The 72,089-nt window shown below is 32.1% G+C and overlaps 1 protein-coding gene across 1 annotated transcript; it reads right to left on the reverse strand.

Annotated features, from left to right (window-relative positions):
- Nucleotides 1-22,308: 22,308 nt before the first annotated feature.
- On the reverse strand, nt 22,309-23,085 carry LOC107435030 (protein S40-4). The gene has a single exon (XM_016046571.4). It carries the CDS (start codon nt 22,970-22,972, stop codon nt 22,442-22,444), a length of 531 nt encoding a protein of 176 aa, XP_015902057.3. The 5' UTR covers nt 22,973-23,085; the 3' UTR covers nt 22,309-22,441.
- Between the last annotated feature and the right edge of the window lie 49,004 nt (nt 23,086-72,089).

Below are 72,089 nucleotides of genomic sequence, written 5' to 3' on the forward strand. Positions count from 1 at the left end.
ATATGGATGAAGACTGAGCCGATCACTAGGGCTCAAGCTAATAGGTTTAGGGATAACCTTGCTGCCTTTATCCAGGGAGTAATTCATTCTCAAGAGGGCTTATCTATACTCAGCATACAAGTGGTGGAAGCCGATACGGACCCGGGTAGCAGTTTTGGTACATTTATGGAGTCCGGGCAGCATGAAATGGTTCCAATGCTTTATAGATTCAATACATATGTCTAAAAGGTCATGGAATAAAATCAAGGCAGCTTCAAAGGCATCCAAAAAGGGGCTGTTGGCACAACATGACAATTTGGCCAGTTTTGCTATCTTACCCGCTGGCTTTACTGTATTTTGCTGAGTTGGCTTTTTCTCTTTCCTCCAAGCAATGGAAATGTGTGGGATTTCATGATCAGCCTATTTAGCATCCTAAAAAGCATATAGAAGTGATTTGGAGCTTAAATTGGTCAAAGATTGGTCAAAGTCAACTTAGTCAAAAAGATAGTATTTTAGTTTCCTAATTTGGTTTCTACTTTTTGTTTTAGTAAACTTGGTTTCTACTTTTTGTTTTAGTAAATCACCTTTACTTTTTGGTTTTTATTTATTTATTTGCTAGACAAATAATTTTACGAAAGTTTTATTATTTTATTATTTTCATTGTAAATTAATTAATTCCCAATTCAAAATAAAGGAATTAATTAATCCAAATTAGTTTAGGAAATGAGAGAGAAAATTCAGCCATGCTTAGTTTCCTAATCCTATTGGCCCGTTTTCCTTTAGCTTTTAGGTTTTATTTTGTTTTCTTTTAGCTATAAAAGGGGTTGTTTTTTAGGAAGAACACATCATTAATAATATTCAGAATTTATTTTGTGACATTGAATTTCTCTTTATTCTGTTGAACACCTAAAACACCATCACTGAGTGAGTGTTTTAGTTTAACTTATCAATAGGAAATCCATCACCTATTGTCGTGCCTTCATTATACCAAGGTTTCTAATCACAGATTGGTTAGGGATCAAGGTGACCATTAGAACTTGAACATAATTAGATCCAGGCTAATATAATACGGGTTTAGGCGCAGGTCGTACTAGGTTCGTATCATTTGGTATCAGAGTCAAATTTTGTTCAGGTTTGATCTATCTTTATTTGCTTTATTTGTTTTTATGTTATTCTACAATTTTAGCATTAGGTTAAGGCTTCTTCTATCATCATACATGTTTTGCATCTTTTATAAAAAAAAAAAAAAAAAAAAATCATTCCTAGTTAAATTAGGTTTCCTTGTTTTACATATTTTTGCTTCATAGCGTGTTAGTTGTTTTTTATCATTGTTCTTGTTAATTTTGGTTTTTTTTTTTAATTTTCTGTTTTAGTCTTAAATATTTGCATTCATATATTCAAAAAAAAAAGAAAAGAAAAGCCAAATAGATATTAAAAAAAAAACTGCACAATTTGTATTTTGTTTGGGAGGTTAGGGGTTTGGCGATTGTGTGGTGTTGGAATTGCAATTTTGGTGTTGATTCTTGCTACTGTAGTTGTCTTATGTTCTGTGAGTAAAAAAAACAGAAAGAAGAAGAAAAAGCCGAATAAAAAAAAATTTCGGTTTGCTGAATTTGGTGTTGAAACTTGTTGCTAGAAATTTCTTGGAGCTGCTGTTTTATTGATTATTTATTCAATATTTGGAGTTGCTGGAGAATTATTTTTGTTACTGGATATTTGAATGCTTAAATTATTTGGATTAAAATTAGTTAAAGGAATTGATACAAAACTAGAATTACAATAACAACAACCGACACTATTCTTTAATTTTGTTCGAATTGATTCTTGTTCATGTTTGAAATTCTTTTCTTAAATATTTATACTTGAACCTTTAATTTCTTACCATCTATTCCAGTTCTTATTGATTCCAAAATTTTCTTGTTAATTTGCCTTATTTTGCCTAGAAAAGCCGAAAAAACTAGGTTTCACCAATTCATTCGGTATTGCTTGCTTTTGCTACTGTTTTGTTGATAAATTAAATTAAAACATACTTGTCATTTAATTGCTGTTTTTTGGGTGTTTTAATTAGAACTTTGAGATAATTCTTTGAGTAGAAAAAGACAAGAGTGTGTGAGCTTAAAAGAGGGTAAAAGCCGAAACTAGTATGAAAACATGAGTGTCGAGACCTTGATTGAGTGAAACACGTGAGGGAGTGATTTTTGGTGAGAATTTATTTTATTTTGCATTATTTATACTAGCATGGCAGATCCAAGGTTGAGGAGAGGAGATCCACCACTAAGAATAAGTGAAGTAGAATCCGTAGGATTCCATGGTAATTTCCGAGCTACAAGGAGTGGTAAGCAAACGGACATGAGGGCTGTTTTGAAACAATTACAATGGATGAATGCTTAATTTGACCACATAAATCAAAGGATGGACAGAATAGAAATACCTCATGGTGGATCGAAATTGAGGCAAGATTTCCATGGAGATCAAGGTCGAGGTCGAGGAGGCCATGGACGACCTAGAGAGGAGTTTGAAGAGGAAAATTTTGAAGATGATTTCAAGGAAAGAATGGATGAAACACTTTCTGTCCAAGAGAGGCTAGGCCATCGGAGGCATAGGAGAGAGGAGGTAGATGATGATCTTGGAACATCAAGGTAAACATACCACCTTTTATGGGGAAAAATGATCCGGAGGCTTACATGGAATGGGAGGAGCATATGGAGATGATTTTTTATTGTCACAATTATTCGGAGGCCAAGAAAGTTAAATTGGCATCAATAGAGTTTGGACATTATGCATTCCAATGGTGGACTAATGAGCAAAATACCCGAAGGAGAGTAGGTGATGAATTGATTACTACATAGTGATAAATGAAAGGAGCCATGAGGAAGTGACTTATACGGACTCTCTACCATAAGTTGCTATACCAAAGGTTACAATCATTATCACAAGGTAATAGGTCCATGGAGGATTATTACAAAGAGATGGAGATGCTCATGATGAGATTGAGCATGAATGAAGAAAGAGAATCAACCATGGCAAAGTTTCTTGGTGAACTAAATCGGGAGATAGCCAATCAACTAGAATTGCAATAATATGTGTAATTGGAGGAGATGTTGCATGTGGCTATCAAACTTGAGCATCAATTCAAGAGGAGGGGTGTAAGCTCACGGTTTGGGGATGTTTCCAAAAGCTAAAGATCAAATCCAAGTGCTTGGAAAAGCAATCCCATCTATGATTCAAAGCCAAAACCGAAACTAGGTGAAGAAAGCTCCAATCGGCCGAAAAGGGAGTCCAAAGCCGAATATGTCCAAGCACCAAAGAATGAGGTAAAATCTAATCCTAAACCTTCAAGATAAAGAGAAATTATTTTTTTTAAGTGCCAAGGACGAAAATACATCACTAGCAAATGCCCGAATAGAAGAATCATGGTGTTAAAGGACAATGGAGCGCTGTAATCGGAAGTGAGGAAAGTGGAGATGAAGCCGAGCAAGAGGAGGAAGACTCTGAGGATGAAGCCGAAACCTTGCATGCATCCAATGCCAAATTAAATTTAGTTTCTAGGAGAGTGCTGGCTATATACAAGGATGAGGATCAAGTTCAAGGGGAAAACATCTTCCACACCCAATGTGAAATCCAAGGTAAGACTTGTAGTATGATAATTTATAGTGGAAGTTGTACAAATGTAATTAGTAACATTGTGGTTGATAAATTAGGCTTAACAACTATTAAACATCCAGAACCATATAGATCATAATGGCTTAATGATAGTGGTGAGATGAAAGTGAATAAATAAGCCAAGGTAAAATTTAGCATAGATAAATATGTGGATGTTGTTTTGTGTGATGTTGTGCCTATGCATGCCGGACATATTATATTAGATAGGCCATGGCAATTTGACAAAAATGCTATTCATTATGGTCGAGATAATTGTATTATTTTTAGATTTAAATGTAAAAAGGTCAAGCTGAAACCATTAACTCCTAAGGAGGTGTATAGAGATCAAATACAAATACAATAAAGGAGGGAGGCCGAAAAACTCAAGGAGAAAGCTAGTATGGCACCAACGGCTTCACCATCCATCCAAGAAGGTAAGTCCGAGCTTGCTGTCCAAGATAAGCATTCTAAAACACAAATTGAGTGGAAAAACCATGAGAAGGCCGAAAGTGGGGTGAGACAAATAGAGAAATCTAAGAGCCATAGTGAGAAAAACAAGAGAGAGGAAAGGTGTGTGGTGGTAGAGAGAGAGAAAGGAAAAGAAAAAAACGAAAGGAAAAATAAAAATTTTTATTTGAGTTTTGGGGATGTTAATAAAGCTATCTTGAATAAGAAATCATTGCTGGTCATGATTTATAAAGATAATTATTTTAATGATCAAGCTAACTTTGAAGAACTTGAATTACCAAGTTCAATTCTTTTTTTTTTTTTTGGCAAGATTTTGGAGATGTCATTCCTAATGCGAATCCGCCCGAACCCATACAACCGACAACCCGCTGGGGTGCCGATCCATTACGGATGAAGGTGGGACCGATCACTAGAGCCCTAGCCAAGAAGTTCAAGGAAAATCTTGCTGTCTTTATACAAGGAATAAGTCATAGTCAATAGGGGTTGGCCATATCTAAAGAACCAAGGCCTGTTTTACTCATACAAGCAATAGAAGCCAAAACGGGCCCAGGTGGCGGTTTTGGTACATTTTGGAGTCCGGGAAGCATGAAATGGTTCCAATGCTTTATGGGTTCAATACATATGCCTAAGAGGTCATGGAATCAAGTTAAATCAACCTCAAATGCAATCAAAAAGGGCTTGTACGGACAGCATCAACAATTTGGCCGAATTTACTGTATTGTTTACTGGCTTTACTGTATTTTACTGTATTAGCCTTTTCTTATTATTCCAAGCATGGGCAATGTGTGGGACTTCATATTCAGCTTATTTGTCATTCTAAAAAGCATCTATAAGCTGATTTAAAGCTCAAAGAGGTCAAAGATTGATCAAAGTCAACTTGATCAAAAGGCTAGCATTTTTAGTTTCCTAATTTGTTTTTACTTTTTGTTTTAGGAAACTACCATTAATTTTTGGCTTTTATTTATTTATTTTCTTGAAAAATAACTTTAGGAAGGTTTTTATTTTATTCTTTCCATTTTAAATTAATTAATTCCTAATTTAATATAAATGAATTAATTAATCAAACTTAGATTAGGAAAGGAAGTATAGTTTCGGCCAACTAGGTTTCTTTATGTGTGGTGGCCGGTTTTATTTATGTTCTAGGGTTTTATTTCGTGGCTTTGTAGCCTATTTAAAGGCTTAGTTATCAATAAGAATACAACTTTGATTTGATTAAGAAAATACTTGTGAGATTAATTATCTCTTTATTCTTTGAGAACACCTAAAACACCATTAGAGAATTGGTTGTTTTAGCTTGACTTATCAATAGGTTTTCCATCCCCTATTGTGGCATCTACATTATACCAAGGTTTCTAACCAAAGGTTGGTTAGGGGTTGAGGTCCATTCCATTAGAACTTGAACTTAATTAAGATCCGGGCTAGTATAATACGGGGTTTAGGAGCAGGTCGTCCTAGGTCCGTATCATTTCCAGATGAAATTCCAAATGGATTACCACCTATTAGAGGGATTGAACATCAAATTGACTTTGTTCCAGGGGCTGCCATACCAAATAGACCTGCATATAGAAGTAATCCCAAAGAAACATAGGAGCTACAAAGGCAGGTAAGTGAGTTACTTGATAAAGGTTACATTCGTGAGAGTATGAGTCCATGTGCTGTTCCTGTTTTATTAGTGCCTAAAAGAGATGGTTCTTAGAGAATGCGTGTTGATTGTAGGGCTATAAATAATATCACCATTAAATATAGACATCCAATTCCTATATTAGATTATATGCTTTAAGAATTGCATGATGCTTGCATATTTATTAAAATTGATCTTAGGAGTGGATATCATCAAATTAGAATGAAAGAAGGTGATGAATGGAAGACTGCATTTAAGACTTAATATAGGTTGTATGAATGGTTAGTCATGCCTTTTGGATTAATTAATGCACCTAGTAATTTCATGAGGCTTATGAATCATGTTATGTGTCCATTTATTGGTAAATTTGTGGTTATGTATTTTGATGATATTTTAGTGCATAGCCGAAACTTAGATGAGCATGTAGAACATCTTAGGCAAGTTTTAAATATTCTTAGGAATGAAATATTGTTTGCTAACATGAAAAAGTGTGACTTTTACAAAGATGAGCTTGTTTTTCTAGGATTTGTAGTAAGTGTTGCAGGAATCAAAGTTGATCAATCTAAAGTTCAAACAATCAAGGAGTGGCCGACTCCAACCTCTACCACTCAAGTGAGGAGCTTTCATGGTTTGTCAAGTTTCTATTGAAGATTTTTCAAGGGCTTTAGCACCATCGCAGTACCTTTGAATGAAGTTGTAAAGAAGAATGTTGGCTTTAAATGAAAGGAAGTACAAGAAAAATCTTTTAATTTGTTGAAAGAAAAATTATGTAATGCACCTTTACTAGTTTTGCTAAATTTTTCTAAGGCTTTTAAAATTGAGTGTGATGCTTCAAGTGTAGGTATTGGAGCTATTCTAATGCAAGAAGAAAGACCCACAGTCTCTTTTAGTGAGAAATTGAATGGAGCCGCACTAAACTATCCGACATATGACAAAGAGATGTATGCTTTGGTGAGGGCTTTGAAAACATGGCAGCACTATTTCATGCCAAAAGAATTTGCAATTCATGTCAATCATGAATCTTTGAAGCATATTAAAGGTCAAAGAAAGCTCAACCAAAGTCATGCCAAGTGGATTGAATTTATTGAGACCTTTCCATATGTGAATCACTACAAGAAAAGTAAGAAAAATGTGGTTGCCGATGCATTATCCCGAAGGTATATTCTCTTTTCTACCTTAAATGCTAGATTGCTTGGATTTGAACAATTGAAAGAACTTTGTGAGCATGATAGTGACTTTGGAGAAGCATTTAAAACCTGTTTGAAACATGGATTTAATAAATTTTACATATTTGAGGGGTATTTGTTTAGAGAAAACAAACTTTGTGTGCCTAATTGTAGCATTAGAGAGAAACTAGTTCGAGAAGGTCATGCAGGTGGTTTAATGGGTCATTTTGGTGTTTTTAAAACTTTATCCTTGCTGCAAGAGCATTTTTATTGGCCTAACATGAAGAGGGATGCTGAGAGAATATGTGAAAGATGCTTGAAATGCTGAAAGACCAAGTCCACATTGAAATTGCATGGGTTGTACCATCCATTGCCGATTCCTTCATATCCTTGGGTAGATTTGTATATGGATTTTATTCTTGGTTTGCCTAGGTCAAGGACAGGTAAGGATTCAGTATTTGTTGTTGTGGATAGATTTTCAAAGATGGCACATTTGATTGCATGTAATAAAACTAATAATGCATTTAATGTTGCTAATTTATTTTTCAAAGAAATTGTGAGATTGCATGGACTGCCTAGGACTATTGTTTCAGATAGGGATGCTAAGTTCTTAAGTTATTTTTGGAAAACTTTGTGGGCTAAGTTAGGTACTAAGCTTTTATTTTCAACTACTTGTCATCCATAAACTGATGGACAAACTAAAGTAGTGAATAGAACTTTGTCGGCATTGTTAAGAGCATTAATTAGTAAAAATTTGAGAACTTGGGAGTAATGTTTGCCACATGTTGAATTTGCCTATAATAGATCTTTGCATTCAGCGACTACATTTACTCCTTTTGAAATTTTTTATGGGTTTAATCCTTTGACTCCATTAGATTTAACACATTTACCTTTAAGTGAGCATGCTAATCTAGATAGAAAACAAAAAGTCTGATTTTGTGAAGCAGATTCATGAAAAAACTAAGGAAAATATTGAGAGGAGGACCAAGCAATATGCAAGGAATGCTAATCAAAGCCGAAAACAAGTTTTCTTTGAACCTAGAGATTGGGTTTGGTTGCATTTAAGAAATGAGAAGTTTCCCAAGCAAAGGAAGTCCAAGCTTATGTCGCGTGGCAATGGAACATTTCAAGTTTTGGAGTGGATAAATGACAATGCTTACAAACTTGATTTTCCTTGTGAGTATAATATTAGTGCTACATCTAATGTTGCTGATTTATCTCTTTTTGCTGCAAGTGATGATTTTGATTAGAGAGAAAATCCACTAGGGCTCAAGCTAAAAGGTTTAGGGACAAACTTGCTACCTTTATCCAGGGAGTAATTCATTCTCAAGAGGCTTGTCCATATCCGAAGATCCAAGACCTGTTTTGAGCATACAAGTGGTGGAAGCCGATACGGACCCAGGTAGCAGTTTTTGGTGCATTTATGGAGTCTGAGCAACATGAAATGGTTCAATTCTTCATAGATTCAATAAAAATATCTAAGAGGTCATGGAATCAAGTCAAGGCAGCTTCAAAGGCATCCAAAAAGGGGATGTGGGCACAACATGACAATTTGGCTGGTTTTGCTGTATTACCCGTTAGCTTTACTGTATTTTTCTGAATTCGCTTTTTCTGTTTCCTCCAAGCAAAGGCAACATGTGGGACTTCATGATCAGCCTATTTGGCATGCTACAGAGCATTTGGAAGCTGATTTGGAGCTTAAATTGGTCAAAGATTGGTCAAAGTCAACTTAGTCAAAAAGATAGTATGTTAGTTTCCTAATTTGGTTTCTACTTTTTGTTTTAGGAAATTACCTTTACTTTTTAGTTTTTATTTATTTATTTGATGGAAAAATAATTTTAGGAAAGTTATTATTTTATTATTTTCATTGTAAATTAATTAATTCTTAATTCAAAATAAAGGAATTAATTCATCCAAATTAGTTTAGGAAAGGAGAGAAAATTCGACCATGCTTAGTTTCCCAATCCTATTGGCCAGTTTTTCCTTTAGCTTTTAGGATTTTAATTTGATTTCTTTTAGCCTATAAAAAGGCTTGTTTTTTAGGAAGAACACACCATTAATAATATTCAAAATTTATTTTGTGAGATTGAATTTCTCTTTGTTCTGTTGAACACCTAAAACACTATTAGTGAGTGAGTGTTTTAGTTTGACTTATCAATAGGAAATCCATCATCTATTGTGGCATCTTCTTTATACCATAGTTTCTAATCACAGGTTGGTTAGGGATCAAGGTGACCATTAAAACTCGAACATAATTAGATCCGGGCTAATATAATACGGATTTAGGCGTAGGTATTCCTAGGTTCGTATCAGACTTCGTAGAAAAGTAACTCAAACTCTGAAATTTGGAGTCTATCGGGTTATGTGTGAAGGTTTTTAATATGTAAGAGTTTATTATGGAAAGTGGGAGTTTGAAGAGCAACATACTCATGTAAAGTCTTCGATCTTGATCAATATCTTTGTGATCATTATATTGCTACTAGTAGAGAACGTAAAATTACTCCTTATGGCATGTGTTCTCATTTCCACATTGCAGATGCTATCTTGCAACTTATGCTAAGTCCATTTACCATCTTTTAGATGAAAAACAGTGGCATGCTCCAGACGATATGTCAAGTCGTACTGTTCTTCCACCGAGATGGATTTGTAGGCGAGCCAATAGGCCAAGGATGCAATGCATGCCATCTCAAGATGAAGATATTATTTGATGTAGATGTAGCCGATGAGGTAATATTGGACATAATAGGCAAAGATGTATGAATCCATTATCTTATGATATACATAAGAATAATAGGCCTAATGGAGATGCTTCGCATTAGGGATTTTTATTTTAGTGTGTTATAGTTTTGTACCTTAAATTTATGTATTTTTAAAATTATTTTGTATCTTGGCTATATATTCTACTCCATCGTAATAAAATTATGTTGTGATAATAAAATTTTAAAATTTCACATATGATTTTGGACAATGAAAGTGTTGTGTAGCTTCATTAGGGGAATTACAATATTGGTCAAAAATGGTATTTAAATGTTTTATAAACACATCCTTGCTACGTCCTTTACAAAACAATTGCCCCAGGGTGCTCATAAGACCAAAAATAGTAAAAACCAACTCACATATTAGGTTCATGATCAAACTCTAAACATGTAATTAATGCGAACTCTTTGCAAGTAAATAGAGCACTAGAACCTCAAAGATTAAAGACCATTGCATCCTTATCATCACAAATACACTGCATGTATAGCCTTTAAGAAGTAGCCAAAACAACTATCCTTAAACTGCTTTTTTTGAACTGGAATTAGCTTAAACTTAATATATGACACAGTTTTCCAGAACTTCGACCTGTAATTCACCTTCATCCTAAATATCTTCAGGTCCCAAAATCTACGAATAAATATTGGTTGCTCTTTAGAATCTATTTATCTGAAAAACAAATACAATTAATTAATTATAAGATATATTTAATTATTAAACAAATTGAAGGGAAAGAAAGCATATTAAATAGGAAAGAAAAAAAAATTTGGAAAAATTTCTCCCAAAGGAAATGGTTATTACGATTGGCCAAAAAAAAAAAATTTCACAGTCGGAAATTATTTCCGATAGGAGGAAAATATTATGGATTCCATAGGAATTTTAATTTTGACTTTACCAACTTTGGAAGTTCCAATGCCCTACATATTATACATTATGTCTCCTAATGTTATACAAAGACTTCTACAAAGAACTATATATCCGTTCATATTATATATTGTGTTTCAAAGTCAAAGATACAAGGAGATGAAAGAAAAATTACTTAAATATTTTACCTAAAAATAAGAATATAGACTAAATGTTCTTTTATTTTCCTGGTTGTTATAGAATATCCTTTTGCCAGAGCAGGAAAAGGAATAATAATAATAATAATAAGATCCCTAGTAATCACAAAGAATATAAATATAAATATATTATACAATTTATGTTAACTTTGTTAACAAAAACAATATCAAACTTGGTACACAGTATTAAATGTTCCATACATGCATATCATGGATTTATGCTTCAAAACTTCTTCAAACAATCTTCAACACACACTTTTTACTCTCTCTCTCGCGCTCACTCATGCTCGTGAAGTGTGGAATCTATATAAACATATATTATGATTTTTCTTCATATATTGTCTTCTCCAAGAACTAAATGCATCTTGCAAAGATCCTTGAGAAGAAAAAAAAAAAAATTAAGATATAGCTTATATGGATAATATAAATAATTTTAGCATCGAAAATTTTTAGAAACAAATAAGAAAAATGTCACTCATAAAAAAGGACAAAAACTAAACTAAAAGAAATATATAAAATAAAATAAAATAATACCTTAAACTTTTTTATTTATATTTATAAGAAATCAGCCCCAAGAAAACCCTTAAGAACGTTGAAAATTCCACACTTCTTTATATCCTGAATCCTATTTGGATTGCATTTGAGCCATGTTTCTTTAAAAAATAAAAATAAATAAAAAATAAAAATAAATAAATAAATAAATAAAAAAGGTAAAAGAAAAATGATATCATGCTTGTGGTATACACATAATAATTTGTCATTTTATCATTTCTTGCTTGAATCAATTATCTAACTCCCCAACTAACACTTAAAAAATCTTAAAAATCCAAGAATGGAAGAAGCTATTTTAAAAAAAAAAACAAAAAAGGCAAAATGCACTTTGGAACCCTGTATGTTCGTTGGTTTTCATTTAAAGGGCTATAAAAGAAAATTTTAACAAATTATACCCTTTATTCTCAAAATCTATTAATTATCCATGATAAATGGGTCACGTGATCCCCCCTACCGTTTAATCCGATTAAACCTTACCCCTTTTTCTGATAATTCTTTTTTTGTTTTTTTAATAATTAAGAATGATTAAGCCAAAAAGGAACCATAAGCTAGGCCACGCCAGATGAGTCCTTAAACCATTTATCAAAATTCCGCAATTCACTAAAAAGATTAAAAAAAAAAAAAAAATGGCCCCAGAAAGCAACTCACTCACATTTCTCATTCCCACTGATTGATCAAACTCATGTCCAAAAATCAAAAAACAAAAACAAAAAAAATCACTAGGTTCAACAGAGGAAGATCTACCACTTCAATACTTTCGAGCTTTATGGTGAGAACAATCAAGTTTCGAATTAACAAAAGCTAGCAATCTAGATTTGCCCACAATCTTATTTGGCAACCTTGATAGGAGGATTCTGTTAAAAACAGGAAGAAGGCATATGATTTATTAGTGCCACAATAAAATACTCTCACATCTATCAAATCAAACCAATAGGAATTTTATTTTTTAGAAATAATTAATGAAATTATATAGGAAAGAAAAAATACGATGTATGGACAATTGCTGAGTAATTGTATATGTTTTTGAATTCCCCCACTACCTTCTTCTTGGGCGATTATTGCTTCAGTACTTTGGAATCATCCAGCAACACCTTCTTCTTGGTCATGGTCGACATCAACTCCTTTTTGGTCTTGGTAATGGACTGTGTTTTTAGTTAGGTTTTAGTTTCCTTGGTCGATTTCTTCTTCGTCTTTTTCTTCTTGATTGAAGACGACTGCTTTAGATGAGTTTTTAATTTCTTCTTTTTCTCCGTTTCTATTTGCAATTTTTTTTAGTTTCCTCGCGGTATCAAAAAGGAATTTAAGAGGTTGAAAAAGCAGAGTGATGAACGTGAAGGGGCCAAAGGATGGCATCAGATTTTAGTTCACTAGGGTTTCTACCCAAAAATTCGATGATTTTGCATTCGAATTTAGCGGTGAGTTTTCAGAGCTTTAAGATTTTTTTAATTAATAATCTTAAATTAGTAGAAAAAAAAATATTTTGTTGGTCACGTGAATTGCATGTGATCCATTTATCACATATTCTGTTAAAATTAACGGATTTTGAGAATAGATGGTATTATTTATTAAAAAACTTTTTACAGCCCTTTGAATAAAAATTGATAAACATAAAGGGTATATTTTGCCCAAAAAATAAAGAAAAGAAAAATACTAATCTGTTGCAGGAGGAGTGCATACTGCAGACAAATCGGCCCAGTTAGCCATTTTTCAATACAGATACTAAGTTGTAAAATAATAAAATTAAACATTTTAGTACTTAGACAATATTGTTTTAAAAATCAAAATAAATTAACAAAAATGCAAAACAATGAATTTGTAATAAAAAAAAATAATATCAATGAATTATTATTGATCTTGCTTGATGGTTGAAAAGGAAAAGTGATTTCAAAAAGTCAAAAACCATTAAAGCCACCAAGGAGTTTGTCGAGCATAAACACAGGACGATGATTAGAAGGTGGTCGGTCACCATTCACCATGTTTCTTTCATTCATCTTCTTTCATCATAGTTGCTAATTTGCTGGGTCTTGATTCGATGCCGAAAATGCCATTGTGAGAGAGAGAGAGAGAGAGAGCCTCAAGAAGGAAAAAAAAAAAAAAAAAAAAAAAAGAGACTAAAAAGGTAAATTATGATTTAGGTGTCTTTCTTTTTGCCTTTTGAATTTTGTGATTTCAAACTCTTTTATTTCTTTTCTTTTTGTTGATTTTAATTTATTTTTTTATTGAAAATTCATTGTTTTGCATTTTTGATAGTTTATTTTGATTTTGAGAATAATATTGTCATCCTCATATACTGCTTCAGTCCAAGTTCGACCTTGACTATGGGTGTTGGGGTGAAAAGGTTATGACCAAAAGCAAACTAGCTTGAAGTGTTAGTAACAAACAAGTTTTTGGTAATGCTTTTGGGCATGGTTGTGTGTGAGTTGTGTTTCTAGGTTTTGGTTATGGTGTTTTCTAATTTTTAAGGTTCCTAGAGTATTCTAAAATATTGAAGAAGAGAGAAAGAGAAGGAGAACATGTTAGTTTTTGAAAATAAGGCTTAAATATTCAGCCATCTCATTCATTCAACAATATAAGCATGAAATTACAACTAGTTCACACATGCCAAGCATGTGAGCTTAAAAAATGACTAAAGCATTTAAAATTTAAAAAAAAAAAAGGCCAACATCTAACTTTTCATACACAAAAGAGGTAGAAACCAGCTGCAATATATCTATTACAAATATAGCAAAAAGGTAACATATGGTTTGAACTAAGTTCCTATTATCTAACTAGCTTGGATAAATAACCAAACTAGCTTCACCTACTTAGTTTCCCTTTGTATCTGCTTACAAAACTTGGTTTGAAACATCTTTGGTTATCAAGAAATATGGTTCCATGAGATAGGAATGTTTTGGAATAGATCATAAGTCAAATAGCTTCAAAACTTATCCAAACTCTCCATACTGGACCCATCAGATACAGCAATCTGTTTGGAATAGAAAATAGATTTCCTCATGTCATTTTAACCTAAAATTTGGACCATGGTCTTCTCTATATGTCTGTAGACATTTCTCAAAATTTCAGTCCAAAAATCCTTTTGCAGCCTAAAATATAACACAAAGAGTAGATCTATGTTGTTGGAAATTATGAATTTAGCACCATAGACATTTCAAGCATAATGTTCCAACTCTTTTGTGTATAGTTTTGCCTATGCTTTTGCATATATAACTTAGACACAAAACACCATCAAAATCTATCTTGCATCAATTAAAAACATATAAGAAAATATAAACTCATAAAAAAAAAAATGATAATACCAAAGTATACATATTAGCCGGATAATACATGCACTATCAAATGGCAAAATTGCCACGGTTCAACAGCAGGCATGCTTATCAATCAAATTAAAAAACTATAATTTAATATATTGTTAAATTGGATTAAATTATAACTTTTTAGAAAGCATTTTTATTTATTTATACTATTTTAATCAATTGTAGATAAAATGAAGTACACTTGTACTTATAAAATGAATATATTATTTATTTATTTATTTTAAATTTATTTAATTTTAAAGGAAAATGTTCATTTACATCCTTTTAATTTTTTCATTGTTTCATTTAGATCTCATGCTTTTGAAAATTCATTATTTACCATTTTTAATTTTCTAAAATTATTAAAAAAAAAACTAATATGTAAGTTTTTTTGTCATTTTTACCAGTCAGCTTTAGAAGCATTTTATTTTTATTTTTATTGTTTTAATCAATTGTAGATTAAATAAAACAAATTTTGTATTTATAAAATAAATTTATTTATTTATTTATTTTAAATTTATTTAATTTTAGAGAAAAATTTTCATTTACATCCTTTTAATTTTTTTTCATTATTTTATTTAGACCTTATGTTTTAAAAAAATCATTATTTATCACTTTTTAGTTTTCTAAATTTATCAAAAAAAATTAATATGCAAGTTTTTTTGGTTAGTTTTAACAGTTAAATATAATGTTTTCAACCACAAAATATAGATTTTTAATTTTTTCATCTTTAAAAATTAAAATTAATTGATAAAATCTGATAAAACTAATAAATAAATTTATTTTGATATATATATATATACACACATACATATATATATATATAATTAAAATAAAGTTAATGACAACTTTTTTAACAATATATGATTTAAATAAAATAATAAAAAAATTAAAATAATGTAAATGGGATTCGGTCGGTTTTAAAATAACATTTTAACATATATTTATTGTAATACATTTTTGCTTTTCTAAAGGAAATGCTTGGTGGTAAAAAATAAAAATAAAAACTCCAAATGAAGCAGCAGGCATGGCAGAATCGTCAATACCTTGCCATATGCCATATGGCAGCAGTTGAGTGGTGAACGTCCAAGTGAAGCGACATTGAGATTTTGATGAGTTGAAGCGACATTGAGATGAAAGGGCCTTGTCCAACCTGCTCCCATTTTAACCCGCGTAAAAACAATGGGACTGCTTATCCTACTTTATTCAGTACCATTTGGAGCCTTCGGATTTGCTTATCCGTCTCTTGTCATGTAAGAAACACGATTTGGGACAAACTTTTGTCTTGTCCCTTGTTTAATCTGGTATTCCAAACACACCTGTAATATTTATCGCTAATGCTTTACGTGCCAAATTTTTTTTTTTTTGGGTAAAAGGATTTACATGCCAAATTGTTTACCAGAGCAGTTGAAAAGTTGAATACAATTTAAATATTAGTAAATAATTTTTTAAATAGATAAGCAAATGCTAAATATAAACTTTATAACACACCTATAATGTTTATCACTTGTACTATATACATCAAATTATTTATCAATCTAACGAGATGAAACAATATTTCAATATATTATGGGTTGAAAATTTTATATAATCTAAATATTAACAAATAAAATTTCAAATGGGCAAATAAATACCAAATACAAATTAATAAAACATTATCTCATGCTATTTATTATGTTATTTAATAAATAAATTTGATATACAATTTAAAATCTCTAGCATTTATATGAAATCTGCAACTTACAATTATATGATGCAATTTTTTCTTTAAAGAAATAAAATAAAATAAGAATGGAGAGCTATCAATTTTTCAATTTTCAAATAGATTATGATTATTTTCATCCAAAAAAAAAAAAAAAGGTTATGATTAGGATGTAGGGGCAAACCGAACACGAGGCATTGCATTTTTCTTTTTAGAATGGAAGACCATCCATTTTCCAAAGAGCTTTTTCTTTTTCTGAGATTAGATTCTAAACCTTGAAAATCAAACACGGAGCATTGCATTTGGGCTGGTCCATTGTTTGTAAAGCAAATCAGGGTAAAGAAATCAAGTAGCGCCGGCCCCTTGTTTCATCTTCACCTTTGACTGAATTACCAACCGTTTTTTTATATAACTACATTGTAATTTGTACCTTGTGCAATGCATTTGATTTAAATAATATAAATAATTTAATTTTAACCAATTATTAGTTTTGTTCTATATGAAAAGAGCCAATCATAACCTTTTTTTTATATTAGAATTCCTGTAAGTATTTATCAAACCTTTCTTGAGGTGTACGTAAGTAAAGCTACTTTAGTCATTTATTTATTTAATCATACTTTAGTGCCTTCTTGTTCGCAATAGTTATGCTTTACGTTTTTAAGCTTAAATATATAGTAATTTAGATTTTTAAATTTTAATTTGTTGTATTTTTGTCATAAAATTTATTTAATTATTTATTTTTTGGAAGATAGTGTTGTGGATCCACTTGAATTGCATTTAACTAATATTGTGTGTTTGGCAGTTTTTTTATAATCAACATTTATTATTTGTAAAATTTTTATTAAAAAGCGGTTCATAAAATAGAATGTTTGATTATACACAATAAAAAAAAGAAACGTTTTAAAGTTGTTTATGATATTTAATATTTTAATTAATACGCTAAATACTTTTTTTCTTACCCCATCTTGTAGCATTTATTTGGAAAAAAACATCAAGTTTGATGCTTCTAAAAAGGATGTGACGATCCATCCTAAGAAATAAATTAAAATTTAAGTTTTTGAATGGTTTGAATGGATTTGACTGGTTATATCATATGTGAGTCCAAAGTTTAATTGTTTTCTGTAGTCAAGTTTGGTTTGATTGATATATTGTTCTATAGATTTTGTCAATACGACTTCTTAAATTGTTGACATGCTTCATTTTAAGTTATGGTTAAAAATTATATTTTCGAAAGTTTTAAGCAACAATATTTTTCTTTATGTCCAAATTAATTTTAGATTTTTATCTTGAGTGACCTAAATGCCTATATATACATGGAGAAATATAGCAATCATTAAATTAATTATAAAATACCAAAAAAGTGCCAAAGAACCAAGCAGACCCGCAAACCCAGTTGGGTCAACCTACGACCCATTTTCCTTCCCAATTGGGTTATTGTCAATTGATCCATTTCCGAACATCGACAAGAACATGCATTGGAGCTGTTGCAAGCCACACATCAACTACCACAACCTTGAAATCCTAGCTTGATTCGCTACCAACCTTGCCTAGATTAGGCCGATGGTGATACTCTAATTGGGTCACTAGAGTTTCTTCATTTTCTAGCCATTTCAGGCCACCTCGTACTTCTTATTCCCCTATTTAGGAGCTTTGAATCCATTTTGAACCTCCATTTGTGAAAGTTCATTATGATTTAAGATATCCATCAACATCAAGTTTGGTTTAATTTCTTGACAAATTTTTCAATCACCGACGATGTTTTTGGACCAAGGCAAGTATACCAATTTGATCCTTATCTTATAGGCTTTTTATTGATATATAGTTTGTAAATTTTGGAAATCATTTGATTAAATTTTTGTCTGTGGATCAATTAGTTAAATACCAAATAAAATTGGATTTTATTTAGACAACTAAGATCAAATTGAAGTTGTATTGTGTTTCTAGATGGTATTAGAATCTTCATATAACATTCAATTTTATAAAATTGGCCTTAGAGTGAAAAACTTCAATTTTAAATTCTAGATTTTAAGGGCTCGCGATATAATTAGATCCCTTGATGTCCAATTTTGGTAACCTATGCGTAGTAGAAATTATTTTGGGTATTTGGCATGCACAAATGTCCTTGGTTCAATTTTAAAGTTCCAGAAATATTTTATTTATATTGTAGACATTGGAAGTAAAATTGGAGGGTATCCATCAACAGACTAGGCTTGAACTAATATCTACAAGTGTATTTTATTTTCAAAAATGATTCAGAGTTATAAATATGATTTATATTATTAATTGTAGTTTTGGAAGTATAATTTATTTGATTTAATATTATGTGATGTTTTAGATGATTTATTATTTTTTAAAATATTTGCAAAAGCGTTTTGATGGATATTGATACGCATTATATTACCATCATTAATCATATGTTTCATTAAAGTTGGATGTGAGGTTATGACTCTGTGGTGTCTTAGGGCACTAAAAACTGTAAGATAGTTTTCCCTTTCCCATGGCTTCCCATGGCTATAGAACACACTAGAATGTTAAGTGTGGTTGTATGAAAAGATCTGGTAATGAATATGATACATGGCTAATTGGTAATTATTTGGATTATGGTTATTTAAATTCGTATTTTTGCTTATGAGTTAATTATTAGAAAGATAAATTGTTTATTTAAGTTATATGAATTAGGGTAATTGATTTATTTATTATATTTATATATTTTTTTTGCATGAAATAAGAGATTTTATGTATTGGGGAAATTCGTGGGCTTTTTGCTAAAATTTATTTTCCAAAACAAAAGACTTTATAACAAGTGGGCGAAAGGATTTTAGGAAAATGTTTTAAGTAAATGTAACTATTTTGCAAACTTTATTTTCATTCATTTATTGAGGATATTTTGTGTTTTATGTTTTTATATTGCTCCTTTAAGTCTCAATTAACAAGTCACACATACTCTCTCGGGGCATTCTTCATTGTCATCTTCATGTTTCCACTCTTTTTTTGTTTTCATCACTATCGTACTTTTGTTATTGATGTATTTTTCTTTTCTACATACGTTTATTAGATTTGTTATTTATATTGTTTTTATTTAGCTTTAGACTTTGTACATCTTTTAGATTGCTTTGATAGATTAATTAATATGAATGACTTTTATTTTATTTTATGTTTTCCTTTTGAGACTTGGATTTAAAACCTTTGATGTTTTATATTGACAACTTCTGGAAATTTATTAGAAGTGATTTATGATATTTTTGCTTATATTGTTTGGTTATATCCAATCTACAGAGATATTCTACTGAATTTTCGATAGATTATTTAATAAGAATTCCTTCAATTGGACTATGTTGAGTGTGTAGAAAGGATTCTAAAGGCGATCCTATTCGAATAACAACTAGATGTGTTATGTATTTATTTTTTTTAAAAAAAAAAAGAAAAAAGAAAAAACACTTCCTTTTTTTCCAAACAAATAATTAAATGCTACTTTTATCATGGAAACACTTATTAGAGCTTCAAAAGCATTACCAAAGACTTTTTAAATTGTGATTAAACAAATTAAATGGAACTAAAATGCATGTATTTAAAAATTAGAAGGTTTAAATTGCAAAAAATTAAAATTGTAGGATTTAAAATGCAACAACTTAAACCAAATTGCATGTTCATATTGGACATATGCAATGAAGCAACTAGTCACTTGGGTCATAATACAACAAATTGAAACTTGTAAATCTAAATAAGGGAAAACATTGTTTAAACCTCCTCAATTTACAATTATAACTCTTTTTTTTTTTTTTTTTGAAAAATCATCATTTAGACCCCATCTATCAAGTTTTAGCAATTAATTGTATTTTCACAGAATTATTTAATCATAAAATATTAATTTTTAATTTTTCTATGGCCTTTGATAGTAAAAAAAATTAACTGAAAAATCTAAAAAAATGAATCTATTTTGATAAAAAGATAAAACTAAAGAGAGATTCATGGTGATTTTTAAAAAATATAGGGTTTACATATAATTATAACGAAAATGAAGAAGTTTAAATTAAATTTGCTCATTTAAAATGTAACATTTTAAAAATTGAAGAGCATAAATATACCTAATTTCAATCTAAAAGGTATTTAACTTCAATTAATATTTTTATTTCTCTTTTATAATTTGTTAATGAAAAACAATATTGTATGAAGAGAGATTCCTGGCGCATTGATCCATAAAGAATAAAAGTGGAGAGAAAAGACAAAAGGAAAGAGGGATGAAAAATATACTATTTTTTTAGAGAGAAGTTTCAGTACATCAAATATATATACATCCTCATTCATTGATGTATTGAAGTTTTTCCCATTCTTCATCAGGTTGGAAATCAATGGAAAAAAAAAAAAAAAAAAAAAGGAACAATAGCATTTGAATCATTAAATAGGTTCTTTAAAAGTTTATATCCAATGCATCCAAAATTTATTGGGATATAAAAAATTTTAAAAATCAATTAAAATCTTAATAGATTATACATTCCTATGTTTATTTTCATATTTAAAATATAAACCAATAACCTTTTGACCTGTCTAGTTCTTTTTGTAATAAAAAAAGAACTATACACAGTCTTATATATATTTAAATTACTAAAATATCTTTAATCTAATTTTTTTTCTTACTTAGTTTTCTTTCCTTCACACATAGATCAAAGCCTCTGCTTTGCTTCCATGGCCGATTTCAAAAGATTCGCGACCTTCAATCCTAATGAAACTCCATCATCATCATATCAATCCCTGTTATGGGAATCATAGCAAAAAGCTATGACACCTTAAGCCAATTCTTTTGCCTATTATCTGGAAAATATAGCAAGTACATTATGGTATTTGAAAATTTATGAAACTATACATTATGGTATTTAAAAATTTATGAAACTATGTAAGGTGTTTTATGCAGTAGAATTAGCATTTATCTTTTAACTTCCTTTTTTTTTTTTTTTAATAGATTTTAACTTATTTGTCTGTGCTTGATCTCATTTGTTTCTATATGTGCACCTCATCTATTTTTGACAATTAAATTTATGGTATCCATATCTGGTAAGTTCTAAAAACATAAATTGGATAATATTCCGATAAAGTACATGGATCTTTAGATAAGAACAAAAGTTTCAGAATAAAACAAATCTCTATACTTATCACAACTATATAATTTTAATAATGTATTAAAAAATTCACTCTTCGATATAATATTATATTTACGTAAATTCTTGCCCAAAAAAATTAGCATAGGGCAAAAGGTTTGGTTTTTTGATATTTTTTCTGAATTAAAAATATTTCCAAATAGTATCATTAGAGGTCAGCACAAACATTTTGTGTCACTTGCCGTAGCAACAAAGATCATCCAAGCAATAACTAGAGGCGTAATCAAGAATGTTAGAATGGGGGTAGTAGTTATTTTTATTTATTTATTTATTTTTTCAACTGGAGGGCAAAATTGTTGCCCGTGGAATATAATATATTGAACAATACAATACAAGACCAATATTGAACCAGTACTTGGGCGTCGTACATCGTTTCGATCCTACGTACTTCTACCAACAATCTACGTCAACCCCACAAAAACAAAAAAATATATATTTGTGAACCGCGATACGAAATTAGATATACCAATTACAAAACGCCACGTATTGGGTATTTGGCATCCCGAGGAAACATAAATTTCTCTTCAAGGTTTGTTTTACTTCTAGCTGCCCTGTAGCTTTCCTACCGACCATTTTACCCTACCGCTTCACATCACATCACTTACCTCCAATTTTTGTTTTTTTATTTTTTTATTTTTTTTATTTTTTTTTTTACTACTTTCTTCAGCTTCTAATTAATAAAAACAAAAAATACGAAACAAAGAAATTAATTCTGAGTTAGAAACCAAAAAATGACCAATGAGATCTTCGGCCAATGCTCTGATTTCATAATGTTAAAAGAAAAGAAAACACTTTACATATGCATGAAAGTTTTATATGTGAGTGTTCTTCACATTAAAAACTCATACGCCCAAAACTCCCCCCCACCCAAAAAAAAAAAAAAAAAAAAAAAAAAAAAAAAAAAAACAAAGGCTCCCTAAAGCAGAAAAATATGATAAATTATGATAAGGAAGAGAAAGAGAGACATAGAATCACTGGGCTACCAAAATTTTCCGATAACTAATACTTCTAGATAAATAATAATAATAATTATAATTTTTTGGGTAAAATTTAATCTTCGAACCCAGTTTTTTTCCAAATTGCATTTCTCACCCTTCTCAAATCTCTGCCTTTCAATGTCCTCCCAATTCCTTCATGAACAGACAAAGAAGCTCCTCTTTTCCTTGCTAAATATTCATGAGGTGGCATTCTTTCACTTTCATCATCATTGTCATCATCATCTCCATCTTCAAAATCATCATCGCTCTCTCTTCTTCTATGTTCTTTGTAATCATCTTTCAGAATCTTTGACCAGTCTGGTATGTTCATCGGCAATGATGCAGAGGTCACCTTAGATGACGTCGTTCTCTCGGCCTGTACGCTGATCTTCCTACTACCCAGTTTCTTCGGATCCCTCATGGGTATCGATTTCCTTGGTTGATCGAGAGCTGAAACTGTGTTGGAGTCGGAGTTGGGTTTGGAATTCCATATATCAGACTCTTCGAATTCATACAGAGTATTGGAGCCGACTGGATTTTCCCGGATCGATGACGTCGGAAAAATGTAACTGGGTTTTGCATGGAAGATCTTCCTAGAACCCATTGAAGAGAAAAATGTTTCAGGTGTTTGTGTTTTGGTCTGTGAGAGAGTTTCTTTTTGGGTTTTGACCTTTTGAGCCTCGTTGATTTCTTTCCCCTTTTATAGTGGTTTTTCTATTGTTAATGGATAAGTTTTTCCTTCCTTCGTACAAAACAATTAACTTACTAAAAACAAAGCGGATAATACTATAGAACGGGCGTCTTCATGATCCTAACCATGAGCTCTCTCTCTCTCTCTCTCTCCCCATATATATATATATATATATATATATATATATCTAATATTTGTTTCTTATTTTAATAGTACAAATGTTGACACATTCAATGTATTTATAATTAACCAACTTTAATTTTGATCATGTTTAATGTGAGGAAATCAAAATGGAGTGGACACTTTTAGTCTAAAAGATTTGCCCACATTAATAATAGATCGGTGATCACCATTAATAATGAAATAATAATATTAAGGTATTAATTGAATTCACAATATAACGTAATTTTAAAGATTAAATTGATTATAAATCAGATGTTGTATTTGAAATAGCTTCTGATGAAAGAGAAATTAACTATTAATACTCTAATCCGTGAACATGAATTAAACCCATATCCAATTAAATATGGGACACTTTGTAATCAAAGACAAGATATATATATATATATATATATATATCTTTTATCCTTTTTTTTTCTTTCTTAATTATTGTCTCAACATTAATTTTTTGTCTCAACAATAAAACGGTCATCTTAAAAAAATATATCTAAAAGACAAATAAATTAAGCAATAAAGAGTAATAATATTAGGTTTTTTGATGAATAATATTATATTATTACTTCTTTTTTTTTTGGGGGTAAACAATAAAGAAGAATAAATGACCTGGAGACGAAAAGTCTTCATCTCCATATTAAATCGTTTAATTAGAGTAAAATGCCACGTCGGATAACGTTTTATTTTTGCTTTTCAAAATTTTAAGCAACAACATAATTTACCGAATATTCACCCAAAAAAAAATATTATATATATATATATACACACACAATAATAGAATGGGCAAGAACGGATTAATGACACGTAGGAAATTGGAGCTTTTATATCACACATTGGGGAGTCAGCTGATTTATTCTTTTCCGTGCATGATTGGTGCTGGTGGATAAGGCGAATTTATCCGTTCAAATAAAAAGGAAGGGACACGTGGACCAATCAGCAGTTGGTATTTAACAAGACGAAATTGAATTGGACGTTTGGGAGCTGTAATGCGATGAGCCTTATGGCACGGATTGCTGCTTAGCTGCTGGTGGTGGCAGCGAGTCCCAAAAGCAAAGTGGGTCCCACCGCCCATAACCGTGTAATACAAGGTCAGAATGTCCATATCATGACACGTCATGTACGATATATTTTCCCCTTCGGTTTAAATACTTGTTTGTCGCGACGTGGAAGGGGTGCTGTACATGGAGCTGCAATCTGTTGCATTTTACTGTATAATCAGAATGGTTTTCCAGCTGTTTTAGATCATTGATCGATCGTTCGAGTACTATCACAGACAATGGATGGTTAATAAATAATGGGATGGGTCATTGCAATTATTATTATTATTAAATTTTTTTTTTTGGGGAGATTTTATATTGTAGCTCTAACCAAAAAAAAAAAAAAAAGATTCATGAAGTTGAATCATATTTGATCAAAATAAAAATAAGTTATAAATGTATTTAAGAAAGATTTCTAGCAGCGAAAAAAAAATGTATTTAAGGAAGAAATACAATTAAATATTAATATCCAAAAGTAGCCCATATTTTTTGGTTAATTATTAAAAGGTCGAATGATTCAAACTTGAAATGTAAGTAGAAAACAAAGACTTGCATTGGGAAAAATAAAATAAAATAAATTTCATGCATGAATGTTGTTTGAAAATTTATGTCGATAATGTTTAGAGAAAATCTGATTTATTAAGATAATATATGAGTCTTACCTGTCTGGGAATTTATGAGCCAAAGTTTGAATTGGTTTTCTTTCATATTTAATACCACAAATTATCTAAGTTAACCCCAAAAACAAACAAGAATCAATGAAAACTTTAATATCCATAATGCTATTTTTGTTATCTAAAACCTTGAAATTCATTCCCCAATCAAAGTTTGTACACTAAATACACACACACACACATATATATATATATATATATATATACAATTGATGTGAAATCTCACATCGGTTAAAAAGGAAAATGAAGTATGATTTATAAGCGTGTGAATACCTTTTTTTTATGGACGCATTTTGACAAAACAGTACGGGCTAGACCCAAAGAAAACAATATCCACATGCATTTGGTCCAAGCTGTTACAGATGGTATCAGAGCCAGTATCAGAATCGATGTGCCAGGGAGGATGCTGAACCCCAAAAGAGGAGGAATGTAGAGTCCCACATCGTTACAATTGATGTATGAATTGGAATTCATATACGGATGGTCTGAACTTTTACAATTGATGTATGGATTGGATAACGTGTTGATCCAAGTATATTAGTTTTTTTTTTTTATTCACCCAAAAAAAAAGTACATTAGTTTTTTTTTTCTTTTTCTTTTTCAATTAACCAAAAAAAAGGTCATTTGTCTTTTTTTTTTTTTCAATTAACCAAAAAAAAGGTCATTAGTCTGTTTTTTTTTTTTTTTTCCCATTTGATAAGTCCAAGTACATTAGTCAACATTTCTATAAAAAAAAGTACATTTAACAAATAACAAATTAAATTTAGACACTTTCTTCGTGTACTTTTAATGCAATTGCATTTACCAAAAAGAAAAAATTTAGATACGTATCTAGAATATTTATAGTTGTTGAAGCTATCATCGGCAATGTTTTCTTAATATAAAAGAGGTTTTAAAAATACAGTATATTTGTCTTAATAATTTTTTATAAATGAAAACTATATATATATATATATATATATGTATATTTTAATAAGATTATGCAAAATATTGTCATGATATTCAATATATACTTAATTAACAGTTACACCATTTTTTTTTTATGAGATTACAATATTTTCCACTTGAAACAAAAGAAAAATACGTTTCGAATCCACAACCTCATAGTATAAGTGTAAAAGGGCTTATAAATACCACCGAATTAACCTTATATGGCTGATAATAATACCCTTTGTAACCTTTTTTATTATTATTTTTAATGCCATGATTATAAGATGTGTTCGTGTAACTTTTTTTGTTTATTATTCTTTTTCTACTGTTAGCATGAAGTACATGATTGAGCTAATTATTTATTAGAGATGTTTATAATTGATTGAGTGTTAAAATAATAGTAGTATTTCGTTAACTTTTCTCTTTGTATTGATACTCTTTAAGCTTCAAAAAATTATATATTGGTGACAAAATCGATATGCTAATGTAATATTTACAATCCATAGACATTTCAAATAATATATATGATCACTAACGCATTCTAAATAATTTAACAACTCAACATATATTGGAAAAAAAATGGTAAAAAAAAAAAAACAAATAAATAAACCTTAGGGTTAAAAATGGATGAACAATTATGGTTAATATTGTCTTGACCGCTATTATGTAACCATTTAAAATTCAGAGAGTACCAATGTAAATAATAACAATAATAAGAAGAGGAGCAAGAAGAAGAAGAAAGACGCAAATATGAACTTTGCCTAAACTAAATAGTAGCAAAGTGCAATTGACTTTAAAAGAAGGACTTTTCGGGTATAAATTTAAATTATCAATGAAACTAATTAAAAGAAAAAACAATTGATTGTCACAACTCAACACCACAATAATTTTGTTTAAATTAGTGCAATAATATTTAAATATTATTATTAAGTGTGTACTCTTGACCTACTAATTAACAGGGAAACGTGTCGCAGCTCCTATACCATCTAAGAATATTAAAAGCTATTAAAGTTCCATACGTCTCTATTTTCTCCTCTTAATAAATTATATTACATATATATGGAAAAAAAAAATAATTTTAAGCTCAAGAAATTAGGAAAATTTGTTACTAGACTGATTACAATACGAATAGAACAAGAATGTACATAAAGCGAAGAACAGTGAAAGTCATGTGGAAGTAGTAAGACAAACTAATAAAATTGGTGTCTATTTTTATTTTTAATTTTGCTGGAATAATAATAACTTGATTAGATTGGTGTTTGGTTGAAAGTTGTAGCATGAGCAGCTGAGCACAAGTTAGCTGGCTGTCTGAGAAAAAAAGAAGTTGAAGGTTCTAGCAGCTAGGTAGAGAGGACTAAATGTCTGGTTTTAACCAGTTAGGCCATGAATTAATTAAGATTATTTCTTCTTGTCCTTCTCATTTTTTATATGGTTAAAATGGAAAAAAAAAAAAAAACTTATATACAATAACTGTACAAATAATATGATATGATAAAATTCAATGAACAATTTATGATTTAATGTTCAAAAAGTATTTTATAAAATTTACATATTTTATTTCAATGTTCCGCTCTACTATAAGGTGTTGGACTTAGGTTGTGCTTGATTATGGATCGTTTGTATGGTATCATGGTTACATGCAAGTTTGTTTGGTTAAATGAGGGCAATTTCCAATGATTTGCTAACTCGAATCTCTAAGATGGGAAATTGAGCAAACATTAATTGATAAATCAATTCTCAACCAACTTCAATCCAATTTCATATCAAACTAAATTCAAATTATCAAAATGATGGGGTGTTATGGCAACTGATGATGCATGACACATGCAGGTGTTAGAAATTCTTCTTTTATGTAGTTATTTAATTTGCATATCTTAGTTACGTGAAATTGGTTCAATTCAAATGTCATTTACACTCATATTTGGAAAGTTGACTCAATTCAAATATCATTCACACTGGAAGGTTATAAATTTAAAATACCGGATAGGAGAAAATTATTATAAAAAAAATTGCATCAACTCAAAAAAGGTATTTAATTTGTATGAAAATTAAATTGAGTAATTAAAAGGACCAGCATTTTCCTTTTTAATCTATGATCACTTTTCAATCCTACATGCCCCAACATATATATATGTCTATAGTCATGCAGGCATGATTTACACTGCCCCATATAGAAAGTATTGTTAAGACCTTTTATAAGTTTATTAATTGTTTTTACTTAGGCATATAATTGGAGCTAATAGACTTCAAACCCTTAGAATATGCTTCAATTTTTGTCCCTAGTAGAAACAAATGAATGGTGGTCCACACCAATAATCACATTCTTGATAATCCATTTTTTAAGTGTAGGATCTCGTTGATGAGAGATTTGCTCATATATATTTATTGTCCCAAGAAGACTTTTGTTAAGGTACATATTATACACTACCCAGGATAAAATTAATCAAAGAAAAAGAGATGAAAGATAATCTCCTATAAGAGTTAAAAGGTGACAAGCTATTCCACCGTGAATCATATGAATTTAAAGGTGATAAACTAATTACATGGTGAATCATAAGGTTAAGGGTTTCTTAATTTGTACCAATGAACCTTAGACTATGTTGCGAGTTGTTTTTAATATGAGATTAACAATATTAATCTCAAACTTTGTATATAGTGTTTCGTGAAGACAATGTAATTGTTTACTTTGATATTTTATACGGTCAAAATTCACACATGAATCACATGTAGAGTGATGCAAATTTACGAGAAAAAGAAACATTGACATTTTAATAAATCAATGCATGCATGTTTTCAACTTTTTCTAATATAAAAAACAAAAGAAAAAAAGAAAAAGGACAAGATACGTTTAGAAAAGTTTAGTGGCTAATATTATTAATTCCATAGATCAAGGAACAATTTGTCATTCAAAAAAAAAAAAAAAACAAAAAAAAAGACGTAGTTCAAAAGTAACTGGTTCAAAAATACTTTCTGATTAATTTAAAAAATAACTTATGGAAAGAGTTTCAAGATTTGAAATATGATTGGAACCCTATATTCAGTGGCAATTGAATAAAAGCTCGGGACCAACAATGATGCTTCTGACATTATTATTTTTTTTTAACATCATAGCCTATCTTTATCCTATAAGAAAAGTGTTTTATTATTATTATTTTAATAATAGAAGTTAGGCATCTTTATTGTAAGCTGCCGGGAGGGTCCTCCATTATAGTTTAAAGATTTAGATGGTCATGTTTGAAAGTTCCTTATCGAGTAGGTAAGGTTTCTAATAAACCAGTATATCCAAAAGAACAAGATTAATTTTCATTTCCAACAAAATTAAAAAGGGCTTGTCTTTCTTTTCAATTATTGCGTGCTTTACTTTCGCAATAGTAGGTGAGCAAGAAGAGGTTCGCATAAATGGGTAATATGCATAGTTTGAGCTACCAAACAGACGTGTCAAAACTTGTAATGAAAGTTTGGCACAGTAAAAAAACGTTTGGTCTTTTGCTTCTGGTGGTTAGGTGTGTGAGAAAGTGATCTTAATTTGTCTTCCCAGCCACAGAGGAAGAGACACATGTTTTGGAATTTGCAAGCTTGAGCATGTTGGGCTTAACTTGGCCATAATTGTTGAAGCAAAAATCTTGGCCACACTTACCAATTATCATGGTTTGGGACCACCACCTAGAACATTTTAAATATTATTAATAAATGGATAAAATTGCATTTTAATTCTCTCTAATTTTAAACTGTTGTAATTTAATCCCTCAGTTTTAGAACCCACTATATTAAACCCTTTATTTTTTATTTGTTGCACATTGCTTAATATTTATGGTTTTTAGTCCGTAATGAAAATGCGTTTATGGTTGCTACCTTTATAAATTATTTTAGATGTTTACACTTTGCTAAATTATGTGGAGTATTCTGAACATAAGTTTTTTTTGGTTGATATTTAAGAACCTAGAGGATTAATGTGGACCAAATAAAATATAGAGAGCACAATGAGGTGGAAATAAAAGTACCGAAAATGTAAATTGCAATATTTCAAAATTAAAGGATATTAACGTGTAATTAACTCCCACAATTTGGTACCACTCTGTTATCACTTATTTATCAAAGAGAAATGACTTCTTGAAACTATCTCACTTTAATTTGGAACAAGTATTAATGTGACAAATGCTAAACTGGTGACATCTCATTAAATATCTTAAAATTAAAAATTTAGTTGAATAATTAGCAACACATTATCATATTTTCCAATATTAATTAGAAGATAGTATCTCCTAGATCAAATCTTTACCCCACTTCATAGACGAACATTTTATGAAGCAACCAATAAAATTTATTTGATTTAATCAGGATCCCTTTCAAGTTCCTTTTCCTATTAGGACTGTTGCTGCAAAAATCAATAATAAAAAATCATGCATCTTTCTTCATCACTGATAAACCGTATGGGTATAGGAAAAACTATGTTAGAAGATCTTTAGGAGACCCTCGAACAATCAAGTTAGAAGAGGCAATTGAATCTTTTGTGAAAAGCATGAAAATATACATGTAGAATATTATTGTATATCGTGTACCTTGTTGATGGCTTTATGCCTTTACATAGACTCATAGTTAGAATTTCAATAGAAAAAATAAATAACTAAAAATGTATTATTTAAGTAAAGAAAATATTTTAATTAGAATTCCCAATTTATTCAGATTGAAACAATCTAAATAGATTGGATTATAGAATTCTAATTGTTTTAGGTAGTTTAAATATACCTTTATTTTTTTTATGCACATATTTAAAGAGTAATAAATTATACCTCTCTGAGTGAAGAATACGCTCAGTGGAGTAATGAGTGTTGACTTCCAAATTAAATATTCTTTGATTTGTTTAAGTTGATGAATATCTTCATGCCGATTCCGTATTTATCATTCTTATGCTGATTTCATATTTTATTGCCTGTACCATTACTAGCTTGGCCAATATCAAACATAGTGCTGATTAATTAATAAAGTTCGAATATGCCAATACTAATAATTGCTCATCGAGTATCAATTATGTGTTAAGGACTAGCTTGTAGTACGAGAATGTAGACTTCGTTGTCATTCCATCACCTATCTTACCAAGTTAGCATCTTACTTAATGTTAAGAACTAGCTTGAGACAGGTGAAATGCCTCACAATATATGTGGTTCGTAGTCTTTACTTGGTATGAAAAATGACAGTTAAGATTGCCTTTAGTCCTTTAGTCATTCCAGTCGGAAACTGCACATAAAACTGGTTTGTAGTCATCTGGTTCGAGGCTAGCTTGTAGGCTTAGTGTAATGCATAGGCTTGTAGCCTTTATTTATTGTAGGAGAACTAGATAGTGCTATTGGATATGCATGCAAAATGCAAATGATATAAATGAATATGAATGACTAATGAGACCGACACCTAATAAATATGAATGACAAATGAACTAATACCTAATGAATACTCATGCATCAAAAGGTGTTGGTGTGACAAGTGATATGAATCTAGGTCAACTTGCCCCTAAACCTGTGTTAAACTAGCTTGGATCAAAATTAAATTCAGATTCTAATAGTCACCTTGACCCCTAATCAACATGTAATTAGAAACCTTAGTATATGTCGAAGACACTATAATAGGTCATGCATTATCCTATTGATAAATCAAACTAAAACATTTGTTTTCTGTTCGGTGTTTTAGGTGTTCTAAGAGAACGAAGAGAAATTTTCTCACTCGTATATTTTCTGAATGAATAATGATCTCTTTATTATTAAGAAAATAAGCTTTTAAATAGGTTAAAGTCACAAAAAATAAATTCTTAAAGCAATAGGTAAAATTCGGCCAACAATAGTAAACCAAAGAAAATTGCTAAATTTTCTAGGTCTTTCCTAATCTAACTTGTATTAATTAATTCCTTAATTTTGAAAGGGGAATTCATTAATGTACAATCAAAAATATTAAAATTCAACATTCCTAAATTAATTTGTCCAGTAAATATTTAAATAAAAAAAAACAAAGACTATTTCTTAATATAAAAGTCAAATTTTCATATCTGAAATGTAGTTGATTAGCTTTTCAAATAAGCTGTTTTTGTCCAATATCTAGCTAATTTAGGCTTCAAATCTAATCCAATTTGCTATTTAAGATGCCTAGTAGAATTAGAACTGGTCCTCACATGTTACTATTGATTGGAATGATCAAAGTTTGCTTGGAATGCAAGTAAATCACTTCCTAGTGCCAAACTAGCAAAACCAGCCATGCTTGAACCTTGCGCACCTTTAGCCATGCTTGGACACCCTTGCTTCTGCCTTGACATAATTTTGTTACTTCTTGGAAAGCTGAGGCACATTCATAAGCACATAAACTTTACTTTGCTGTCCGGAATCCTCAAATGCACAAAAATAGCTTCCCAGGTCTATTCAGTTGTATAGGATCGACACCTTAGTAAGTAGTTGATTGTATAGGTGGATTCTCATTATTCCCCTCCTCTTGAGAGTGATTTGCCCTCAAATCAAAATCATTACTTGTAGAAAAAAGAAATAAATCAAAAACATTAAAGATATCACTCACATTATACTCATTTGGCAAATCAAGCTTGAATGTGCTTTTATTGACCATTTCCAAAACTTCAAAAGGTCTATCTTCTTGAGGCATAAGCTTTGACTTGCGTTGTTCACAAAACCTCTCTTTTCTCAAGTGCAACCAAACCCAATGTCTTGGTTTGAACACGATCTTAATTCGGCCTTGACTAGCAACTTTAGCGTATTGCTCAATCCTCCTTTCAATGTTTGCTATAGTCTTCTCATGAATTTGTTTAAGAAACTCAGCTTTCTGTTTACCATATAGATCAGCATGTTCACTTAAAGGAAAATTTGTTAAATCTAATGGAGTTAGAGGATTAAAACCATAAAAAATTTCAAATGGTGAGTATTTAGTAGCAGAATGTATGGTTCAATTACAAGCAAACTCAACATGTGACAAACACTCTTTCCAAGTTCTTAAATTTCTACTAATTAATGCTCTTAACAATATAGACAAAGTTCTATTTACTACTTCAGTTTGACCATCAGTCTGTGGATGACAAGTAGTGGAAAATAAAAGTTTAGTGCCTAACCTAGCCTATAATGTTTTCCAAAAATAACTTATGAACTTAGCATCCCTGATGAGAATCCGACTGTACCCGTACAATCAGCTACATGCTAAGGTGCTGATCCTATGCAATTGAAGACACGACCAATTACTGGGGTACAAGCTAAGAGGTTTAAGAAAAATTTGGTTAGCTTCATACAAGGTGTTATTGGATCTCAAGAGGGCATGATAATATCTGAAGATTCAAAGTTTGTACTGTGCATCCAAGTGATGAAGACATAAATGGATTCGGGATGCTGTTTTGGTACATCTATGGACTCCTAGCAGCAAGGGACTAGTTTGTTAGCTAATGAAGGTGATTGAGCTCACTAAGAGACTATGGAATCATGTCAAGGTAGAAGTAAAGGCATCTAAGATCATCATTTGCGCAAGCTTTCAACATGGCCTGTTTTGGTGGTTTTGGTGCTGGGAAGGACTTCAATTGCATTTTAAGCAAGCTTTGATCATTCCAATCAAGGGCCACGTATGGAAACTAGTTTTAATCTTATTTGGCATCCTACATGGCATATTGGAGCTGATTTAGAGCTTAAACTAGCTGGTAATTGGACAAAGACAACTTGTTTGGAAAGTTAGTCAACTACTTTCCAAATCTGAAATTTGACTTTTTGTTTTAGGAAGTAATCTTTTATTTTGGTTTTTATTTAATCATTTGCTAGAAAAATTAATTTAGGAAGATTGATATTTTATTATTTTGATTGTAAATTAATTAATTCCTATTCAAAATTAAGCAATTAATTTAATCCATATTAGTTTAGGAAAAGACTTTGAAATTCAGCCACTCTCCTATCCTTTTTCTATGTTGTCGAATTTAACCTAATTGTTTTAGGATTTGATTTCTTGTAACTTTAACCTATTTAAGGGCTTATTTTTCAATGGAACAACAGCTTAGCTTATTATATAAAAATTATTTGTGAGAATAATTCTCTTTATTCTCTTCGAACACCTAAAACATCAATAGAGATCGAGTGTTTTAATTTGACTTATTTGTAGGACATCCATCATCTATTGTGGCATCTTCATCATATATCAAGATTTATAATCATAAGTTGATTAGAGGTCGAAGTAACCATTAGAATTTGAACTTAATTTCGATTCGGACTAATTTAATATGGGTTTAGGAGCGAGTTGAGCTAGGTTCGCATCATTTAGTATCAGAGCCGAATTTTGTTCAGGTTTGATCTATCTTATTTACTTTGTTTTATTTTGTGTTATTATACAAATTTAACATTAGGTTAATATTGTTTCTTATTCATACATATTCTGCCAAAAAAGAAAAAAAATTCTTCATAGCCGAATTTGATCCCTTTTGTTAGCCGAATTCTTGCTTTCTATTTTGTTGGTTGGTTTTGCATATTAGTTCTTAGTAATTTGGTTTATTGTTGATTTTTTCTTTGCTGTTTCAATCTTAATTAGTTGCATTCGTACTCAAAAAAAAAAAAAAGTGGAATTTTGAGAACATATTGCATAAACCAAAATTTTTGCAATTTGTTGTTGCTTGGAAGTTTGGATTGGGTTTGATAATTTGTTGGCTTTGGAATTGCCTTTTTTTTTTTTTTTGGGTGGTAATTGAGCTTTTGGAGATTGTGTGATATTATTTTGTTTGTGATTAAAAAAAAAAAAAGAAGAAGAAAAAGCTAAAGTTTAAAAAAAAAAAAAATTGTGCAAAAAGGTTGGTTTGAAAGATTGCAAATTTGAGTTTCTTTGAATTTGGAAAATTCAATTGTGTTAGTGAGAGTTGCTGTCTATTCAATATCAATTGCTAAATTAATTGGATTAAAATTAGTTAAAGGATTTGAGACAAAGACCTAAATTATGAGAACTACAACCAACAATTATCTCATACTTTTTTCGAATTTTGTTCTTGTTAACTTTCCTTTTTTTTTTTTTTCTTAGTAAAGCCGAGACTCGATTTTATCAATTCACTTGGAAATTGCTTGCTATTTACTTTTATGTTATTGATAGGTTTAATTAGAACATACTTGTGATCTAGTTATTATTTAAAGGTGTTTTAAAAGAACTTAAAGATATTCTTTTGAGTGGAAAAAGGCTAGAGGGAGTGAGTAGGGTCAAAAGCCGAAACTAGTGTGTAAACACGAGTGTCAAGACCTTATTTGAGTGATACACGTGAGGGAATGAATTTGGTGAGGTTTCCTTGTATTGTTTCACTAACATGATAGATTCAAGAATAAGAAGAGGAGGAGACTCTCTAAGGAATCTTGAAGACGAATTCGTGGGATTCAGAGGAGAATCTAGAGCAACGGGAAGTGGAGGAGAACCTACTGACACGTTGGCAATTTTGGAACAACTACAAAGGATGAATGCTCAACTATCCACTTGGTCAAAGGATGGACACGTTTGAAACTTCACAATGAGGACCGAGCCCAAGGCATGAACCACATGGAGGCCTTGGTCGAGGCCGAGGAGGTCATGGATGTTTTAGGGAAGGATTTTGAGTAGGTGATTTTGGCGATAACCTTGAGGAGGGTTCGAAGATATTCATTTTTGGGTAAAAATGATCCGGAGGCTTACTTAGAATAGGAAGAAGGGATGGAGATGATTTTCGATTGTCATAACTATTTGGAGGCTAAAAAGGTTAAGTTGGCCAATTTGGAATTTGGACATTATGCACCACAATGGTGGAATATTGAGTAAAGTACCCGAAGGAGAGTTAATGATGAGCTAATAACTACTTAACGACAAATGTAAGGAGCCATGAGGCAGAGATTTGTACCGAGCCATTACTAAAGAATGTTACATCAAAGACTACAATCTTTATCTCAAGGAAGTAAGTCGGCAGAGAACTATTACAAGGAGAAGGAGATGCTTATGATGAGGTTGAGCATGAATGAGGACCGTAAGGCAACAATGGTGCAGTTTTTGGGAGGCTTAAATCGAGATATTGCTAACCAAGTAGAATTATAAGAATATGTGGAGTTGGAAGAGATGCTACATGTGGCCATCAAAATTGAGAACCAATTTAAGAGGAGCTGAACTAGCTCGTGGTTTGGAGGGGTTTCAAGCAACAGGAGGTCAAGCTTAAGTGTTTGGAAAAGCAATCCTGCATTTAAATCAAGGCCAAAATTGAAACTAGAAGGGGAGCACTCCAATCAGCCAAGAAGAGATACAAGACCCGAACTTGCATAAACACAAAAATCCGAAGGTAAAGCTGATCCTAAACCATTTGGAACCCATGATATTGTGTATGCCCAAATAGAAGAATTATGGTGCTGAAAGGCAATAGAGAGTTGGAATCCAAAAGTGAGGGATCTGAAGCTGAAACCGAACTTGTTGAGGAAAAACTTAAAGATGAAGAAAAAGATGAACCCAATACTCTAAAAGCTTCAAGGGTTGAATTGAGTTTGGTGGCACGAAGGGTATTAACTATGTATAAGGATGAAGATCAAGTTTAAAGGGAAAACATCTTTCATACTAGATGTGGCATTAAAGGTAACATTTGTAGTATGATTATTGATAGTGGAAGTTGTGCCAATGTTATTAGTAATGTTATGGTGGAGAAATTAGGTTTAATAACAATCAAACATCCCGAATCATATAGACTTCAATGGCTTAATAATCATGGAGAGATGAAAGTAAATAAACAAGCCAAGGTAAAGTTTAGTATTGATAAATATGTAGATGTGGTTTAGTATGATGTTGTACCTATGCATGCTGGTCATATGTTGTTGGGAAAACCATAGCAATTTGATAAGAATACTATACACTATGGTCAAGAAAATGCCATTGTATTTCAATTTAAAGGAAAGAAGATTAAACTAGCCGTTGACACCTAAAGAAGTATTTAACAATCAAATACAAATGCAACAAAGGAGGGAGGCCAAACGGAAAAAAGAGAAGACAAGCATGCCACCCACGGATTCATCTACCAAATATGAAAGCAAGGCCAAATTATGCATCCAAGGTAAGATTTCCAAACTCGATGGTAAGAAGAAAAAGAAAGAGAAAATCAAGAGTGATAAAAAGAGAGAGGAAGCCGAGAGTGATAAAAAGAGATAGAAAGCCGAGAGTAACAAAGAAAAATAGAGGAAAGAAATAAAAAGAATTTTTTTTTATCTTAGCCAAGGTGAGCTTAAAAAGGCATTTTTATGTAAGAAACCTATGCTTATCATGTTGTATAAAGTTGCTTATTCAAAGATGCTTATGTTGGATAGAACTTTTCTGCATTGTTAAGAGGTTTAATTAGTGGAAATTTGAGAACTTAGGAAGAATGTTTGCTGCATGTGGAGTTTGCTTATAATAGAACCATGCATTCAGCTACTAAATATTCTCCATTTGAAATTGTTTATGATTTTAATCCTTTAACTCCATTAGATTTAACACCTTTGCCTTTAAGTGAACATGCTAATCTAGATGGAAAACAAAAAGCTAAATTTATTAAGCAGATTCATGAGAAGACAAAATCAAACATTGAGAGGATGACTAAGCACTATAACAAGATTGCAAACCAATGCTGAATAAAGGTAGTGTTTGAACCCATAGATTGGGTTTGGTTGCATTTAAGAAAGGAGAGGTTTCCAAAACAATGAAAGTCAAAGCTTATGCCTCTAGGAGATGAACCTTTTCAAGTTTTGGAGAGGGTTAATGAAAACGCCTACGAGTTTAACTTACTAGGGGAGTATAATGTGAGTGCTAACTTTAATGTTGTTGATATATCTATGTTTTCTGTAGGTGATGATTTTAATTTGAGGGCAAATCCATTTCAAGAGAAGGGGAATGATGAGAATTCGCCTATACTCATACAATCAACTATACGTTGGGGTGCTGATCTAGTGCAATTGAAAATGGGACCAAGGGACCAATTACTAAGGCACAAGCTAAACTTTTTAAGATCAATTTGGTTAGCTTTAAACAAGGTGTTATTAAATCTTAAGAAGGCATGATAATACCCGAAAATTCAAAGCTCGTACTGTGCATCCAAGTTATGAAGGTAGAAATGGACCTGTGACGCTGTTTTGGTACATCTATGGACTCCGGGCAGTAAGGGACTGGTTTGTTAGCCTATGAATGTAATTAAGCTCACCAAAAGGCCATGAAATCATTTCAAAAGATCATCATTTCCATACAAGCCTTCAACATGGCCGATTTTGGTGGTTTTGGCGCTGAGAAAGACTTCACTTGCATTTCAAGCAAGCTTTGATTATTCCAATCAAGGGAAACATATGGAAACCAGTTCTAATCCTATTTGGCATCCTACATGGCACAATAGAGCAGATTTGAAGCCTAAACTAGTTGGTGATTGGACAAAAACAGCTTGTTTGGAAAGTTAGTCAACTACTTTCCAGATCTGATATTTGACTTTTTATTTAGGAAATAGTCTTTTATTTTGGTTTTTATTCAATTATTTGCTGGAAAATTTAATTTCTAAAAGTTGATATTTTATTATTTTGATTATAAATTAATTAATTCCTATTTCAAAATTAAGGAATTAATTAATCCAAATTAGTTTAGAAAAAAACTTTGAAATTCGGCCACTTTCCTTTTTTTTTATATGTTGGCCGAATTTAACCTAATTGTTTTAGGATTTGATTTCTTGTAACTTAGCCTATTTAAGGGCTTATTTTTCAATGGAACAGAAGCTTAAATTATTATACAAAAATTATTTGTGAGAAGAATTCTCTTTGTTCTCTTTGAACACCTAAAACATCGAATAGAGATCGAGTGTTTTAGTTTGACTTATCAGTAGGACATCTATTACCTATTGTGGTATCTTCATCATATAACAAGATTTCTAATCACAAGTTGATTGGGGGTCAAGGTGACAGTTTGAATGAACTTAATTTCAATTCAGGCTAATTTAATATGGGTTTAGGAGTGAGTCTATCTAAGTTCATATCAATCCCTATTAGAAACAGTTGTCCTAGGCATGCCATGAAGTTTCATCAGTTTTATAAAGAACAAATTAGCTACATGAGATGTATCCTCAATTTTATGACATGCTATGAAATGTGCCATCTTAGAAAACCTATCAACAACCACAAAGATAGAATCTTTACCCGTCCTTGACCCAGGTAATCCTAGCATAAAATCCATAGATAATCTACCCAAGGATAAGAAATAATAGGCAATGGCGTACACAAACCATGTGGTTTTAGCTTAGATTTTGATTTTTTATACGTTATTGATAAGTGAGTTTTAGCCTACTTCTATAGCTTGATTATTTGTGGAAAACCCAAGCACTTATGGTTATTTTGATATATTTTTGTGTACTTGTGTAGGTGAGCTCTAAAGTGAAATTATGGGTAATTTTTATGGTTTTTAAAGCTTTAGGGATTACCTTGGAGAGGAAGAAGGCTCACCATACCTAAACCAAATCAAAGATGCCACCCATTATTCAAGATTCTCAAAATTTTAACTTTCCATGCCTTAATTTCTAATTTCGATTTTCATTGATTTTGGTCAAATTGAAGCTTTAATAGGAGCATGTGTAAGGCATGTACCTTTAGTGTAGAGATTTGCATGTGCAAATCATGTGACCTCATTTAAAATAGGCATGTGAGATTCATGTGTACATCTAGGACCCTTTAATCTTGGATTTAACCAAAAAAAAGGTAGGGTTTTGGAGATAATTTAAAAGAAGGCTTTACTTTGGAAGAGGCTTGGCAAAGGAGGAAGGGCAGTCACCATTGTTGGAAAAAGGGAATAAAAGGGGGCACAAACACCAAGGAAGATTGTAGAGAGAGAAGAAGAGGAGCTAGAGAGAGAAAGCTTAGATTGAAGAGGATTGGAGTCTTTCAAGACATTAGAGGATCAAGATTCTTCAACTAAATTAGTTTTTTGCTTTCTCTTCCATCTTTTATTTCTCTACTTTTTATAGGGTTTATTGTTAATTATTGAATATTATGTCTTCCTTTATGGATTTTTCTTTAATTTTTATTATGATATTTACTATGAACATGTGTAGCTAAATTTCTATCTAGGATTTTGATGGAAACTCTACTTGGATAATATTTAATTAATGGGTTGATTTTTATTTTTCTTTTTATCCAATTTTCTTGTGTTAATCTTATATTTATTTTTTAATATACTCTTGCATTTGGGAATTTGCTTGGGTATTGGGTAAATTTACTATTTTAAACCTGGAAAAATTTAAATTGGTAAATTTGTCACTAGATTAACACAACCTAGGTCCTAATTAGTATTGAAAAATTTAATTGGGAATTGGGTAGCCATAAAAAAGAGGGTATAAAGCATGAGGAATTAAGAATGTTAGGAAGGAATTTTTAATTTTCATTAAGGACTCATAGATTCTAATTTCACTTTGGAAAAAGGGATTAGATTAAATTAGAATTTCTCTAGGCTAGAAATTGAGTAAAATTTGGAATTTTGTCAACCTAATTAATCAAATATAGGAAGGGTAGAGGGTACATCAAAATCTTTGGTTTCTAGTTCATTGTAATTCTACTTTAAATTGTTGAATTGTGTGTTTGTTACTTAATTTCTTCTTTTTTTTGTTATTTACTTGACTTTAGCTTACAATTTCAATTTTTAATATCTTGCTTTGCTTTTAATTTCAATTTTCTCATTTTAATTGTATGCCTAGATAAAAACAATTAGTCAAAATTTTGGTAATTAGTTGATATTAAAACCAATTCTCATGGGAACGATACTTTCTTATCATTTTTTTACTTGATAAGATCCATATACTTGAGAAAAATTGTCCTTTCAAATTTTTTGCACCATTGTCAGGGATTGAATGTTTTGATATTTTGCTAATATTGAAATTGTATAAATTGTTCTTAATTTAGGCTTTTTATTAGTTTTACTTAATTTTTGTTATTTTTGTTTTTGTTTGTGTAGTGTATGCAAAATGCTTGAGACGTTGAGCTTTTACCTCTTAATCCGGAGATTGAACAGACTTTTCATGCTAATCGGAAGCTAAGAAGGGAACAAAGGAGTGCTATGGCAAACAACAATGAAAATCCACCTTGACAAAGGGCCATTCTGGATTATTTTTTACCGATGCCTCAAGAGCATTATTTGGGGATAAGGCGTCAACCAATCAATGCAAACAATTTTGAGTTGAAGCTAGCCTTTGTCAAAATGTCCAACAAAGCCAATTCGGTGGTGAGGCAAGTGAAGACTCCAATATTCACTTGACGATGTTCTTACAAGTAGCGGATATCACCAAGTTCAATGTAGTTGATGAGGATGCTATTTGGTTGTGCTTGTTTCCTTTTTCACTAAAAGGAAAGGCTTTAGCTTGGTTTCATGCTTTGTAAACTGGGAGCATTTATACTTAGGAAAAGCTTATGGATAGATTCATGACGAAGTTTTTTCCTCCATCAAAGTCCTTAAAGTTGAGAAGCTAAATTGGTCAATTTCGTCAATTGGACTTTGAGCCAACGAATGAAGCATGGGAAAGGTTTAAGAAGCTTCTAAGAAAGTGTCCTCAACATGGATATGATGAGTGGCTCCTCATTGATATATTTTACAATGGTCTCAATAGTCATACCAAGACCGTTATGGATAGCATTGCTTATGGATAATTGATGGCAAAGACGGTGGATGAAGCATATGCATTGCTTGAAGAGAAGGCATCTAGTTCATTTAGTTGGCTTATTGAGAGGCAAATGGGAAGGAGACCTACCGATGTACATTAAGTTGATGTGCTCACCAATTTAACGACGAAGGTTGATGCTATTTCACATCAATTGGCTTCACTTGCTTTAAATGTTCTTCATCTAGTTCAATTATGGAGTCAACATCTAGCATGTCTTTTCCTGGGTAAGCAATCACAAGAACAATGCTCATTTGTGGAACAAAATCGAAGTTACAATTTTTAACCTAACAATAATCTTCCCACCTTAATCTATACGTGATTGAGAAATCATCAAAAGTTCTCATATGCAAATCCAAGGAATGTATTAAATCCATCATCGGGTTTCCAAAAGCCTAAGGAAGAGAAACCATCCATTTAGGATTTGATCATTTCGATGAACTCATATATGGAGACTAGAGAAAGGCTTAACAAGGACGAAGCTAGGCTTGATTCCATTGAGACTCATTATGCCAACATGGGAGCTACAATGAAGTGACTTGAACGTTAAATTGGGCAATTGGCTAATGAATTATAAGGGAAGTCCATTGGTAAATTTCCAAGTGATAGGGAAGCAAATCCAAGAGAATGCAAGGCCATTACACTTAGAAGTGGGAAAGTATACCAATGACCTACACCTTTTAGTGGTGTCTTTCAAGAGAAGGTGGTTGAAAGAGAGACATCTAAGGTTGAGGAAGCTAAGGATGATCAAGCAAAGGAAGGTGTTGAGGAGTTCTCTTCCAATGGCGATTTGAAGAAGAAACAGTCTACAAAGGTATGTCTGGGTTTTTTAAAAAAGAACCTAGGCTCTCAATTTGCAAAATTCCTTGAAATTTTCAAGCAGATACACATCAACATACCTTTTGCCGATGCACTTAAGCAAATGCCCAATTATGCAAAGTTTATGAAGGAAGTGATGTCCAAGAAAAGGAAGTGGGAGGATAAAGAGATCGGTAAGTTAACCAAAGGGCATAGTGCTATCATTTAAAAGAAAATTCCACAAAAGCTAAAAGATCCTAGCTCTTTCACGATTCCTTGTAATATTGGTGGCATCACATTTGAATGGGCAGTGTGTGATTTGGGAGCTAGCATTAATCTTCTACCTTTGTTGATTTTCAAAAGGATTGGTCTTGGAGAGGTCAAGCATAAGAGAATTACACTTTGAATGGTGGATAGTTCGCTCACTTATCCTTATAGAATCATTGAAAATGTACTTGTCAAGGATAACAAGTTTATATTTCCCATTGACTTTGTAATTTTGGATATGAAGGAGGATTGTGATATTCCTATCATTCTTGGGCACCCATTCCTGGCTATGGGAAAGGCATTGATAGATGTGTCTAGTGGGAACCTCACTTTGAGAGTGAACGGTGAAGAGGTAGGTTTTAATATCCTTTCAACTATGAAACTTTCGGATGATGTAGAGAGTTGTGATCGTATTGATGTTGTTGATGCCTGCATTGAATCATTTTTCCATGAGCAGTATCCAATTGATCCTCTTGAAAATATGTTGGTGCATTTTAGTGATAGAAACGAGAATCTTTGTCTTGTTGATAATGAAGTTAATGATATAGATGAAATTGATGCTTGGTTTGAGGATGTGCATGTTGAGAAACCTTTAGAGCATGATGAATATGTTGATGCAATGGATTCATTTGGTAATGAAGTTGAGATTGCTTTAATATCTCACATGTTGTTGATACATCTTAGAAGAATATTGCTTCTATAGATGTTTATTTGAAAGTGAAGGAAGAGGAGCTGGTTCCTTTGGAACTGGAGTTGAAGTCTCTATCTGACCATTTGAAATATGCTTATTTAGGTCTAAATTCCTCATTCTCGATGGTGAGTTCTTTGTCTTTGAGTCAAGAAGAGGAAGACAAGCTCTTGACAGTCTTAAGAAAGCATAAGTCAGTAATTGGTTGGTCAATTGAGGACATTAAAGGTATAAGTCCTTCAATTTGCATGCATAAGATTCATACAGAGGAGGATTATAAACTGTCTATTGAGCATCAACGTCGATTGAATCTGGTTATGTAAGAGGTGGTGAGGAAAGAGGTGATGAAACTATGGAATGCGGGTATCATTTATGCAATTTCCGATAGCTCTTGGGTGAGCCTGGTTCAAGTTGTTCTTAAGAAGGTGGCATGATGGTGATTAGAAGTGATAATGAAGAGATTATCCCTTATAGGATCATCATCGGGTCGCATTTTTGCATCAACTATCGGAAACTAAATAAGGCCACCTGGAAGGATCACTTTCCACTACCTTTCATTGATCAAATGCTAGACCCTCTTGTCGGGTATCAATACTATTGTTTCTTGGATGTGTATTCCGGGTACAACCGAATTGCAATTACTCGTGAAGACTAAGAGATGATGACTTTTACATGCCCATATGGGACTTTTTCTTTCCATCGGATGCCCTTTGGACTTTGGAATGCTTTGCTTCGGCCACATTTCAATGATGCATGATGGCAATTTCTCCGTCATGTTAGAGAATATCATGGAAGTTTTTATGGATGATTTCTCCGTATTTGGGACTTCTTTTGATCATTGTTTGCATAATCTTGATTTGGTTTTGGAAAGATGTGAAAAGACCAATCTTGTGCTCAATTAGGAAACGTGCCATTTCGTGGTGAAGGAATGTATTATGTTGGGGCATCGCATTTCATCTAAAGGGTTGGAAGTTGATCGTGCTAAGATTGCCACAATTGAGAAACTTTCCCCACCAACTAATGTTAAAGGCATTTGAAGCTTCCTTGGACATGCTGAGTTTTATAGATGATTCATCAATGACTTTTCTAAGATTGTAAAGTCACTTTGCTCTTTACTTGAAAAAGATGCAAATTTTATTTTTGATGCAGAGTGTCTTGAAGCCTTTAAAATGATTAAAGAAAAGTTTGTATCAGCTCCAATCATGATTACACCGGATTGGAAGGTACCATTTGAAATCACGTGTGATGCAAGTGACTTTGCGGTTGGTGCAGTATTGAGACAAAGAAGAGAAGATTTTTTGGGCAATCATTTATGCAAGCAAAACTCTTAATGAGGCTCAAGTCAATTACACAACCATCGAAAAGGAAATGTTGGCGGTAGTCTTTGCATGTGACAAGTTTCGATCATACATTCTTTGGGTGAAAAGTCGTTATTTACATCGACCATGCTACCATAAGGTATCTCTTCAACAAAAAGGATGCTAAGCCTCAATTAATCCGATGGATCTTGCTTCTACAAGAATTTGATCTTGAAATTAAGGATATGAAGGTAAAAGAGAATTTGGTGGTAGATCATTTATCAAGGCTTGAAAATCTTCAAGAGGAAAGCAGTACTCATATTGATGAATTCTTTCCGGATATAAGAATATTGAAGGTGGATGTCAAATTGCCTTGGTTTGCTGATTTGGTGAATTTTCTTGCTTGTAAAGTATTGCCACAGGATTTGACAAAGCAACAAAAGAAGCGGTTTCTTCATGAAGCAAAGAATTACTATTGGGATGACCCTCTTTTGTTCAAGCGATGCTCCGACTTGGTCATTAGAAGATGCATACCAGAAGAGGAAGTTTTGAATGTGTTGTTTCATTGCCATACTTCTCCATGTGGTGGACATTTTGGATCTACACTCACCGCTTCAAAGGTACTTCAATCCGGTTTCCATTGGCAAACCTTATTCAAAGATTGTTATGCTTTTGTTAAGACTTGTGATTGCTGTCAAAGAATGGGAAACATCTCAAAGAGGCATGAATTACCCCTCACAAATATTTTGGAGTTGGAAATTTTTGATGTGTGGGGGATTGATTTCATGGGTCCATTCCCGTCGTCTTATGGTAACCAATACATTTTGCTTGCGGTGGATTATGTATCAAAATGGGTTGAAGCAATTCCTACCACAACAAATGATGCTAACGTTATTTTGAAATTCCTTCCAAGGAATATATTCTCAAGGTTTGGAACACCCAGAGCAATTATTAGTGATAAAGGCTCTCATTTTTGCAATAAGTTGTTCAACTCTCTTTTGAAAAAATATGGTGTTAAGCATAAGGTAGCTTTATCCTACAATCCACATTCTAATGGTCAGGTCAAAGTGTCTAATCGAGGACTTAAGCAAATTTTAAAGAAGACGGTTGGCAGAAACTGTAAAGATTGATCTTCAAAGCTTGATGAAGCCTTATGGGCATACTGAATAGCCTTCAAAACTCCAATAGGCATGAGCCCATATTGTCTAGTCTATGGTAAGGCTTGTCATCTTCTGGTGAAGTTGAAACATCATTCGTTTTGGGTTATCAAGAAGATGAATTTCGATTTCCCCACAGGTTAGAAAAGACTGCTATAACTTGATGAGTTGGAGAATTTAGAAGAGATTCTTATGAAAGTGGGAGGATTTATAAGGAGAAGACTGAACTTTGGCATGATAAGAACGTTTTGAGGAAAGAGTTCTCACCGAGTCAACAAGTTCTTTTATACAATTCTTATTTGAAGCTCTTTTAAGGTAAATTGAGATCAAGATGGTGAAGACCTTTTTGTATCAATCAAGTATTTTGTATGGTACAATTTAGCTCCAAGGAGATGATGGAAGATTATTCTGGGTTAATGGTCAACGAATAGAGCATTCTTTTGGAGGAGATGAGCATAAACAAATCCAAGATATGAAGAAGCTTGTTCTTAATCTTGATGTATCTTATGAGAAGAATTTGAAGCCTTCAAGGGACTTTACACTTGTGAATGAAGAATCATCTTTCAAGGATTCAACTCAAAAGAAGAAGAATTCCAAGAAGAGGAAGAAGAATAAATCGAAGAAAGAACATTTGAGCAAGATTAAGCAAGAGTTGTCCAAGCATGAAGACATGGAGAGGAAAAATGGTGATTTTGTAAAACATTCCATTGGAGAAGAGGAGTTTCAAGACCAACCTAAGCTACACTTGGCTACATCTAGCTAGAGACGTAAAACTTAGCGCTTCAAGGGAGGCAACCCGTGTTCTCTTTAACCTTTCATTTTTTCTTTCGAAATTTTTATCTTAAATTTTATTAAGTAATAATTAGATTTAATATATGTATTTTGATATTTTAATGCAAGTTTTATAATATTGTTCATTGCATTTTTTAGGATTCTTGATGATTTGAGGTTTAAATTCAAAATTTTGAAGATGTTCTCATATTTTGGATTAGTTCGGAGCATTGGAGTTCAAAGTGAAAGAATTGAGTGAAATGCTGAAGAAGAACTGTGCAAATGGGTCAACTTTGAAAAATTTTCAAAAATCATGGAAAATGAACTAAGAAGTGGACATATATGGATGGAAAGTTTTGGATGTCTAGATTTTGCAGAATTTTACGGAACATCATTTGAAGATCTATAGAGAAAGATATTGCCATTTTAGTGACTCATGTCCAGTTAAGGAAAATTCCAGCGTGAAATTCCATCTTGCCTTCATGCCCATCTTCTTCCTTCATGTGAGGAATTCTTCAAATCCTACAGATTGGGTGCTGTCATTCTATGCCATTTTGGCATGTTCAGCCAGCTCCACACTTTGTTAATCCTTCTCCACGCCTCACTACATGCCAGCTACAATTCAAGCAAGACAAGTTTTCGAAACTCATAGTGAATCTGGCATTACTCTGTGCCAAGTTGGCGTGGTCATGCTTCACTCCATGCAAACAAATGCAGCATCATGCAAGGGAAGAGGAGCTCTAATAGATTCGGTGGCATCAAGTCATGCTAAGTTGGTGTGTACATTGAAGCTGATACGAACCTAGGTCGACTTGCACCTAAACCCATATTATATTAGCCCGGATCACAATTAAGCTCAGATTCTAATGGAAACCTTAACCCCTAATCAACTTGTAATTAGAAACCTTGGTATATGGTGAAGATGCCATAATAGGTTATGGATGTCTTATTGATAAGTCAAACTAAAATACTCACCCTAAAATGATGTTCTGGGTGTTCAAAGAGAATAAAGAGAATTTCTTTCTCACAAATAATTTTTGGAATAATATGTAAGCTGTTTTCTCATTGAAAATAATCCTTTAAATAGGCTTTGAATGAACAAAATAAAATCCTAAAAGGATTAGAAAATTGCCTAATTTCACATGCTTTCCTAATCTAATTTGTATTATTTAATTCCTTAATTTTGAAAAAAGAATTAATTAATTTACAATCAAATTAATAAAATTATAACTTTCCTAAAGTAATTTGTCTAGCAAATAAATAAATAAAATGAAAATAGAAGGTAGTTTACCAAAACAAAAAGTCAAACTCAAATCAGAAAACTAGTTGACTATTTGACAACTAAGCTGTCTTTATCCAATCTCCATCTAGTGTAGGCTCCAAATCAGCTCTCATATGCCATGTAGGATGCCAAATAAGATAAATAATGATTCTCATATGTTGCCCCTTGATTTGAATAAGTCAAACTTGCTTTCACAACAAAAGAAGTCAAAGCCAGCACCCAAAGTAACAATTTGGGCTAAATTTAAGTCTTAGGCGCACATGAAGCTTTTGATCAGCTTTAGTTTGGCCTGGACATGATTCCATGATGTCTTGGATGCTCAATCATATTCACAAACTAACAAATTCATTTCTTGCTGCCCAGGGTCCAAAAATATACCACAATGGCTTGCTGAGTCCTTTTCTACCTTCGTAACTTGGATACATAAGATGGGCTTTGGATCTTTAGGTATTGTCATGGCCTTTTGAGATTGAATCATTCCCTTGATGAAGCTAACTAGATTGTCCTTGAATATCCTAGCTTGTGTCCTAGTAATTGGTCCCATCTTCATTTGTACAGGATCGGCACCCCAGCGGGTAGTCGGTTGAACAGGCTCGGGTGGATTCTCATCATTCATTCAAAGCCTATTTAAAGGCTTATTTTCAATGAGAAAACAACTTACATATTCATCAAAAAATTTTTTGTGAGAAAGAAATTCTCTTTGTTCTCTTTAAGCATCTAAAACACCATTAGAGAGTCAGTGTTTTAGTTTGACTTATCAATAGAACATCCATCACCTATTGTGGCGTCTTCACCGTATACCAAGGTTTCTAATCATAAGTTAATTGGGGGTTAAGGTTTCCATTAGAATTTGAACTTAATTGTGATCCGGGATAATATAATACGAGTTCCGGCCCAAGTCGACCTAGGTTCGTATCAGAAGCTCCATGCTCATCTTCCTTTACATGCTAGCATTCACGCCTCACTTTCACGCAAGAAACAACAGTCCACGCTTCAACTTTACTCCATTTTTGTGTATGCCCAATTCACTCCATGCGCAAATGGTCTTCACAGTAAGTTCTCAATTCTATCTCCTCTCATTTAAGTCATGTACTACACATGTGTTCATTTAAATCCTACTTGGAATTAAAAATGTACCATTAAATTTCCATATGCAACTCACATGTCTCCTCAATTTCTTCCTTTTTCCCATTCCACATGGATTCCTACACCAATTCAAACTTAAAAGATTAAGAAAACAAAACTCTCTTTTCTCCTTCATTCTTTTTCTTCTTCCTCTTATTCAAGAACACCAACTCCATACTCTCCATCTCTCACCACCAAGCACATCATCAATTCTCACCAAATTTTCATTAAACTTGGTGATGAGAAAAGAGGAAAATTTGGTAATGCTCAATCAAGAGGCTGGAAGAATCAAGTTTGGGGGTGGATTTCACTCACCCCCCAAGTGTGTTTTCTCTAACCCTTCTCTTTAATTTTAAACATTGGAGACAATGCTTGTTTTAAGTTTGGGGAAGGGAATTCAAAATTTTGAGCCTATGTGAAAAAAATTATGCTTAATTGTTGGAATTTGAATTTTTCAATCATCTTGTTAGAATTTTAATTTACATGTTTATTTTTGTTTTGAGAAAAAAAAATTTGTGAAAATCCTTAAAAATTTGAAAATTTTTGGAAAATTCCAACAATATATATACTTTATTTTATTTTAGATTTTTATTAAAAAAATCCAAAAATATTTTAGTTGTTTGTCTTTAGTAGTTAATAATTGGCCAATGATGAATAAATTAATAATCCAAAATATATTGGCCAATATGAATAAATTAATAATTGGATGCATTTCCTTGTGGTAATGGATTTATAATTTGTTTGTTTGATTACCGGAAGATACACTTAGATATTGCTGTTCTTGAGAAAATTTGAGCACTTAATGATTATTGTCATGATATAGCTTGTCTTTTGATGAAAATTTGCATGGTTAGGGCACATTATTGGATTAGTTTTAGAGCTGACACCATTTTAACTCGAGGTGAAATCCTAGTTTTATGTTGAGCTTAGGAAATGATTTAGGCCTTCCTTGTTGAGTTTGAGCCTTTTGGAAGCTAACCCTATTATTTTATATCTCTAGTACCCGTTTTAAGCCTTTATGATTCCTATAGAGACACATTTAGAGCCTTTTTGTTGATAAACCACATTTACCAACCCTTATGAACCTAATTAATATTCCTTATCCCACCTTTTTCATACTTAAGGAATCTTAGTATTGAAATGAAATGAATTTAAGCTTGAGTATAGTTTAGGTGAGGTGAGTGAGCAATCTAAGTTTGGGGGAGGAGAAATGGGAATTGGATTTTAATGCATTCTCTATGAGGAGCTTGAATGTAGCTAAACAAGCAAGAGTTCAATCTTGGGGTACAAAGTGGAGAGTGATGAGAGGGAGAGTGTATTTAAGTTCAAATTAAAAAAAAAAAATGCCCTAGATTTAGAGTTTGTAAACTCAAGGAAAGCAGTGGAATTGTAATGTAGATATTTCCCTATTTATATATATATATATATATATATATATATATAAAGGAGAAGGTTGCAAAAAAAAAGAAAAAAAAGCCATGAAAGTAAGGGATTAGCTTTCTTTAAGCTTTTAAAATAGCTTCCTTGAGTTGTAAGATTTGTAATTCCAATACATTTGGGACTTGTGTATTATGAAAATGAACTCAAATATATAGAAAAAACATCATTAGTGAGAAATATATGTTTTATTCTTCAATAAGAGAGTGTAGGTTGATCATGATTAGTGAAGAGTATGTGAGTGAGAATTCATGATTTTTTGGTACTAAGAATCCTTCTTGAATATATTTATCCTTACCTTTTTCTTTCAATAAAACCCACACCTTATAGCCTTTTCATTACAAGCTTTAAAGTCCTTTTGATCCTAAGCTTGACAATAATGCTACATTACTGGAGAGTTTAAGATTGTGCCTTGCATATGAAGTTAAGCTAAATTTTTAAAGCCCTAGTTGTGTAAATTGATTTAATTTCTTGTTATTGAATGCCTAAATTTATTCACACACACACACACATGCATGCGCGTGCACACACACACACACACACACACACACACACACACACACACACACACTCACACTCTGAGAAAAATGATGTATAGGGAAAAATAAGGTAGTTAGAAGAAATTTTACTTTGAATTTCTCATATAGGATTGCATTTAATTATTCCCGAGGCCATGAAATTATAATATCTACCTTAACTTGGATTTTGATATTTAGAAATTAATCTTTAATTTTGCCTTTTATATATATTTAGTTTTAGGAATGCCTTTTCATACAAATTAGTGTGTTGTTTTTGCTTGAGGACAAGCAAATGGTTAAGTTTGGAGAGTTGATAAGTAAGTTTTACCTCACTTATTTAGTCTTCTATAGCTTGATTATTTGTGGAAAACTCAAACATTTGTGGTTATTTTGAGATATTTTTGTAAACCTGTATGGTGAGCTTTAAAGTAAAATTAAGGGTAATTTTATGGTTTCTAAAAAAGCTTTGGGGATCACCTTGGAGAGGAAGAAGGCTCACTATACCTAAATTAAGTCAAAGATGCCACCCATTGTTCAAGATTCTCAAAATTTTGATTTTCCATGCCTTAATTTCTAATTTTGATTTTCGTTGACTTTAGTAAAAATGAAGCTTTAATGAGAGCATGCGCAAGGCATGTGCCTTTAGTGTAGAGATTTACATGCACAAATCATGTGATCTCATGACCTCATTTAAATAGGCATATGAGAGTCATGTGCACATCTAGGACCCTTTGATCTTAGTTCAATGGTTAGATTTGACAAACACAAAAAGAAAAAGGGGTAGGGTTTTGGAGATCATTTTGGAGAAGGCTTTATTTTTGAAGAGGCTTGGAAAAGGAGGAGGGGCAGCCACCATTGTAGGAAAAAGGGAAGAAAAGGAGGCACGAACACCAAGGAAGATTGTAGAGAGAGAAGAAGAGGAGCTAGAGAGAGAAAGCTTAGATTGAAAAGGATTGAAGTCTTTCAAGACATTGGAGCATCAAGATTCTTCAACTAAATTAGTTTTTTGCTTTCTCTTCCATCTTTTATTTCTCTACTTTTTATAGGGTTTATTGTTAATTACTGAATATTATGTTTTTCTTTATGGATTTTTCTTTAATTTTTATTATGGTATTTACTATGAACCTGTGTAGCTAAATTTCCATCTAGGATTTTGATGGAACCTCTACTTGGATAATATTTAATTAATGGGTTGATTTTTATTTTACTTTTTATCCAATTTTCTTATGTTAATCTTATATTTATTTTTTAATATACTCTTGCATTTGGGAATTTGCTTGGGTATTGGGTAGATTTACTATTTTAAACCTGGGAAAATTTAAACTGGTAAATTTGTCACTAGATTAACACAACCTAGGTCCTAATTAATATTGGAAAATTTAATTGTGAATTGGGTACCCATAAAAAGAGGCTTTAGGGCATGAGGAATTAGGAATTTTAGGAAGGAATTTCTAATTTTCATTAAGGTCTCATAGATTCTAATTTCACTTTAGAAAAAGGGATTAGATTAAATTAGAATTTTTCTAGGCTAGGAATTTGGTAAAATTTGGTATTCTGTCAACCTAATTAATCAAATATAGGAACGGTAGAAGGTACATCAAAATTCTAGGTTTCTAGTTCATTGTAATTCCACTTTAAATTTGTTGAATTGTGTGTTTGTGACTCAATTTATTTTCTTTTGTCATTTACTTGGCTTTAGTTTACATTTGTGTTGTTTAATATCTTGCTTTGATTTTAATTTCAATTTTCTCATTTTACGTATGTTCCTAGATAAAAACAATTAATCAAAATTTTGGTAATTAGTGGATATTAAAACCAATCCTCGTGGGAAAAATACTTTCTCATCGCTTTATTACTTGATATGACCCATATACCTGCGGAAATTATCCTATCAGTGATACACTTCTCACACATCGTCTATGCATTTCTCCTTATGTTCAGCCAATAGAAATGTTCCTGTAGTATAGACAAAGTCTTTACTATACCATAGTGTCTTAATAATCCACCACCGTGACCTTTCCTAACAAGTAATTCCCTAATGCTACAACAAGGCACACAAACTGACTTTCCCGAGACAAGTACCCATCAAATATATTGAATTTACCATAACCATATTTAGCACACTTTCTATATATCTCACCAAAATCACTATCATGCTTATAAATTTCCTTTAATTGTTCAAAACCAAGCAATCTAGCATCTAAAGTTGAGAATAAAACATACCTTCGGGATAGAGCATCTGCAACCACATTTTTCTTACCTTTTCTGTAGCAGATGACATAAGGAAAAGTCTCGATAAATTCAATCCACTTTCCACGCCTTCGATTAAGTTTCCCCTCGCCTTTTATATGCTTTAAGGATTCATGAGCAGTGTGAATCACAAATTCCTTTGGCATCAAATAATGCTGCCATATCTCCAAAGCTCAAACTAAAGCATACATCTCTTTATCATAGGTTGGATAATTCATTGCCGCCCCATTCAATTTCTTACTGAAGTATGCTATAGGTCTTTCTTCCTGCATCAACACAGCTCCAATACATATACCTGAAGCATCACATTCAATCTAAGTTTTAGAACAAATAGGTAAAACCAATAAAGGAGCATTAGTCAATTTTCCTTTCAACAAGTTGGAAGACTTTTCTTGTGCCTCTCTCCATTGGAATCCCACACTTTTTTTGATTATTTCGGTCAATGGTGTTGCAATAGTATTGAAATCATTGATAAATCTCCCGTAAAAACTAGCAAAACCATGAAAACTTCTTACTTGGGTAATGGTAGGGGGTTTCGACCAATCTTGGATTACTTTGACCTTGGATTGGTCAACCTTGATTCCTGCAGCACTCACAACAAATCCTAAAAATACAAGCTCATCTTAACAAAAATCACACTTTTTGAGATTAGCTTACAACCTCTCTTTCCTAAGTACTTATAAAACTAACCTAAGGTGTTCTACGTGCTCATCTAAATTCTTACAATATACAAGGATATCATCAAAATTGACAACTACAAATTTTCCAATGAATAAATGTATCCTTAATCTCATGAAAGTACTAGGTGCATTAGTTAACCCAAAGGGCATTACTAACCACTCATACAAATTATATTTTTTCTTGAATGCAGTCTTCCACTCATCTCTCTATTTCATTCTTATTTGATGGTATCCACTCCTAAAATCAATTTTTGAAAACATGCATGCACCATACAATTCATCAAGCATGTCATCTAATTTAAGAATAGGATCCTTATACTTGATAGTTATGTTATTTATAGCCCTATAATATACACACATTCGCCAAGAATAATCTTTCTAAGGCACTAACAACACAAGTACAGCACATGGACTCATGCTTTCTCTAATATAACATTTTTCAAGCAATTAACTTACCTGGCGCTGAAGTTCATTTGTTTCTTCAGGATTACTTTTGTATGCAGGTCTATTGGGAATTATGACTCATGGAATGAAGTCTACCTAGTGTTCAATCCCTCGAATAGGTGGTAAACCACTAGGAATCTCCTCCAGAAAGACATCGTCAAACTCCTGCAAAAGAGAAGAAACAAAGCTTGGCAATACAGGCTCTTCAGGGTTAGCTAGATGATTTAAATAAACATCTTTATACAACATGTTAAGCATAGGTTTCTTATTTAAAAATGCCTTTTTAACTTGACTTTGACTAAGATAAAAATTTATCTTTTTCTTCTCTTCCTTTTTCTTCTCACTCTTGGGTTTAGAAGGCTTACCTGAGTGATGATGCTTGGCCTTGCTCTCTTGAATGCTTGTTGAAGCCGTGGGTGGCATAATGGCCTTCTCCTTTTGCCGTTTAGCTTCACTTCTTTGTTGCATTTGCATTTGATTTCTAAACACCCTCTTACTATTAATGGCTTAAACTTGATCTCCTTACCTTTAAAATGGAACACAATGAAGTTTTCCTGACCACAATGTATTTGTTGCATTTGTAAATGATTGGAGATCCATAATATTATCCTTTTCCAAGCTCAAATATTATTAAAATCATTCATTCCTTCCGGCCTATGAAAGCATTAAGTATACCAATGATTTATTAACAAAACATATTACTAATTAAATAAAATTCAACATATATTAAAATAATTAAACCTTCATAGTTAGGGCTACATCATAGCCCTAGCTACGAAAATTAGTTCATGGTAAAAATAATTTCAACATCCATAATTATTAAAAATAATAAGATTCACAATTAAAGAGAAAGGAAAAGAGAATAAAAACTATTGAAGAAATTCTCCTCCAAGAGCTCTCAAAGTCGTAGCCTTCTTCTCCAAGCAAGCCCACGTCTCTCTGCCTCCTCCAAGCTCTCCAATAAATCTTCTAAAACTCTAAAACTTTAAAACTCTAGAACCCTTAAGAGAATCTTAGAAACTCTCAAAATTTGGTTTGTTTCTATTTAAGCCTCCTAAAAGCTCTTAAATAATTCTCTAAACTTGTATATCTTCCTTCAATGTGGTGGGGGCTATATATATAAGGCCTTGGGAATCTTTTTCTCTCTTTATTTTCAATGTGGGAGTCTTGGAAGATACCGTTTTTAGGCCATGAAAAAGGTTGGATGAATTTCATGTGTAAAAAGGAAACTGTATATTACTTGCTCTCTACTACTTTCCTTTTATCTAATTCCTCCTAAAAAAATAGTTAATTAGTCTAATTTACCCTTAATGAAGCATGTGACATGACATGTGCCTCATTAATGATAAATTAACCAATTATTGCCACTTGTTTTTATCTTGGCCCTCAAATTGCCTTGATTTCCTCTTTTTTGATCAATGATGGAGATTTAACTAGAATATTATTTTTGATAAATTCTAAACTTTAAATGATGATAACTCTTTGCTCGCACCTCGAAATCCAAAAATAACGAGACATTTGAAATCCTCAGATCTTGATGATTCATATGACATCCACTTCCATCATGAAATTCCCGATAGAATCTTTATGGAATCTTCAAGGTATCTTTTTGGAATCTTTTTAATGCTTAGTCCGTTCGAGCTCAAATCTTGCTTCCCACCATAATTCAACCCAAAGAACCCATTTTTATGGTTGTTTTCTTAAAATTCTTCCTCTTTTACCTAGATTAAGAAAAGTACATAATTAAGTATCTTTCCATAACAAATTAACACAAACTAACAAATATTAAGCTATAAATATGGCATAAAATCATCAATATTTTAGACCTAACAAATACCCCCAAACTTAAGATTTGCTAGTCCCTAGCAAAGAAGAAGAATAAGAAAAATCAATCTTTTAAAGAACATAAGATACTTCAATGAGGTGCCTCAAAGATTGTATAACATATGACTTTTCAAATGGTTTCAAAGTAATTATGTAACTCAATACCTTATATTCTATCCAACATATATGATACTTCCAATGTGTGTGTGTGGAAATCAATTTATACACTTAATTATCATATGCTTGAATAAATTTACAAGAATTAGAAATTGATAATAAAGTATGAACTACCATATGCTTGACTTAATTATCACTCTCCACTAATGTAGGTTAATGCACCACCTTAAATCATTAGGACTTCATGGTTTCTATTGTTAAGGCTAATGGATAAGGATAAAGAAAGAAAAGGATAAGATATAATAAATCAAAGAAAGAAAGCTAAAATTAAATATGAATGAATAAATTACTTGTAAAATTTGTTTCTTTATTAGAACTTCTTCAATGTAAATATCCTTTTTCTCCTTTTTATTGTGCATATATTCTTCAAATCACACATATTCTTTCTTTCTTTATTTATTTTTTTCTTTTTTTTTTCTTTCTTTTCCACTAAACCCCCAAACCTATTTTTCTTCTTATTGCACATTCAAACCTCCAATTTACACAAAAATGCATACTAGAGCCAAATTCACCAAATACTTAACCTCCAAACTTTATTTTTTTTTCCTTTTTTTCATTTTTTTTTCTTTTTCAACACTCAAACAAGCTCACAAGCATATATTAATATCAATTCAATTAAAGCTCTCTTTGTAGTATGTTCAAGGTAGGAAAAAGAAATTTAAGGCTCAAAAAGGGTAAGTAAATGTGCTTTAATGAAGAAAAGGCTCTAATACATCTTTATGCATCCTAAAGGCTCAAATAAGGTACTAGTGGAAGATAATGTATTAGGTTGGCTTGAAAGGCTCAAACTTAAACAAAGATGGCCTAAATCATATTCTTAGTAATGCATTCACCTAGGATTTCGCCTCAAGCAATAATTAAGCAAGTTCTAGAGTTCAATTAATAATAAAGTACTCTAATTTATGCAAACCTTCTTCAAAACACAATCTAAATTATGCATTATTGATTATGTGCTCAAAATTTATTGAAAGTAACAATATGTGAATTCAAGCATTTTGGCATACACAAAAACAAATCCACCATCTAAAAACCAATTTATTTTCAATCATAGTCTTATCATTGGCTCATTAAAGTACTTAAGAAAACACCACAAAAACAAATTTTTTTTTTAAATAATGAAGGAAAATAAAAGCTAAAACTAACATTTTTGAAAACTTATAAAAACACTTAAATGGACAAGATTTAAAAGATGCAAAGCATGCTTTTCACCCCCAAACTTAAAATGAACAATGTCCTCATTGTGAAAAACATAAAATAAAGCAAAAGTAAACAAAAGGCAAAGAATACTCCCTTTTGAAGACATGGAATGTTCCTCGCAATGTGAAAACTTAGGAAAAACCTACATGTTGCATTTTACCTACACACCTTGCGGCCAAAAAGAAGGGAATGTACCCATACAATTTGATGTACTCCAATGCATATTCAAGGTGGTTATACTCCAAAAACCTAACTTTAGACTTGAAATTCTCAACATTTGTCTTTTGCTCTTTTACACCTAAACATATTAAAACCTTGCAAAAACTCAAACAAAACACATCAAAACAACCTAAAAACAAGAAAACAACTAGAAACAACTAAAATAAATAGATAAATATAAGGTAAAGAAAGAAACTTGGGTTGCCTCCCAAGAGCGCTTGTTTAAAGTCATTAGCTTGACTTCATCCTTTTAATGTTCAACCTGGATTAAATATATAAATGATGTCATCCTCATAATATTGTCCAAGCTTATGATATGGAAATTGTGCATGATGATAATCTTGTGGCCTTAGCAAACTTTTAACTCCTTGTCCTATATAAGTCTCAATTTGAACTAAAAGCATGAATTGAACTTTCTTTTTGGTAGATTGGATTCTTTTAGGTCCAAAAATGCTTTGTTTGTCTCCTTTTGGGATGTATTCAACATCAATTGCATTTTTGGAGCATGGATATACATCTTGGGCTCTTGAAAATTTAATATTTGGCTTGAAAATTTGAGATTTAGTCTCTGTTGGTAAGCAATCTTCTTGAAGTGCGGCCATAGCTTTATACTCATCGGATTTGGCCAACTTTTGGCTTGATTGATTCCTTGACTTATCCTCTTCATGATCCTTAAGCCCTTTTTGCAATGAATTTGAAGGAAAATTAGAAAATTCCCATGAACTAGTGATAGTGCGTTGGGAAACTTCTTGTGGTGGGCAATCTTGGTCATGTGTGTGTACCTCATTAAAATTATCCAAAATTGAAGATTCTTGCTGCATTTCACTCCTTATAGACACCTCTTCATGTTCCTCAAATTTGTCATCATTATGTGGCTCTTGAAAGGATTCAAATTCATCAACTTGCTTATTACAAGTAATCTCCATGTTAATTTCCAAGTCTTCTTGAGATCCTTGTGAAAAAGTTGTCATTGGTTGCTCTAATTGAACTTGAAAGTTTGTACTTGGAGAATATTGATTTTGCAACTTGCCAATCGCATCATAACATTTAGAAAATGTTTCCCTATGCCTTTCCATACACTCGATCAAAGATGTGCTCACTTGATAACTTGAAAGATCTGAATTGTCATACCTTGAATAACTTTGTCGATCACTCCATCCCGAATTATATGTGTTGGGAAAGTCTTCGAATGGCTCCTCCGGAGCAAAAGGATTTCCCACTTGGCAATGTTCACTTAAATGATTGCGTCCACACCATTGACATGTTATAGCTTGAATCCTAAAATTTGCAACTTGATTATATTGTCTTGATAAGTCTTCAATTGAGTCTTCTAGAGCAAAAGGATTCCCCACTTGACAATTTTCACTTGAGTGATTTACTCCACACCATTCACAAGGTACAGCTTGAACTCTAAAATTTGCAACGAGTTTAGACATCATAGCAAGATTCTTTTGTAACTCGATAAAATTTTCACTTGGAGAACTAGTTGGCACCCCATAATCCCAATAAGGTTGATGACCATAAGCTTGATATTCCATGATTTTTCTAAAAAGAAAACACTAACAAAACAAAGGTTCAAATTAATTGCAAGTTTATAAAGCAAACAATTAAAATTAAACCCTAATATACAAACTAAAATTGAAAATAACAAAGATAAACAAAAGTTGAAAGAAAGAAAAACCCCTAAGTATGCATAAACCTAGACACCAATAAATTAAAAATACAATTTTGGTTCCAAGTACCACAAAGTAAGTATTAAAAATTCAAAGCAAGTTGGCCAAACAAGCAAAGAATTAAAACCCTAGCATGTAACACTAAAACCAAAATTAAGAAATAAATATAAAAATTTAAAATAAGAAAACAATGTTCAAAGTACTACTAAACCCAATCCGAATTAATATTAATGTCTTAATCCCCGGCAACGGCGCCAAAAACTTGATGTGTAAAATCAACTCGCAAGTGCACGAATCGTTTTCAAGTAATAAAGTGGAAAAATAGGATTGTCGTACCCAAGGGATTAAGTGTTAAGTACCAAAGATAATTAGGTTTTGATAATATTTGAAGTAAAATTTAAGATGGCAATTAAAAACTAAATAAACTAAATTAAACAAAAGCAATCAATTAAAATTAGATCAATTTCAAGTAAGAGAGAGAATTGAATAATTATGAGTACTAGGGCATTTAATTTCACCACTAACTATTCCAATTTAATTACTTAAATATGTGAATTTAATTAACTAGTAATTTTGTTAACCACATTTAATCACAAAATTAATCAAAAGTAGTTTCCACTCACAATTGATAATATTCACATAACCTAATTTATTCCTTCCGGCCTATAAATTAAATCATGTAAATTCATCAAGCATGGATTAAGCAAATAATATGGCATGAGACATAACTATTTTCCAATCAATTATGCATTCATGTAAATGATTGGAGATCCATAATATTATCCTTTTCCAAGCTCAAATATTATTAAAATCATTCATTCCTTCCGGCCTATGAAAGCATTAAGTATACCAATGATTTATTAACAAAACATATTACTAATTAAATAAAACTGAACATATATTAAAATAATTAAACCTTCATAAGTTAGGGCTACATCATAGCCCTAGCTATGAAAATTAGTTCATGGTAAAAATAATTTCAACATCCATAATTATTAAAAATAATAAGATTCACAATTAAAGAGAAAGGAAAAGAGAATAAAAACTATTGAAGAAATTCTCCTCCAAGAGCTCTCAAAGTCGTAGCCTTCTTCTCCAAGCAAGCCCACGTCTCTCTGCCTCCTCCAAGCTCTCCAATTGATCTTCTAAAACTCTAAGACTTTAAAACTCTAGAACCCTTCAGAGAATCTTAGAAACTCCTAAAATTTGGTTTGTTTCTATTTAAGCCTCCTAAAAGCTCTTAAATAACTCTCTAAACTTGTATATCTTCCTTCAATGTGGTGGGGGCTATATATATAAGGCCTTGGGAATCTTTTTCTCTCTTTAGTTTCAATGTAGGAGTCTTGGAATATACCTTTTTTAGGCCATGAAAAGGGTTGGACGAATTTCATGTGTAAAAAGGAAACTGTATATTACTTGCTCTCTACTACTTTCCTTTTATCTAATTCCTCCTAAAAAAATAGTTAATTAGTCTAATTTACCCCTAATGAAGCATGTGATGTGACATGTACCTCATTAATGATAAATTAACCAATTATTGCCACTTGTTTTTATCTTGGCCCTCAAATTGCCTTAATTCCCTTTTTTGATCAATGGTGGAGATTTAACTAGAATATTATTTTTTATAAATTCTAAACTTTAAATGATGATAACTCTTTGCTCGCACCTCGAAATCCAAAAATAACGAGACATTTGAAATCCTCAGATCTTGATGATTCATATGACATCCACTTCCATCATGAAATTCCCGATAGAATCTTTATGGAATCTTCAAGGTATCTTTTTGGAATCTTTTTAATGCTTAGTCCGTTCGAGCTCAAATCTTGCTTCCCACCATAATTTGACCCAAAGAATCCATTTTTATGGTTGTTTTCCTAAAATTCTTCCTCTTTTACCTAGATTAAGAAAAGTACATAATTAAATATCTTTCCATAACAAATTAACACAAACTAACAAATATTAAACTATAAATATGGCATAAAATCATCAATATTTTAGACCGAACACCTACATGCCACCAAGCTTAGATCGACCTTTGACACCTTTTGAGACACGGGTTCATCATGTTCTTCCTCTTCGGATTCTCTCTCATAATGCTCAATTGCGGCTGCAGAAACCTCACTGTCGGATTCCAGCTCTCCATTATCTTTCAACACCATAATTATTCTATTTAGACATTGGTTAGCAATATGTCCACACCCTTGACATTTGAAACACATAATATTACGAGCTCTAGATGGTTTAGAATCAGCCTTACCATTTTGTTGTGGTGCTTGTATAGGTTCGGCCTAGGGGGTCTCTTTATGGTTCAATGGAACTTCTTTCTTCTTGTTTCGGCTTTGGTCTTGGCTCGAATGCGCGATTGTTTCTCCAGCTAGTTGAACTTGTTCTTCAGCTACTTAAAGCTCCTCCAAGCCATGTGTTACTACCCCTCCTTTTAAGTTGGTTCTCAATTTCGACCGCTACATATAGCATCTCTTCCAATTACACATACTGCTGTAGGTCCATTTGGTTGGCAATCTCTTGGTTTAGTCCTCCAAAAAACCTAGCCATTGTTGCCTTTAGGTCTTCATTCAAGCTTAACCTCATTGTGAGCATCTCCATCTCCTTGTATTAGTCCTCTACCGACATGCTTCCTTGAGACAAAGATTGTAATCACTGATGCAACATCCTGTGATAATGGCCTGGTACGATCCTCTTCCTCATGGCTCCTTTAATTTGCATCCAAGTGGTTATTAACTCATCACCAACTCTCCTTCGGGTATTTTTTTCATTGTTCCACTATTATAAAGCATAATGTCCAAATTCTAAGGCTGCTAACTTAACATTTTTTGTCTCTGAATACTTATGACAATCAAAGATCATCTCCATGCGTTCTTCCCATTCTAAATAAGCCTCTGGATCACTTTTTCCAAAAATTGATGGTATACTGACCTTGATATTTCCTAAATAATCATCTTCCTCCCTATTTTGTTCACGGTTTGGCCTTCCTTGGTGTGCAAATATATCTTCGTACTCCTACTCAAAATTGCCTAAAAAATCCCGTTCTTCAAATTCCTCCTAATAACGTCCGCAACCTTCTCTTCCTTGACCACATTTTCCTTATGGTTCCATCCTAGGGTTCGGTCATCTCCGTTGGTTCTCAAATCTGTCCATCTTTTTATTGAATTGATCAAATCTAGCATTCATCCTTTGCAACTACTCCAACACTGCCTGCATGTCAGTAGGTTCGACTAAACTTCCCATTGCTCTAGATTCTCCTTCATATGCCACGGATTCTTCTCCAAATTCTCGTAAAGAGTTACATTCTCTTCTTAATCTTGAATCTATCATGTTAGTGAAATAATGCAAAAAACCTTACCAACTCACTTCCTTACGTGCATCACTTAAACAAGTCTCGTTCACTCATGTTTTACATTAGTTTTGGCTTTCATCCCTCTTATAAACTCACACTCTCTTGCCTTTTCTTGCTCAAAAGATTATCTCAAAGTTTTAATAAAATACACTTAAAAGCAGCAACTAGATCACATGTATGTTCTAATTAAACCTATTAATAAAACAGAAGCAAGAAACAAACAAATTTCGAGTAAATTTAGAAAACCTAACTCTCAACTTTACTATCCAACGGCAAGGAAAATAACAAATACAATTTTCAGATTCAACAAGGAAATAAACTAGAATATTAAGAGACCAAAATTCAAAGACAAAATTTAGAAAGGATTCAAACTATTAACAAGAACACAATTCGAACAAAAATATGAGAAAGTTGTATAAGAGATAGTTGTTGGCTGTAGTTCTTGTAATTTAAGTTTTTGTCTCAAATCCTTAAATCAATTTTAATCCAATCAATTAGCACACAATATTTCAGCATCCAGTAGCCAATATTGAATAAACAACAACTTCAGCTATCACAATTGAATTTTTCAAATCCAGGCAAACTTAATTTTACTACTTCTAAAAATCGACCTTTTGCGCAATTATTATTATTTTTTAAATTTTGGCTTCTTTTTTTTTTATCATAAAAAGAAAATATCAACACAATTTTCAGTAGCACAATCACCTCAAAAATTGCAACTCCAATGCCAAACAAATCCCCAAATCCGATTCTATCTTCCAAACAAAATAAATTGCAGAATTTTTAGGTTTATACAATAGGTTTTCAATTTTTTTTTTTTAAAATATAAGTGCAACTAATTGAGATTAAAATCAGCAAACAAGAATTAACAATAAACCAAATTACCAAGAACTTACATGCGAAATCAACCAACAAACTAGAAAGCAAGCAAAAATTTGACTAAACAAAAGGAAACCCTAATTCGGCTATGAAGTTTGATATTTATGCAGAATGTGTATGGATAGAAGCAACCTTAACCAAATGTAAAATTTCAGATTCACACAAAAATAAAACAAAGCAAATAAGATATATCAAACCTAAATAGAATTCTGCTCTCATACCAAATGATATGAACCTAGGTCGATTTGCTCCTAAACCTGTATTAAATTAGGCCGGATCAAAATTGAATTCAAATTTTAATGGCCACCTTGACCCCTAATCAACCTATGATTACAAACCTTGGTATATGTCGAAGACACCATAATAGGTTATGAATTGTCCTATTGATAAGTCAAACTAGAACGTTTGTTTTCTGTTCGATGTTTAAGGTGTTCTAAGAGAACGAAGAGAAATTTTCATACTTGTATTTTTTCTGAATAAATAATGATCTCTCTATTATTAAGAAAATAAGCCTTTATATAGATTAAAGGAACAAAAAGTAAATCCTTAAAGCAATAGGTAAAATTCGGCCAACAATAGTAAACCAAAGAAAATTGTTGAATTTCTTAGATCTTTCCTAATCTAATTTTTATTAATTAATTCTTTAATTTTGAAAAAGGAATTAATTAATGTACAATAAAAAATATTACAATTCAACCTTCCTAAATTAATTTGTCCAACAAATAATTAAATAAAAAAAAAACAAGGACTATTTCCTAATATAAAAGTCAAATTTCTAGATTTGAAAGGTGGTTGACCAGCTTTCCTAATAAGCTATCCTTATCTAATCTCCAGCTAATATAGGCTCTAAATTTGATCCAATTTGCCATATAAGATGCCTAGTAGGATTAGAACTATTCCTCACATGACAAGACCCATCCTGGGAACCCCCCCAGGATCTCCCTGGTGGTCCCGCTTAGTGAAGTCCCATTGGACAATCCTTAGAGGATAGCTAATGGAACCTCACCTTAAAACGTGGATAAGCGAATACAAGCAATATCAATAATACCTCAAAAAATATATATATATATATAATAAATCCATAACAACATAAAGTCCACAACCGGCCTATTGTACCATAGGCCATAACTACACACATAAGTAATATGGTCTCTACTGAGTTCAAAACATAGATTAGAACATTCTAAGAGTGTCAACAAAGTTTAGAAGTACAAATAGGAAATAAACAAGTCTAGAAAGATAAAGGTAAGATAAAGAAAAGATAATAATGCTGCTGTCATGGAAGGAACAAAGTGATAGGCTGTTCGCAAAGTAAACTGCTACTAACTGCTTGGACCTAGGGGAATAGATTTAAAACAATAAACATGAGATAAAGAAATCTCAGTGAGTGGCATAGTATAATAGTAAACATAATTATTTATTTTCGTAAAACTTTCTGTTAAGACCCTTCGTTCTACTCGTTTTGAAAAGTTTCCCATTTAAAAATCATTTCGTAAAATCCGAACTTGTACCCCAATTTAATATCATAAAATTGATGTTCAAAAGTATAAAGTTAACGATCATTGTAATATTATAAAATGTCTTAATCAAGATATAAATATTGGGCATAAAATATTAAAAAAGCAATTCCACAAAATAATTATAAATGTGCTGTAATAACCACAATATTTGAAAACCAACAATATACTCAAAACGTATAAAATGTACCATTCGATATACCGACCTGTAAACCGTGGAATACACACACCTCACGACCCTTAATATATGAAAGGCAAGGCAGAAATAGAAAACCGTTGGGACATACCCAACCTCATGGTCTGTGGCAATAAATAACCTATGGGATGAATCCAACCTCACGATACCGTGACAATAAATAAACCTGTGAGATAAACCCAACCTCATGGTCCATGGCAATAAATAATCTATGGGATGAGTCCAACTTCATAGTATCATGGTAGTAGATAAACCTGTGGGATAAACCTAACCTCACGGTGCGTGGAAATAAATCACCTGTAGGATGAACCCAACTTCACAGAACTGTGGCAAATCTAGCGTGCTGTAATATAATACTGAACTGAAACTCTGGTACTATATGGTACATCAATTAAAAATAACCAATACAATATCTTTAAAACAATCTTGTAAGATCATATATACTTTTCCAACAATACTGTATCATAAATCATAGTTTAATATTTAAATTCCACTGCTTATTTAATATTTCAAAAATTTCAAAATATCATTTCATGCTAAAACCAGAAATACCACAGTGAAATATTCACCATAAATCAGTTTTAAGCACATAAAATTATAAAATATTTTAAAATGCTTAAAATCATATGATTTTCAATCCGTTTTCTCAAATCAACTATTTTTCGAAATGATTTAAAATTTCAATTCAATTACCAAGATATCTAAATACCACAAGTCCATTTATGAACTCATTAAAATGGAAAACTGTTTAAAATATTATCAAACGTCACATAAAATGATAGCACATATAAGTAAAATCAAATATTCTATATGCATAAACCAAACATTTCAATCAAATGGTATATATGTAAAATATTCGAAGCATATACATGCTATATTATATACCCAAAACATTTACAAGAATGATATAACTACTCACAGTACTACAGACGCACACTCCTACTACCCTGCAGGATCGCCTCCAGACTCAGCACGAGTGTCTGTAATATAATAAAATATTTATCAAGCTCCAGTAACTAAACCAAAGACACTTATATGACCCAAATATCTTAAGATGATTTATACCACTATAAAATTACATAAATTGAACTCCGAACGGTCCAATTATACCACGTACCTCTAGGATCTGGTACCCAATATGAGGCTTTTCACCCGAAGACTAATCTTTCGAAATTGAACCTTCTAATGGGTTCTAATAATATCCAATTTCACTAATCCAACTCCAATTTTAACCAATTTGACCAATTTTGTCCAAACACAGTCCGAATGTATCCGATAATTAACTAATTGATCCAGAAATGGAAAAATTATCAAGCGATCTCCAAAATTTATAAACTTTATATCTACGGAAAGCCCAAAAGACAAGGAACACATTGGTCTACTCACCTCAATCCAAAAGTTCCTCAGGTGATTGAAAAACTTGGTTGAAGCTTTGACTGAACTTCCCATTGTCGTATCTCCTAAACGGTGAGGAATCTGGGCAAAAGAACCACGGAAATGAGTTCAGAGGGTCTAGAAGGTGTATAGGTTGGCCTAAAATGGCCAAAAAAATGACAATCTGGCAACCAACCTTGTCGGTCTCCGCCAACTTCGCCGGCCAGATCCCGGCAAGTCTGGCCACCGTTCGCCCTAAAATTTCATAGTCAGGCTCACCTTCAAGTAATCTTCCTCCATGGCCCATGCATGTAAGTGGTGGTTGGCCAGAATGAGCAAAAATGGTGGTGACCCAGTTCGACGTTAAACGGGTCGAAACGACCCAGTTCAGACCCATAGGGTCTGGGGGGAGAATTTCTCAGGTTTTGGGGATGAAATGGGTATTTGGGATTTGTTTCTTGTTTGGCCTGCCTATGGAGGCATATATAGAGCCTTGGGTCATAACAGATAAAAACTTGGGACTGGTTTAGACACTGATATAAAATTGTTACTTAAAACTTCTTAGAACTATAACCTTTTACCCGTAACTTAGAATTTGGCATGCCACCAGTCTATGAACTCGTATTGAAGAGATCTACACAATGGTATCTTAATCAAACTAAAAGTATTGATCATTGAAAAATTCAAGCTAGGACCCACATACTGTTCACTTATTCAAACTTGGTCAAACCTGGTCAAACTTGTAAAACATGTGTATTTTGGTATGGGTTAGTACATCACATGTTGCCATTGATTAGAATTGTCAAAGTTTGTTTGGAATGCATTGAAATGGTCAAAGTTTGCTTGGAATGCAAGTAAACTACTTCCTAGGGCCAAACTAGCAAAATCGGTCATAATTGAAGCTTGTGCACCTTTAGTCATGCTTGGACGCCCTTGCTTTTGCCTTGACATGATTTTATGACTTCTTTGAAGTCTCAGGCACATTTATAAGTACACTAACTCCCCCTGCTGCCTGGAGTTCTAAAATGCACCAAAACAGTTTTCCAGGTCCATTTATACCTTTAAAACCTCTTAGCTTGTGCCCTAATAACTGGCCTAGTCTTCAGTTGTATAGGATCAACATCTCAGCAAGTAGTTGATTGTATAGGCAAATTCTCATCAACGGATCTTCTCATTTGAATGGCACTCGGTTAGGATTGATCTCATTTAGAACAAGATTGCTAGCCTAAAGCTATCTAGTCATAACCCAGTATTACAATACTATACCACAAACTACTTCTGTTTTTTCATTGATTTATGAAGAATTTGTCTCATGATTCAGTTATTTAATTGGCTAATAGGTGCACATTGTGAGTCCTTATAGCTTTACAGGAGCATTTGGAACACTTTGAATGAGCTTTATGGTAGCATTTTGATGAACCTTGCTATAAAAGCATAGTTTTGTTGTTGGACCTACATAAATCCCATGCAAGCATAGAAACACAAATATAGTATACACTTATTTATTTATAAATATTATAAGCATTTAAAGAATTAACTTATCTTCATTTTTTGATGCGTGCTTGATAAATATCTCAAAATAAAATTCACATTGTTGCATGGCAATATACCAATTGAGATGTCAAAAACTAGATCCATGAGACGTTCCCGAATCTTGGCCTTGTGAATAGAATATTGGGTATGTGCCATAGTTTTTCCATGATGTGCTGCGGAAAATATCTTGTGAATTAAGCGGTTTAACTTTTTAAAGCTTGCAATTTCTTTGGCATTATGGTGAACGCACCACCAGTAGCCCATTTGAAAATCTCCATTATACACGAATTTATATATTATATATATATATAAATATATATATATTAAAATAGAAAAGGTAGTTAGTCTTGAACAGAGATTGATTGACCTGCACAAAGTCTTTAAGAAGCTTCTCTTTTCTCTTTATTACATATGTATAAGAATATATAGAGCCAAATACGGGTAGAGATGTAGAAAGAGGATGCAATATCCTTCAAACAATATAATAGCTAGTAGAGATGATCTTTTTTTCTAGATAGATAGTTAGGATCCCCCATCCTTATGTATGCTTTTTAAACTTAGTAAATATACAAACCAATAATAAAGTGTTTGTCAGGCTAATTGCACATCTTTATCAAGTTAGTAGTCGGCAAGTATACATTCACATATATCTTCATAATATGCTTATAATATTGTTCAATCAATGCAGACTTATGAAAGCTATTTTGCAATTCATATAAGTAATTGTCAAAAGGAAAAATAAAAAACTTAGCTCTTGTTTTCATGTCCGTTGTCTCAAAGTGGAGATCACTACACTTTAGCACTTCATTTTGGCCTGTTGTTAACCTCTTGCTTTACACGTTCATGGAGTCAATTAGCCATAGAGAAGCTAAAATAAGAGCACTTGTATATAAATTTGATGACACATTGATGAAGCTATTGGCGAACTAAGAGGATTAGTCCTTTCGAAAATCAAAGTGAGAAAAGCTATATAGATGATGTAAACATAAGAGTAAGTGTATATATTCATATAATATAATATCACCCATAACCATGCATTCACAATCAATTAGGTAGAATCAAGATTGTTAAAAGAAAACTTGAAATATATATATATATATATATATATGTATATATTTAATATTCTCTTTTCTAGCAGCATGAAGATATTCTCCATGATCGGTATTACTGATAGGACTAGGGCAAGGTTAATCTAAAGAGAATAAGGTTTTATGTTTGGAAATTGATTTGGAGTTCAGATGTTCTCGGCTGGCTTTGGTTAAGCTGCTGGAAAATTTTCCAGTTTTGGCCGGTTTGTTTTTCTCTTGGTTTCAAAGTGGAAACTAAGGTATTTTCTCCAAAATTCAATACAATTCATTCATTTAGATGTAATACATACTTATAGCATACAAAATAGGTGTGAAAGCACACCATAGTTGGTTCTAAACACCAATACAAAACAAGTCCTTCATGGAGAAGCAAAACACATGTGTAAAGTAACTTTGCCACATGCTTCATGGTTTGTTGACAAGTATTGTTGCCTGATTAGATGCTTCATGTTGAAGTAGTCCTCATGCATGATGACACATGTCCTTCCCTGCATTGGATGAGAGAGAGGCCGAATGGTTTGGCTCCATGTCACCAAATAGCTTCCATGTCACCATCTTAGTCACCAAGATGCTTTCCATGTCATCAAGGTGCTTCATTTTCCTAACCTCTAATTTGGATAATACATATCAAATAATACCTTTTGGTGTCTTTGTGCACCAACTTAACAAGCCTAGAATACAACACAAAATGATTTAATCGACTACCTAAACGAAATACAAAACAAACTAAGAAAGTTGCTTCTCGGCCAAGGCTAATGGCTTGGTCTTGGGTTTGGCTTGTTTATGGCTAACAATTTGCCATGATTCTCTAACAATTACAAGCAAAATAGAAGAAGAAATAGATAGTTAAGGTTAGCTCCATGACATAAAATTTAATGACTATGCGTTTAGAATAACTATTAAGAAAATGATCAACTGAGTTTTTCTCTTCATGTTTGTTGTTTGCTTCAGTCCCATATACTCCATGATCCGTGGTTCTATTAAAAAACTTTGTATATATTTTGTGGGATGATTTGTGATACCTCAGATCCTGCAAAAATCAAACTCATCCTGCGGCCTTCCTTCAAAAATTAAATCAAGGACTGAAGTATTGGATTAGAGAGAAAGACGGCCACAAATACAAAGAAAGTTCTTTTTTTTTTTTTTTTGGGCCAAAATATGTGGAGTGACATCCAATAATATGCATGCTAATCCCATGGATTATAGTAGACTTTATATAAACAAGCTAACTAAATCATATAGAAACATGAAACATATATAGATGTGCATGCAATCTTCCCTTTTCCATGTAAAAACACAGATAGTGAAAATAGAGTCAATGTAAAAATCAACAATAAAAAATCATTCATCCTTCTGCACCATTGATGAACCCTGTAAGCCTCTAAAATAGGAAAAACTCCATTAGAAGGTTGTGGGGAGCGCTTGAATCTTCCCCTACCTTGCGCACCAAATTGTTGATGCAAAATCGACAATAAAAATCATTCATCCTCCTGCACCATTGATGAACTCTATGAGCTTGCAAAATAAAATAAAAAAACGTAAAACACTACCTTAGAAGTAATCAGAAGAAGCTACGGAAAACATGAAAATTTACGTGTAGACTTTGTACTTTGTTGATGGCTTTATGCCTTTATATAAACTCATAACTCGGGTTTTGGTAGGAAAAAATAAATAAATAAAAATATATTATTTAAGAAAATATTTTAGTTAGAATGTCTATTTAGATTTGGATAATTCAAATTTATTAAGCTACAAAATTCTAATTGTTATATATATAACTTTCTTTTTTATGTAGACATTTAGAAGGTGATGGAATACATCACATAAGGACACGAGTGTTGAAATGTGGTGATCTTACCACAATGTGCAAGGTAGTTCGGTTACACTTGTACTCTTTGTTTTGCAACATCAAAGACCAAACATTGTTTATGTTTATGCATTTTATTTTATCTTGTAATGTTCAAGAACAATATCCTTTTTGTAATGCCCTAAACTCATTATCTAGCTTAAGGCCTTTTTTGTCTAGTTGCTGGAATTGTATTTCCAGCAACATAAGTCCACTTCCTTGGATGCCGTTTGAAGTAGGTTTGGTATTTGGACCTGAATTTTGGATATGATAAACTAGATATATAGAGGAAGCAACAACAAAAAGAATGGCCCAATTTGGACCTGGAAAGGCTGAGTTAAGCCCAAAACAATCTGACCCTTGTGCAGTGTTGTTGCCCAGAAAACTGGGCAAAACTGCCTCGGGTTTGATTACTTTTGAATGGGTAAATGGACTCTTTTTTATCTGGTTTTTGGGTAGAACATAGTTTAATATTCAAAAAGTCTTCCCTCCAATTTTCAAGTCAAATGGAGCTGGGTTTCAAATTCAAATGCCTTAGACAAGCGGAACTGCCCATTAAAGAAGGTTTCTTGCATGTCCAGCACATTGATTAGAGTTAGTTGAGGTAGTTTGGCTTGGTTGGTTACTTTTAATGCTTTTGTATTTATTGCTCAATATGGCAGCATGCCTTATTTTCTTTTTGATGTATTTAAAAGTATGAAAATTGTAATGAAAAACGTTGAGAAAGAAAATATTCAAAAAACAGATTTTGAAAAACAACATTTTTGGCTCTCTCTCTCTCAACTACTACATTTTTGGTTTCTTTTTCTTCCCAAAAGCTAACAACCTTCTCAAGAACCCTAAACCTCCATTAAAACCAGAAACAAAACCTAAACAAACCCAAAAAAAAAAACAAAATCAAGAACCAAGAACCAAGAACCAACAACAATCATTCTTGACTAACACCTTGAATGATTGTGCTCTAGGGTACAACAAC

The sequence above is a fragment of the Ziziphus jujuba genome, chromosome 11 (assembly GCF_031755915.1).
Source record: "Ziziphus jujuba cultivar Dongzao chromosome 11, ASM3175591v1".
NCBI classification, from domain to species: Eukaryota; Viridiplantae; Streptophyta; class Magnoliopsida; order Rosales; family Rhamnaceae; genus Ziziphus; species Ziziphus jujuba.

Bases quoted from the DNA above. Each gene is read 5' to 3' on its own strand.
- LOC107435030 (XM_016046571.4), bottom strand. From the start codon at position 22,972: ATGGGTTCTAGGAAGATCTTCCATGCAAAACCCAGTTACATTTTTCCG.